Source organism: Seriola dumerili, unplaced genomic scaffold (genome assembly GCF_002260705.1).
Source record: "Seriola dumerili isolate Sdu_G_001 unplaced genomic scaffold, Sdu_1.0 BDQW01000242.1, whole genome shotgun sequence".
Classification (NCBI taxonomy): domain Eukaryota; kingdom Metazoa; phylum Chordata; class Actinopteri; order Carangiformes; family Carangidae; genus Seriola; species Seriola dumerili.
The window spans coordinates 859,900-916,842 of NW_019174497.1; the positions used below are offsets into that span (position 1 = coordinate 859,900).

Here is a 56,943-nt window from a genome sequence, read left to right on the forward strand (position 1 = left end):
TGTGTGTGTGTGTGTGTGTGTGTGTGTGTGTGTGTGTGTGGTAGAATTAAACAGCTCTTCGAACATATTATTCCTTTTACATTTTTTGATGGACCACTGGATCAACTGAGAAAGGGGCCTTGACCAGTATCTACAGGACATGACATTTAAGTTAAATTAATCCTCCAACAGTTTGCTGTTACCACCTGCCATTTTGCGTGACATATAAAAGGTAATCAGCAAATATTCGACAGAAATGCCAGAAAGCTTTACTGTCACTGAGTGTAGGCATTCTGACTTATTAGATTTTTATATCAGTCAGAAATACAATAACATGAGCAGCACAAATCCATGACATTAGGGTCGCCCTGCTGATTTAAAATGGAGATAACCAAGTCAGACAATTAAGGTTAAAAGTTATCACAGAGGCCAATAAAATCTCCTCAGTTAGCGGTGACATTCCCAGTACTTTCACTTTACATTCACTGTGCACTGGGAATGACAGAGTAGATTGTCTCTGTACAGTATGAACTTTGAGGTTCATTGACCTTGGAAATGGCAACTCGACAGAAACTGTAGCACTTGGTCTGCTTGATAGAAATTCTCTGGTGAAGGCCATGAGATGTGACTGAAAGCTCCTGAAAATTTCCTGTAAGTCAGTCGTATCTTATTGCCTTCCTCAGCAAGAGGGGTTCGCTCCAACCACACAATAAACCACATTAGAGTTTACTCCATTCACTGATGAAAGCCACAAGATGTAACTGAAAGCTCCTGAAAATTTCCAGTAAGTGGACCTTGTTATTTTTTCAATGTTAGAGAAACTAGGTCTTTTATGTCAGCAGACATATTGACGTATCATAGCATCATAGCATAACATTAACAATGGATCTGTTCTATTCAAGTGTGCCCGTCATGACAGTGTGACAGTGAGCCTCAAACTTTATCCAGAAAAATCGCTAAAAGAAAATGTAAATAAATGTGCATTTCCATCCACAACTAGGAGTTGGTTTATTGAGAGGAACTGTTGTAGGCACTAATTTCTCCAGTCTGTAGTAATATGAAGAACAGTCTCCACTTTTTCATCTCTTTAGAGCGGTGAAGCCTCAGTGAACCTTTAAGTCACACGTGCATCATGATGAATTCTGTTTGCATTGCAGTTTGTTGCATTTTTCCTTCATCAATACACCGACTTTTCCACCTCAGCCAAGTGTGTCCACTCTGGTTTTTTCATGCACAGATTGAAATGTGCTTCAAAAGAGGGGGCTGTGAATGCAGCCAGCATGCACAACACCAGGACCCTGAAACTGAAGCAACTAAATGGCATTCAACCATCATTTATTTATTTATTTGCCTTTATTACTGTGACATGTCACAATGTCTTCTGAAAAAAAAAAAAAATACCCCCACCCACCTCCTAAAAAGGAGTGAGGGTTGTAGTGCTCTGAGGCTTTCAGGGGGGCTCCGAATTTCTAGTTCCGCCCCTGTAAGTCAATACTGCTTTTAGAGAGTATTGTGCAGCACAAAGAGATTCGACTTTTTCTGAATAAGCAACCATTTAACAAGTAATTAAAGACAAACTTTAAGACTTCCTAAACAGATGCTACTGAGCACCCCCACCCTCTCCTACTCCTTCCTCCCCCTCGCCTCTCCTCCCTCCTCCCCTTCCTCCCAGTCGCTCCCCTCTGACTACACTGTAGGCTACACACACTCTCTCCCCTACCTCACACACACGGACGCCTGGACGCTGCAGCGTTTTGAAGAGAGTGTTTCCAGCCCTGGATAGGAGGGAGGAGGCAGGAGGAAGGAGATAATGTCCAAATCCTGACCGTATTAAAAAGAAAAAAAAAACAACACTTAAAAAAAAAGAAAAGAAAAAAGAAATCGAATGGATCGGCGATCTGGTTGCGAGCGCTAAAACACGGTCAGAGTGTCATTGCAGACATGGGTCGCAGCGGTACGGCACCTTTCGCTCAGCTCCTTGGGGAGTGTTTTCACTGTCAGTCCTTCAGCGCTGGAAATGGCGTTGTGATGCTGAGCATGGAAGACGCAGCGGAGGCGGATGCCAGGGAATAAAGAAATATATGATCACCTGTGCTTTTCTTTGGGTTGGATTTTTAGTAGCGGTGGACAGTACCATGGTGAATTACCAGAAATACATTACTGTTATGCAGCTGGCTCTGGGGGTGACCGCCTCCAACAAAGAAGCTTGTCTTCCACCCAGGAAGCGTATGTGGTGAGTATGAATCTTGGTGCGGATGATGATGATGATGATGATGGTGATGGTGATGATAAGGAGGATGATAATGTGATGCAGGTTTGGAGGAAAAAAAAAAAGGAAAAAAAAAAAGAGGGGGGCTGCGATGAGCCGAGCTGTCGCCTCCCCTCCCTCATCTCGTCAAATAATGAGCGGGTCACAGAGCCACGGTGCGCCCGCTCACTCTCCAAAATGACATAATATTCCCTCCAGCCACTGCAGCCAGTCTGCACCATGTTGCAATCATCACAAACCTACTGTGGTCGACACACAATAGGTATAAGGCAACTATACTCCGCATGCTGGGAGTTTGTGTGCGTGCGTGCGCGCCTGGGTGCGCGCGCGCGCGTGTGAAGTCCAGTGGCTCTAGCTACAGTATAGCCCATGTCCTTCCTCTCCCATCAGTTTGTAAAGTTGAATGCGTAGGATGATGTCATAGCCTCATCATTGTTTCTTTGCCTTCCAACTTCATGTGCTTTAATGTACCATATGGCCTCCACTGCACTGCTACTGTCACTGGAAATGTCACCATCAAGCTAAACCATGTGGTCAGCCATCATCCTCCCTCCTCAACCCCACTCTTACCCCGACTGCTGTGGTGTAACTAATGAATAAAATGTAAAGCATGAAACATGGACCTCTCCTGTTTTTATTTCCTGTGCTGCAGCCGGGCCTCTGGGCACCTCTCATAGCCATCTCTATTAAACATTATCTACCCATACTCTGCTCTCAGCATGTGTGTTTGTGTCTTGTCTATCCACCTGTTCAGTGTCCTCATTACTCTGTTTGCGTGTGTGCTACAGTATATTGCAGTGAGCTCTCCTGTTTCTCCTCCTGCGGCCTTCCTCATTTGTTTACTTTAAGAGAGTCTTCCTTTCATTCCTTTTGCTCGATGTAAGCAGATTGCTGCCGACGTGTGTGACATAGTTTCCCTAATTACGGCCGGATTACCATCTTGTTTGAAAGCAAAGACGGTTAATTAGGAGTCAATAGGCTCAATGGCACTCTGATAGTAAGTGTTTCACACAAACTCAAAATGTGTTGCACGGTGTGGATCATTTAACCACATAATGCAGCCACACTGGCATGGCTCTAGTGTGTGAGGCTTAGCTATTCTCATCACCCCTCTAAAGCCAACCTGAATCATTTCCTAAACCATTTCTGTCACTCAGGCAAGGACAAAACACTGATGCTGAAAATCCCTGAGCATCACATTGTCTTGAGAGATTATCATGATCAAAGGAGGTTAAGAGACACTGGCAAAACCACAGCCTGCATGTTAGCACATGTGAAATTAGAGATCAAGCTAAAAGCAACTGGATATTATGCAAATAGTGCGTGAACAACAGGATGTTTTTACAGTTTGTAGCTGTTAATGTTCCCAAATCTTTTAACTGGGTCTTAAGTTCAAACATTTACAAGAACAAGACCACCAACCCTTTAAAAACAGTGATGTCACTGAAGTCAAAGTGCAGCTGTAATCTCAGCGGGGGTCAGAGGCTTATCACATGCAGCTCTTTATCTCTTGGTCTCTTTGGCTAATCATATTCCTTAGTCATCTTCTTATTAGCCTAATTGCCCTCCTGGGAGAAGATAAGGGATTTCACTGAGACAGAAGAGTCCTTTCATGTTTCCTCTCTTATTGTAGTTTTGATATTTACATTTCCATATTTAAGTGGATTTTGGAAAGAGCTTCTTGTCTCATCTACAGCAGCACACTGATACAAAGGGCTAAACTAGTTATGTAACTCTGAGAGCAAGCTCTGACCTTGTTAAACCGAATATTTTTTTTTACAGCTTGAATGAAGAGCAGTTGCCCAAACTCTTGTGAGATGAAGTTAATACGCTAAGCTCTTGTAGCTCATGTACTGGTTAATAGGTCATTACAAACGCTGATCAATTAATAATATTTGTGGTTCTAAACTTTTTATTATGATATGACATTGAAAGCATCACACCAGGGATTTGTTGCACCCCATTTACTACGCATGCATCTGTTCTCATTTTGCTTTTCATGTTGCTTATCATTTTCCATTAATTCCCATAATTGCAATTACACTTGAAATTGACTTTGTTGTGTAATTCATTACCTGTACATTATCTCCACGTTTAATTTTGTCCAAGCCACATTATTGTTACATGGCCGACTTTTCAAACCAACCCGCATTTAAAGTTCATTACCACTTAACAATTATTGATGTTTGGCAAAAATGGTTGCAGACTTGATAGTCACAGTGATGAATGATCTGTCGGTGGCAAGTTTCAAGAGTCTTCTAATTTGTGCTAAGTCATTAATTTGGTAATTCACCAATTTCATCATATTACATAGAAACCATAAAGAATGAAAACCAAAGGTGGGAAAATACATCAAGAAAATTGAAAGTCTACAGTCCGCATTTAAATATTTTCAGTGTTAATATAAAGACTTGGCTAAAAAATGAAACTTGTAAAAACACTGATCTATAAACATTGGTAAATGAAAAGCTCTTATTGATGTGGCCAAAGAACTCGTATTGAAAGACAACACAAAGGCTTGAAGCAGCTGTCGGTCACAATGAGACACTAACAGTTGCACTTTGCTTTATAACCTGATATAATTTACATAATAATATGATAGTTGCGCATACATGAAATAGGCATTGATATTCATGGTAAATGTTTATCCTCATATATCAGTAAAAGAAGTAGCAGTAGTAGAGACAATGGATAATTCATAGTAATAATGATAGTAATGGTAATAGCACCAGTGGTCGTGTCATTATAACTTACCTGCCCTCAGCAGTTATTCCACTCCTTGACTCTGTATTATACAAGAAAACATGATGAAACACACAAGGAGTGTGTGCAGAATAGATCTTTCTGCTATTCATTTTGGACAAAAGTGTGCGCCTAATGAATGTCGTATAATCTAACCTTATATGTGGTGTGCAGTCTCCTCATTTGATAGGCTTGTGCTTTTGCTAAATTCCCGTGTAGATAAAGACTTTGTAAAACTAATTGAAATGCAAAAAAGAAAAAAATATATAGCAGTACCTTTTGACTCATAAATCCTTAGTGAATGCTGCATTAAGTTTTTTTTCAAACCCCAATAACCACAAATAAAGCTTCTTAATAAGAATCAGACACGAAGCAGAGAAAAGATAAAAGATCTTTGTAATGATAAATGTGTGGTGTGACTGAAAGCCTTGGGTTGTATAATTCTATAATATTTTAGTTGTAATTCATATTCTTACATAACACCTGGCGTTATTATGTGAGGACATGTCCCTCGTTTTCTCTCTGCAAGGATTTTTGCTCTTTTGGTTTAACCTTTTTCCACAAATGATATTGATAACTTGATTAAAGTGACCTCTAGATCAATACTGCTCTATACTCATTAACACTGTGTCCATAGTTGAGAAATTTAAGAAAATACTCCAGATATAACTGGTACTGGAATAACTGATTTGTTGATTGACAAAAAGATAATCTTTCACAGCTATGATATTTGATTAATCACTCACAACGTTTTCTTGTTACAGCCTCTAAAATGAAAAGATTGGCTGGTTTTCTCTTCCATACAACTTGTTTGTTAATGTGAGTCAAGTCTAGGAGGTCTGGTCATTTGTCCTTATGTTTGACTTTCAAGAATAAACAATAAATTAAAAATAAAAATGATATACATGTAAGTTATAATAAAAGGAATAATTTGTTACCTCCCTAAGAGAATTGATTATGTTGTTGTCAGCCCTATATTCCACCTCATTAAGGTTTTGGACAGGCACTAAAGATCATATTTTTGTCATTCACAAACATTTAGGATACAGATATATGCCAGGATGTGACATCACCGGTGTAAACAGGAAAAATGGCTCCATTGCATTTGTATACAGAAACAGCTCATTGTATCATTAATGCATCCTGTTTTTTAAGGTTGCCTTTTTACATAATTGCAGCATTAATTCTGTCCCATTTCTGGTCAAATGGTCAGAGCTGCTTCCTGTTCTGCTGATCTCACAGCGTGAGACGGTGAGATTACACACCGCTCTGCCTGAACACTTTCACCATTCACTGAGCAGGGACTGTGTGAGCCATGTGCATCACATTCTCCCAAAATTAGAGGAGACACAGCTCCGCTTGCCTTTGAGAAAGACTGAATAGCAGCAGCAGCAGCAGCAGCTCTCTAAATTGGGATTAGTCTTTGCAAACAGATGTTCCACTCGCCTGCAGTCTTAAAAACCCATTCCCTCCCGCCTGCACACAGCCAAAGAGTGGCATTAACCTGACTTAATGAACTTTACACTCTGTTGCAAGCCTGCAGGGATAATACAACAAGTCTATTGTGTTTATGTAATGTTTCCCATTATTTTTTAACTTTTCTCCCAAACAAAAGCAGGCAGATAGTGTGGTTACAGCACAGAGATAACTCATTCAGGCTCGCGCTGTTGTCGTATTAGCCGAGTATGACTGTGTCTCCCTTACCACGTATGTGTTTTATTGTGTGTGTGTATGTGTATGTGTATGTGTATGTGTATGTGTATGTGTATGTGTATGTGTATGTGTATGTGTATGTGTCAGACACTGGTCAGGATTGTTCTCTTTGTTAAATGTTATATTAGCACAGGCCAAGATGGGAGGAATGAAGCGTAACATTGCCTATTGACCTGCTGATTAAGCAGTAGCCGTTATTGCTCAAACTAATCGTACCTGATGGCTCCTCCAGGCAAACCAAGAGAGGGGGAACAGAGGGACGGCATGAAGTACGGCAACTGATTAATGTGCGTGTGTCTGTTCTTTCTTTGTAATAGCATCAGGCATCTGCTGGACCTTATCTGTGAACTACATAATCACACTCTGTAGTGGACGCTGAGGGCCATTAGGGTCTTGGCATTGATCTTATTACATTTTCTTTTGAAGTGGATTTTTCTGTGTTCACAGAGACTACAAAATGTCCAAGACTCCGATACAATGATCATATCGGGGCCAAGGGGACACTTATTGTATCATGAACCGTCCACACACCTGTTGGCTAAAATACAACAGCTGAAAAGGAATTGAGGTTTCTATTTAGCTTCTTACTGATGAAGATGATGCATTTCCTGTCTGCCATCTGACATCAACAGAGAAGAAAATAAAACATACAGGTCTACACTGCCCTTTCAATGATGTGCATGTGTACAGTATTAGAAGTAACTCGGTTCGAGAGAGGAGACAGTAATTGAAGGGAAAGTTTGACATTATGGGAGATTATTCTCTTTGTTGCTCAAAATTAAGTGAGAAGAAACCACACTCATGTCTGTATGCTGACTATGAAGCTGTAGCCTGCGGCCCGTTATTTTTAGCTTTGCATAAAGAATAAAGAGGAAAAATGGCTAACATGGCTCCGTCCAAACGCATAACCAATCTGCTTACCAGCATCAGTAAAGCTTTGCTATTAACACTTCATGTCTCATCTGTTTAACAATGTCATGTAAAACCGTCAAGTTGCCGTTTTACGTGGGGTTATATGGCAGACTATTTCTCGGATGGAAGTAGTGATGATGGCAACACTAAATTACTGCAAGAAATAATCGTGCACATAATCCCTTCTAATACTGCAATTTACCTTTGCACGTAGCCTGACTACCTAGCTGTTTCACCCCGTTTCCAGTCTTAATGCTATGCTAAGATAACTAGCATCTGGCTGTAGCTTCATAATTGGTGTACAGACATTAAAGCGGTGTCAATCTTCTCATATAATTCTTGGCAAGAAAGCTGCTAAGCCTATTTCCCAAAATGTCTAACTGTGCCTTTCAAATGATGCACTATTCCATGAGTGTGTCATAAAAAGTACAAAATGTACTTTAACCCATGATAAAGTGAAAGGCAGACTTTAACATTCAATGTCACAGCTTTATATATTCTCTCAAACCTCAAGTGAAACACATTATACCTGCATATTTTATAGCAAAGAAGAATCCATCACAACAGCGATGTGAAATCATTCACTGCACATTATATCTGAGTCGGCACAGTTGCTGGCACCCTGATACATTCTGCCTTTGTGGCCTGAAGTGTTTTGGCTGGAATCCATTTCAGAATCAACATCCAAGAAATGAGCCTGTGAATGTGCAGGACTGCACCGGGTCTGTGATACAGTCCAAGCAGCTTTTCTCATTAGTCATGTTTGCTGTAGTGTTTATGAGAACAATCTGAGGTCGCCTGTAATTGACTGCAAGTATTGCCGAATGCTTTTACCTTTCATTTCCAGGCAGTAAGCACCTTACTCCCCTTCAGGCAACTATTGAATTAATGCAGAGAGAAAGTGGAAGGTGATGCTCTTTCCTCCCATCTTTGTACATCCCTCTCTCTCATAATTTCCCTTGCTGAGTCTCCGAACCTCAGGAGCTCCTCTGGGCCTGCTGCTGAGCACGCTAATGGATATCTACTGTCTCTGAGCCGCACTGTGTAGACAGGATTTTTCCTCATTGAATATTGCGTTAGGTAAATCCTCATTAGGAGTGACTGTCCTCCATGACGCTGAGAGAGAGGACTGGTGTGATGTGGAGCTACGCCATGCTGTATGAATGCAGTGCAATAATGGGAAACAGCTTCTTCTATACTAAATGATCTGTGGCTGTACTAGAAAATCTGTGGCACTAATCTTGCTGGTCTAACTGTTTTCATTATTGATTGATCCTCAGATTATTTTCTTGATTGATCAATCATTCATTTGGTCTTAAAAATGTCAGAAAATAGTGAAAATACTTGTCACAATTTCGTAAAAGCCAAGTTAGCTTATTCAAATTGTTTGTTTTATGAAGCTAAAAAAAAAGAGATACTCAATGATCTAAATAATAATAAATGAGCAGAAAATCTTAACAACTGAAAAGCTGGAACCAATAAATTTGTTGCTTGAGGAAATGACTTAAATAATTGATTATCACAAAAAGCTATGACTTCTTTTCTGCCCATCGATTAATTGATTTATCAGTTCATTGTTTCAGCTTTATTAACTAGCAGTGTAAATGTTATAATGGTACCATTTTATAAAAGGACACCCATTAAAAAGGGTTTACAAATTGTTGCTAATGGCTTTATTAATAACAATATTTATGTTTTATATATCAATTATAAGGCATTAATAAGAACATTTGGGTTGCCAAGTCTTCAGCTGGTTCTGTTGTTGTATGTTTTTCATAACCTGGCAACCCAAACATTCCTCTTCTGAATGGCTTATAACTGATCTAAAAACCATTGCTAATTGATATATTAATCATTAATAAAGCCATTAGTTACACACGTTACAACTTACAGATCCTTCATAAAGGGTGCCTTGTTAAAGTGCTACTGATATAACATATAAACACCTCAAATATGAGCGATAGATGTGGCTGGTCTTCAAACTTGCTCCCGCTGTAGATGGATTGATAAACTCAATTTTGAATTCGGTTCATATTTATCCGTCCCCATAGGGGAGATTAATTCCGTGGCAAATACAGCACATTACACAGCAATTAAGCTACAAACATGGGGAAAACAAAGGGAACCAGAAGCTGAGGGTTTTAATGTGGTCAGCAGGGCTCCAACAGTGCTGCTTAAGTATGTCATTTGTGAAGGGGAGAACATTTCCGCAGAGTATTGATGATAGGTCAGCCAAGTGTGCCTCCTCCCCACATCCCACCATGACCCAACTACAGTCTGACTGGTGTGGCCCGCAGAGCTGTGCAAGGTCCTCTGTGGTTGAAACTGCAGTGCTTCCTGAGCTTGGAGCCGCTCCCCTACAGGGCCTCTGTGACATTAAATCCAATTATAGATTTCTTTAAATGCCATTTTATCCAGCGGGAGACTGTGGCATTTTGAAAAGCAGAAACATGACCACAGTTGCTCTTCCTCCTCTTCTTCTTCGGTCTTGCCTGTGGCACTTTGTCCTGCTGTGATACAACCATGCTGGATGTGTACTTACTTGCTCTGATGTAGTGCTGTTGTTTTTCTTTGTCCTCCTCCTCCTCCCACTCCCTCCGCACTGACCTCAGGATACACCCCAGCCCAACCGCTGGCTCCATCACAGCAGCCTCCTCAGTGAGCACCGTTCAGGGCAAGCCATCACTCCGCCGCATCAAGGGCCGCATTCACAGGAGCAAGAGCCTGGACAGCATTGATCTCCTTGATTCCAATGTAAGTAAACTGGCTGTTCTGTAAACACAATGCATTAATAAGCTGAAACACCTAATCACAGACACAGAAATATACGACCGCAATGTAGACAGCTAAAAAGTGACAGGAGAAAGATTTGATCATGACTGAACTAATACTGACGGACATGGTCTCTTTGTTTGGTTTGTGCATCCCGTAAAAACACTGAAAGAAACTGACCATGTATTGTTTAAGAATCCAAAAATTTAATCCAACCATATACCAAATACAAAATGTCCAAACAAGTCCCTCTAAGGTAATCGAATGCCAAAGATGGTTGCACAAAGGACCTATATGTCTTGTGTAAAAATTCAAAAGCAGTGAGATGTAAGACACATACGATACATGGTTCTCACAAAATGTATTTGTTAAAGACCACTTAAAGAAGACATGCAGCATATTTGGGTCTGGCACCAGGATCCTGTTGCAAAAAAAAAAAAAAAAAAAGATTTTCAACGCATCACTTACACACACTTTGCAAGTGGTGGCAGAGTCACATTTCACAAGAGACAATTTCTCCCACATTGCAGATAATACTGAAAGCTCAAGAGCCTGAAAGAGCTCTTTCATTATAATGCTTGCGCCACAAGTATGCTGTTTGCTTTGATTAGTAAAACTTACAGCAGGAAGAAATGAATGGTACAAATTTGGTTAAACAGGCCCCCAATTCACATTCATGGCTGGGAGATAGTGATGGCAAAGGGGTCATCTTTCTGTTGTTGTTGTCCAAAGATTTGATCTACATGTGGGATTGTAGAAACTTTATATACATGTTTATCCTTTATCCTTTACCATGTCAGTATGTTTCTGTGATTATAAGAATAGTTCAATATTTGGGAATATTTTGCTTATTCACTTTTTTGTGGAGACTTAGATGAGAAGATTGATACCACTTTCATGTCTGTACCATAATTACGAGGATACCACAAGCAGCTAGTTATCTCAGCCAAAAGACTGGATGAAATAACTAACCAGGCCTTTTGTTCTGCACAAAAACCGAAGTATAAAAATGACATGTCGTGGTTTCATGAAGGGTTTTGACGTTGTACGGATTAAACAAAGAGATACAACATGAAAATAGTGAGCATCAGAGGTGCTGCACTGTGGATTTAGTTTGCTCTGGACAGAGCTAAGCTAACCTGTTTCCTCCTGTTTCAGTCTTGAAGGGGTAGTTCAGGTCATTTGACGTGGGGTTGTGTGAGGTAGTCATGCATAGTCAGTGTGTTACCTGCAGTAGATTCAGATCAGTGCGCTGCTGGTTAGGAGAGGCAGCAGGAAACACCGGTGCACTAGCAGAGCTATGTGCTGCTGTGCACAGGGCCAGCAGAAAAAACGAAACAATCCATTTAAATGTGCACTTCATGTTCGGTTCTTCGGTTCATCTTTCAGTCAAAACAGTACGTTCTTTTGGCACTGCCTCTCCTAACCGGCAGCACGCTAATCCGAAAGAACATCGACTATGCATGACTACTTCATACAACCCGAACTATCCCTTTAATGCTAATACCTGGCAGCTGGCTGTATCGTCATACTCGCCATATAAAGAGAGAGAGTGGTTTCAATCTTCTCATAAAACTCTCTGCAAGAATCTGTTCCTTTAATGTGGGATACAAATGTGCTCACCTCCACTTTTAGCTGAAGATGGAAATCCGCTGCAGTCAAAGTTTGATATTTGATCATGTTAATATTGACCAATCGTCCAAGAGACCACCATGGGCCACCATGAGTGGCTGCTACCATTTCCACACTTGATAGCTAATGTTATGCCAAATGCATAAAAAAATGATTCAAGGTTTTCTATATTGGTCTCTGAAGAAGGAACTTGGTTTGAGCAGCAAGGTTGTTTACAGATGCACACACCTCTTACACCCATAATCACCCTCAGTAAATAGGCGTCCCAGGTGTCTCGATCCTTAAAGACCTCAAAGTGAAGCTCAAACATGTCTGGTCTTTTTGGTCACGTTCATTTATCATGGAATATCTGCTGGGGTTTTTTTTAGATACATAAGATGTAATAATTCACCATGCAGTGTTTCAGATTCAGAGCTCTGATGTGCATTAATCAAAGCTGACACAGTTGTAACACGTACCTTGTTGTTTCCAGACAGAACAGTAGACTGCTGGAGGGCCTCGGCCTCAAGGGAATTATATTGTGTTGACAGCTCAGTGATGACCTGACTGTGAATTCAGCTCAAACGCTACATCTCATTAAAGGATACCACAAAACCACTGAGCGGGTTGAATTATTGATAAGTATTGGTCAGCAACAGTAACAGAGATTTTGCTGATTTGCAGCTGCTTAAAAACTTGTTGAACTAAGAAAAAAAAAAAACTTAAAAAGTTATTTGAAATTCTGTTTACTGTATCTTGAGAGTTAAACCTCAACTCTAGTGTAAGTAAAGCTTAACAGTGCTGTATGTTGCAGAGCCACTCTCTGACATGCTGATGTGTTAATGAGACTGATAGCAGACAAATTATAATTTTTGACTCAGTAATGACACTTGATGAAAAGACATCCTGAGGGTGGCAGGGTGTTGAGACATCTCCCTCAAAACCATAAATGTCAACCTTGTGGTGGCACTGGAGACACATTCAAGGGATCAAAAAAAAAAAAAGAGTATACATTGTCTGGGCACCATCCATATCTGTGCCACATTTTGTGCCAATCCATTCAGCAGATGTAGAGATAACTCACTATACAAGTGAAAACCTGGACCTGCTGCTGGGGCACAAAGAAGAGCTAAGGAATCACGAAGTCATTAAGATTTATCAGCTGTCAGCAACATTGATATCTGTTTGAAACTTCATGGCAATCCATTGTCTAGTTGTTGAGATACAGCATCGGTCTGTTGGTGGCAACAGATAAGAACTCACCAAAGTCAGAGCTGTAGGATTCATCCTCTGTACAAACTGTCATGGCAATCCATCCAATTGTTGTTGAAATATTTCAGTCTGATCCAAAGTGATGGACTGTCTGACCAACAGACCGATTTCCACCCCCCAAAATAAAAAGCATTGAAAATATTACAGCACAGAGACTTGTGTCTCAGTCAGAAAAATGAATTGTCATGATTGATTGAACAAAAGACCCACATTTTCTAAGTAATTACAAAATCAGTATTCAGCTCCCATCTAGTAAACCTGATGGTGATATGCTGTAGGTGAATGCTTTTAGGCTGTAATTGACAGATTAGTGGTGGCCTTGATTTTAAGCCATACCCAGACAACGTAAGCCTTCATCTGAGTGGTAAAACGCAGTGTAATGTCACTGTGTTCTCATATCCTCTGCTGCTCTGTAAGTCATAGAGAGTGACTTACCACATCGCGGCCATTTGTCTTTATGGCCTGTCACTCGGAGGACGCTTCAGATGGCTCAAGAGGCCACTATCTCACCAGAGACTGAGAGCTCAGCTAAAGGGCTCCTGGCCTTTTCCACGGTATATTTCTTTTGTACAGGCTGTGTGTGCACTAGAGGAAAAAGTTGCTGACTTGCCCAAACTCAAATGCAGCTGATGGAAGTAACGGTCCGCCTTACAGTGAGTGATGAGACTGCAGGATGCTGAGCTGAGGAGCAGTTTCCATTGCATCCTACTGAAATGTCACAACAGACACAACACTGCCTCTGAGCCGCTGGATGTTCTGCAGTCATTTTTGAACAAAGAAAATCTCGGCTGATTGGCTGTTTCAACGGAAAAGTAAAGATATTAATTAAACGAGTGTATGAATTTAGGTTCATAACCATCATTGCCCATCAGTGTAGAGCTAAATAATCAATAGTAGTTAAGACTTTGTTTATATCGATTGCTTCTTTTGATTGCTTTTCTCTCTTGATAGTCAGGGGAGGACTTTGGCGCTTGGCCCACTCCCGCTGTCATTTGTGTTGGCAAGCAGCGCACTTGTTCACAGAAAGCTTGAATCAGATTTTAGTGCTAAGGCTGCAGAAAGCACAACAGAGATGGAGACGGGGGGGAAACTACAGTCTTTTATGCACCCAATGCCTTTGTGTATAGCTGAAGTTATTTTTCAGTGTTCGTCAACAACACCTCGTCCCATTTCAAAGCAGCAGCGTTTACGGTATTTCTTTGTGCTCATTAGTCCATCTGTTCTACTATCAAACAAAATGTTATTCTCTGTATTATTTACAACACTAATCTCTGGTATCAGACTAGTCTGCATGACTTTGCTTTGTTGTTCTAAAAAAGACATCAGGGATTATTAGTAAAAAAAAAAACTGTAAACAGTCATCTTTTTTCCAGGGGATTTGCCTTCTTTGCTATGTGTGTTTTCATATGAATCAATGTCTGAATATGCAGCTCATCCTTATGTGCGTTATATTTCATCATGGAGGGAAAAAACAATATCTTTTACACACACAAAGCATAGCGTGTAGCCCTGCTGCAGTGTGGATGCTAAACTGAGGTTTCTGTCTCTGTTTCATGTGCTTTGATTTTGGGAAAGACCTCTTTTTAATGCAGTATTTTTTCCTGCCCTCTCAGCTGTTTTGGGGAAATGTTAAAGGAATGTTTGCTGCAGAGGCTATAACCAGGTGAGTTGCAGAGAAACTAAGCATGTATCAGCAGCAGCAGATGCAACTGAGCCAGGATGAAGAGCACAATTAAATGAATTACTCCTTAACAGATCAGGATCAGTCACCAACTGGGCCTTGAGCTTTGCCTTGGTCAAAGTCTTAATCTCTTATTAGTTCTGCTTGCCCCTCATCCCACTTCTAAATTCTCATCCTTGGCTGCAGTCTGCCGTGGACAGAGGCACACACCCCCCCTTAACCACCACCAAAAAAAAAAAAAAAAGCCCCAGCGTAAGCATTTATTCGCTGCTCAGTCTTCGGAAAGTGCTGCAGATGCATTTACGGAGAGAGCAACTGCAGCTGAATTAACCAATCTGCATATTCAGGGCCTGTTAGAGGGAGATTGTTCCCGTGTGATGAAGGCGTGGAGGTGCACGACGGTGGAGGGAATGGAGGGCTGGACCTGAGTGAGACACACCACAAAGGCTGTGAAAGAGAGAGAGGAAGGAGCAGAGCGCAGGGGGGGTGGGGGGTGGGTGGGTGCAGGAGATTTATCACGACTACACACTGTGTGAGGCCTTATTGGAAGGAGGAGGGGTGGGGGGGGGTGGGGTGGGGGGCACTGTGATTGGAGAAGCAGCTGATTTTCTTTAGGTGAGACAGGTCTGTTATGTAAGAACAGAGTTGAAGGGATGAATTTTTCTTTTTGTCCTATAGGTGATAAGCACTGGGGGATGGTTGGAGGTGATGGAGGGGGTTTGTGTGTGACAGTGAGGTGGAGCTGGCCGGGGTGGGGTGGGGTGGGGGGCACTGTGATTGGAGAAGCAGCTGATTTTCTTTAGGTGAGACAGGTCTGTTATGTAAGAACAGAGTTGAAGGGATGAATTTTTCTTTTTGTCCTATAGGTGATAAGCACTGGGGGATGGTTGGAGGTGATGGAGGGGGTTTGTGTGTGACAGTGAGGTGGAGCTGGCCATGCGTGATGCGTGTGAAGGTTGCATGTGTTGAGGGGATGGCAGATGTTGGGTCCTTTTCTGGAGGCTGTGACTAAGGAGCAAGGCCTGCCTATGTGTCCTCTGATGGGACATATGGCAGGTCACTGTAGGCACTCTGCGCTGTGTGTACCTAGCACCATCATGTCGCACATCTTGTAGCAATATGTTGACTTTACAGCGTCTGTAGCAGTGCTTTGTGACATTTTTACCACTTCTTTCTGAGATAATAGCATTTCCATAAAAAAAAAAAAAGAAGATAATTTTAAACTTGATTTTTACTATCTTAATTTAACATTTATCATTATTAATTGACTGTGTTTTAATGGTTTATTGTCCAAAAATTAGATTTCTTGTAGTTCTCAGTAACATAATTGGATCAAAAATAATTGTTCATTACTTGAAGGATGCAGGGTAAAGATTACAAACAGCAGGGTCCTCAGTTGTCCGTGGAAGATCTGAAGAAAATGACTCGTGCCTCTGAAATGTTTTTATGGTCGGGCTCGTGTCCCTCATCTACAACAAATCATTTCAAGAGAGAACACTCAAACCCACATAAATCCCAACAACTCTATTGACTTTCCCACATGATTTATGACAGGAGGAGAGACCTGGACAGTAAGCACCATCAGCGGCTGAGGATTAGTGGAAATGTAGCTCTAAACCAACATGACATACCATATTTTCCATTCCAAAAATACAGTCTGGATCCTGTTAATACCACAATAACAGCTTTCTATTATGATTTTGGCTTCTTTTCAAGGAGGGCTTGATGTTCATGTTATCCCACCCATTTGAGCAGTTGAGCATAGGGTCAAGTGAAGGACAACCAGCAGGATGATGTAATGTTTGTCGGAATCAAGATGGTGGCCATGGTGGCGAAGTCAAGCATGAAGAATGAAACGCTGGGAAGGTTGTCCTATGACGACATGATCAATCACAGGGTTTGATGCTCTGTAGATTATATTGTCTGTTGATTAATTATCATGACATGAGCACGTACTGGTTTTCTGGAGGTGATATTTTGTTTGTCCACTGCATCTAAATTCAGATTTTACAGACAGCGAATACACTCTGAATTTATTTGTGTTTATCTGCTCAACATTAAATGATAATGTAAGATAATATCCTGTAATGAAAACATCTTCATTAATGTTTTGACAATCACTGGAGAATTTTGTTATGAATTACTTATTTAGGCTGCAACCCAATGCTTTCATTATCAATTAATCTAAAGATTACTTGATTACTTAATTAATTCAGAGACTGTTTATCCTCATTTAATTGGTTGGTTAAATCAGGAAACGTGCACTGTGCATGCAAAGTGTCAAGTGATACAATACTGATTTGAAATCTTATGAGATGTAACATGTTACAACAGGGCGGCATTTGTGGTAGGGCTTAACAATTAATCAAAATATTAGGCCTATTGAAATTGAATTTTTTTTTAGATAAAAGTAAAATGTGTCACAAGATACCATTATAAATGAAACAATGAACCAGTGTGGGGCCACAGAGATGCCCCATCCTACAAATCATACAGTATATCAATATCATCATTATTTTTGTATTTTCCTCATTGAAGACAAAAAGCAAAAATTATCATTGCCACTGTAATCGTGACTCATATTGCAATATCGCAATGGCAATATGATTTTTTTTTTTTTGCATATTGTTCAGCCCTAATTCATGGTCAAAGAAAGACAAAAAGACATACTAAAGATATTTTGTTTCATTACAAAAACCTCATCTTCTTAGTCCTTCCAAAATGCCTCTGCTGTGTTTGAGCATGAATGAAAGGAACAAGTGTGTGTTAATTTCGTGTATTAAGAAGTGTGTGTGTGTGTGTGTGTGTGTGTGTGTGTGTGTGTGTGTGTGTGTGTGTGTATCTCGCAGCCTGCCGTGTTGCTGGACATGTAGGATGTGTGTTGATGCCCAGGGAGGCACCATATGCTGTTTAGACTCAGGAGCATCCCATCACGGCGGGCCCATGGGTGAACAACCCCGGCTCCTTCTTGTGTCTCCCTCCATCAGCTCACGCGTGCATCATCAGCCAGCAGGGGCTGAAATCACGCATATCCACTCTCCTCGTGCTTGTTTCCATGCCACCATAAATAATTCTTCATATAGATTTCCTCTTGCAGAGCTTGACTCAGACACAGTCGACCGTATAAATAGTGTTCAGCTGAAGTCCTGCAGAGGGCAGAGTTTTACTACCTAAATGTGCAGCAACACTGTCCAACATCCATGTTTGCATAGCTGACGCAACAGAGGAAGGAGGGGTTGGATGTGCAGTTTGGATATTGGGTTTGGTTGAAGGTTTGGTTTTCATATGTGGTGATAAAAGAACCATAGCTTTTGCCAATACACATTTTATTATTAAAACCAGCGGTAGAATGGGAGGAGGTGTTAGTTTAAGATCTGTTGATGGTCGTGGTTGGTGAAGCCAAGCTGACAAGCATACAGTTTAAACCCCCCCACTCATTTGATGTATTGTGCTGGGCAACCTTTTTGCTGTGTTAAAAAATAATGAATTTTTTCCCCCTTACTGGATTTATCAATGAGTCAAACTGTAGTTGTGACAAAATTAATCTCCAGTTGAACTGAGAAGCAGTATAGTATTGTTTGGCTTCTTTCCGCAGTGCGGTAAATTACCCCTGGGTGATTTTTCTCCTTTTTTCTTCCTGTCTTTGTTAGCCCCCATCACTAGCCCTCCACAATAGCCCTCAGTCTGGTCTGAAGGGAGCACTTGATCCCGGACCACCAAGGCCTCTAATTGCTTTACTCTCATCCTGAGCGAGGTTTCTCTCTTGGGAAAAAGCCATGAATAGATGAGCACTTATGAGTCCAAACTAATTTAAAGATCTGTTTGAAGGGAAATAAAAAATTACTGCCACTTCATTAATAATTTAACTAGTAGTCCACATCACAGGTCACATTGACTGTTGTAGTATTTTTTTTTCATGAGTTTTTAAACAACACTGTAGGGTTCCCCTGGGTTTATATGAGAAGAGCCTCAGAGAATTTCTGCTTAATAAACATAGATAATTAATCATCAATAATCGTTGCCATTTCCAGCTTACTGTGAAATCACAATTGGATTGATCATGATCCTTCTGCTTCAAAAGCGTTTATTCCCCCTGAGGAATTCATGGTTAGCTCTGCAGTCTATGATCTGGGCATGTGTTCAAAGGCAAAAATAATTCAACTCCCCATTTTGCTGTTAAAAAACCTCTCTGCCATACATGCATCCACATTAACTGATTGGAATTGTTCATCTTTATTAGCATTTGTGCCCCCCCACCCACCAGCCCACCCCTGCCCCCCCACCCACCCGGGATAAACATACTTAGGTGATTGCTTTTTTGCTACTGTGCATGATGCTGTAGTTTGATCCAGAGAGGATTTGGACGTTGGTGGCCTGTTGTCACATGATCCGCAGGCCGGGGATGTGAGGTCATTTTATGTCACCTGATATGTCTGAGCTCTCAGCTGTTGGTGGGAAAAAAATGAGATGGAGATTATAGGTTCATTTGGGGAATCTTGAAAAATATGTATTTCCTATGTGTACATGGGTTCTGATCTTAGCTCTGACATTTATGAAGAGGTAAAACCAGATTTGTGCTTTGTCGATCACATCCTTTATGTTCACATTGTCGCATGGGGTTTGTCTCCTTTTTTTACTGTCTGTAGCTCAAAACCATTATTTATTTATTATATTTATTTATTACCTTTTAACGAAATACCTGCCTTTAAAGTGTGAGGGTTTTTTTTTTAAATAGACACTTCTGTAATATATGTAAGTAATGTACATGAATGCAAGCACAGTTTTTTTTCCTAAATACATATTAGGTGCACACTTACAAATGTTATGACACTGGAATGATTTGGATACCTTTCTGTGGACTGATATTTTTGATTTTTATGATTAATACTGATTTGGTGACTTCACTGCAGCAGTTCCACAGCAGCCAGTGCAACACAAAAATGATCAAACATGCATCAACTGGCAGCCAGATGACAATACAGTTATTTTCAAACTATATACATTATTCATTCCATTTGAACCACAAGCAAAACCACAAAGAGGACAAATGAATCATCTGCAAAATGTGTTGGCCCCTACATAAAAGCCGAGCACACCAAAGCCTAAAGCCGGCTGCATCATTATCATGAAAATTAATAAGCGTATTCTAATGCAGAATCTAAATGTTAAACTCTAAATGAATGATGAGATATTTCTCCTTTTGCGAGACAGGTGGTTCAATCACAAACTGTAAAATCAGCCGCTAATAAGCTGGACAGAGATCAGGAGGCTGCAGCCAAACTCTGTCACTGTCTCCTGCATGTTTCAGCTGCATTTTACTGCTGCACAACTCTGCTTCACCGAGGTCACACTCCATTCTTCTATAAAGCGCCTTTTGATAAGTGTTTTTTTCTTTTTACTGCTGACTTTACAAGATAGCTCATGCTTGCTACATCACAGACCCCTGTCTCTCTCTTCAGCTCTGAATGGTGCTGCACCGTGTAATCGCGTGGCGTTATGAAACCTTGTCCAAGGAATTTCTGTCCTCAACTAATGGGCTGGCTATCAAGTCAGTGTGCTGCTTTCTCATGCTAGAGGTCAGTGATACTGACAGAGGACAACACAGAAATCACAGAAATACAAGCCTCTGTGTAGTGGCCAGCTCACTCCATTATGGGATTACATTGATGTACTCCAATTTGTAAAACCAAAGACTGGATAACAAGATAAGAAACACAAAGTTTTAAGTATCATCTTGCAGCTTTTTGGCAGCATGGTGTCACATAATATCATCTTTTCCTCTCACTCTGCTATTGGACAAATACATTTATTTTCCTCTGCTGCAGTGCTATGTTTAACGTCTGTCATGTCATTCGATAGCTGTAGTCATTAAAGCTCACAGATAGCCACGCCAACCTTTGCTTAGTAGGCTGTTTTCCTGACCTGTACAGCTGAGAGGTGACTCACTCGCCGTCAGGGGCAGTGCACTCTAAAAGCCAACCTGCTGTGAATTTCTAATTTGCTTTTCCACTCGTGTGATTTGTTCCTGCAGTCATACTCTGGTTTGGATGCTGTCTGTGTGTCTAAATGTGCTGATGGGAGAGAGGGGCTGCGTAATTCTGTTGCACGGCATGTGAAACTTCCCTCTGTGCTGTGGCAGCCAGTGATGCAAACACTGTCGTAGCATTAACAGAGGGTATTTCAAGGGCTTCAACAGAGATACATTATAGGCGGCATGAGCCCACATCAAAGCCAATTCCATCACAGATGCAGATGGTACAAAAGTTTACATTCATGCATTTCTAGAGGGGTTTTGATGGATTGATTATGTTTTTCTGCCTCAATGCTTTGGCAACTTTTAATATTGTAATGCATGACGATGACTAATGACGACAACTAGCATCATCTAAGCATCATTCATGCTCAGTGACATATACTATGCTGACATATTGCCAAAGGTTTGTCTGTTATCAGCAAAACTGTAGAGGTGCAGGTCGCAGAAGCAGTTTCCTTTATATTTACGACATATCCTGCTCTTCATCATATTTTGTCTTCCCACAGGATATCTGTGACCGCCCTTGTTTATCTAATTCTTATGACCTTGGCCAACTCTCATTCTTCCATTCAAGATGCCCCCGCCCCCCACTCTTTCTCCTTCCGATCCTCCAATGGAATCTGCGGCAAGTCTCCTTACGTCAGCAACATTGCAGGACCTCTGTGCTCCTCCGGCATTACATTCAGCCGCTATCTTCTCCTACGCTCATTAGTGCCAGAGGTAGGGGTGACAAGAACGGTCACGCAATCTCAAAGTGATAAAATGCACAACAGAAGGTGCTGCAGAGAATTAGGTTCTTCTGGAAAAGCCAGCACAAAAAAAACTAAAGTGCATGTGATAGAGTCTTAAGAGTGGGGTTTGGTGCAGTGCACAATTTACATTCTACTGTATATTGATTAAATCTGTATACCCCATGGGAAGGAGTATTGAGCATCGTGACTGTAGGGTGGATTTTAGTTCTATCCTCTGCATTTTAAATGGCTTTATGCAGCATGTCACTACTACTTAAGTAGCCAACCTCAGCTTTACCTATAAAGAGTTTTTGTTTGCTGTAGTTAAAAGAGATATCCAAATAGATTTCTTCATATCGCCTTTTGCATTCAAAACAATATAACTTTAATGTGAAATGTCTTCCACATAAAGGGCCTCCAGTCTTCATCCTGCAAAGTATATTTTTCAGAACGCTAACATTTTGAAAAAAAAATATTAGTTTTTCCTCATTATGCACACATCACATCAGGCTGCACACAGACACACATGGGTAGGCATGAATGATAACCATCTTGTCCTTGTCCAGTCCTTTGTTTCAAGAGATGCCTAATCAATCAAACCACTCTTTTTTCCAATTCAATTTGTCAAATCAATATTATGGCCTACTTAACACAAGGAGGTTTTTGTCTCATATATTTTCTTGACATAATAGATAGTGTACATCTGGATGTGAAGTTCTGGATCTAAAGGCAACAACAACTGGATTTATATTGTATCCTCCTGCTAAATGTTAAAAAACAAAACAAATGTTTTTTGCTTTGTAAAAGTGATTTAAAAAATATGTTGGAAAGTCTTGGTTTGAGCACTATGAAGCAAGCACTGCTCAGCACTTGGTTGGAATGTGTTGTGAAAGTAGTCTATCATCAAATTAATCTAAAATTATAATATAAACAACAATGTTGAATACCCCTCTGTTTAGGTGCATGCACGGCTCTTTTGTTGGATCAGGATGCTTGTTAAAAGGTCTTCAAGATAAAATGTAACTGCTTACGTCACATGCAGTAAAGGCCAAGCTTACAATGCTTTGTGTGCACAATAGTTTGTTAGCCCAGAGCGGTTTACCTGTGGAAGTCTACTGTACTGATGGTGCAATAGCAAAATCATATTACTTGGAAAAGGAGGTTACAACAACCTAGGCAAAGTTCAAACGCAGTTATTAACTATGTTTTGGCTGGTATTGTGTGTCTTTTACCATGTTACCTCACTGCAGTGACTTTCTCATATAGTTTTATTCTGTTAAACACATCCTAATCCATTTTAGATCTAACTGTTAATTTTTTTTCCAGTTCTTACCTATCAAAACTAACTAAAAAGCAGTAGTATGTTTTGTTTTTTGTTTGTTGTATAGGCTAAAAATAGATAGACCAATGTAAGACAGCCCTTTTGTGTGGATCCCCACCTCTAATTTGCACCATTGTCAAATGTAAAAGATTCCTGACATCAATCCATACATTACAAATAGATTATTATTATTTTGTCTAAACAAATAATACCCATCAAATAGTAGAATTGTGACTAGCCTTATTATAGTCTAATGTTGAATGTAGTCGTGATATTCCGTAGTTAGAATGCAATCGTTGTAGATATTCATGCATTTGAACTGTTATGTGATAACAGTGCACCATACATCTGCAACATTTTTGGGATTTGTATTTTTTTCTGAGTAATCGATGGATTTGAAATACATGACAGAATGTTAACTGTCGCATCCATTCCTTCATGTACATTGGACATTGCTATGTTCAGCGGGAGCCGACAAAGCGCCATCTGTGCGTTTTCACCGACCGTTTGTTCTCACGCTGGAATGGCGCTTGATGCTGCTGGATATCTGCTGCTGCTGCTGCTGTGGACAGCCTCTCTGCATCCCTACTCACCCCACACCCCCTCCCCCCCAATCCTCCCCCCGCGGACAAACCGGAATGGTTTCTTCCAGGCGAACCTGTCACTGTCACCGCGGCGGTGAAGGCAGCCGAAGTGTGAGAGCAGAGGGGGGGGGACACGGAAGGCTTCATCCACTGCCTGCCATTGCAGTGCGGCGGCTGCTGCTCTGGAGCCACACCAGGAAGACCTTTCCATTCCTTTTCTGTAAGATTTTCACAAGCACGCCGTGAAGGAGCATTGCTTTGGCGAAGGTGAATGGGTTTCTTGATTTGTCCGTGAGTACGTTATTTGGGAGAGTGTTTTTCGCTGTAGCCGCAGGAGCTGACTGGATGTGTGTCCCCCAGCGGGTACAAGCGAGCAATAACGGTGCAAGCCGAGGTAACCTAGCTACCTCACTGCTAGCAAACTGCATCTACGCGCTATGCTAAGTTGTTAGCTAGTTGCTCAACACGCTAACGTTATCTTCTAATTGTAATTATGAATAAGGATGTCCATCGCCCTAGTGTTTTTTGGAGCTTGTATAAGCGGTAATATTGAGTCACAAAATGCCTTGCGGTCGAGCTGTCATCGGGCGGACGGGTTGTTCCGACGTCAAGTGCGCGGAGCATCCAGGTAACGTTAGCTGGGATGCGTTAGCCTAGCCGCTGGAACAAAATGTCGGCCAGCTAGGGGTTGATTTGACCAAGAGGGTATAACGGGGGCACAAGATTTATTAAGTGTCTGAAAGCAAGAGGCAAGGCAGGCAGTGGTAACGTAAGCTCTGTCACTAGAAATATGACATGGATTTTCTAAATTAAAGGGAAGGTCATGCGGTGGCTCACCTTGTTTTGATGGTGGTCCGTTTGTAAAACCGAAGTGGGTCTTTGGTGAAGCTAGGTAGCAGTTGGCTAACGTTAGCTTGTTAGCGGACTTCAGTTTGGTGACACAGAAATATCTGCTTGCCTGTCCCGATGCCTGTAGAGTTTAGCCAGCTGTCATAATCATGCAATGTCATGTTAGGGGTGTGTGTGTGTGGGGGGAGGCTTGGCTGTGGGCTACAGTCGGTGTTTGGCTTAACTCATCTGAGCTAACTATCTATTTTCCTTTCCATTGCAACTGATGGACTGTTGCTAACATGAACTAAAAGCACCAGTCGTCACCTGTTGAATATTGATAACACTGGGCAGTGTAGTTTTGTATGTTATTATTGTTTTGTTAGTTTACATTTGCTTTGTACACTAAAGTTATAATATCAGATTCAATATCATGCTATAAAAGTAGACATTCTTGGGGATCACAATATTGTAATTCAGCTTGAACTTGTTTACCTTCTACTTCTAAAATCCCATCAAGAGATAAATAATACAGTTGAATGAACTTATGTTACTGCTATATAAAAAAAAAAAACAATGAAGGTGTCTGCCCTTTTGGTCCCAACCTTGGCTTAGATTGCATATTGTATGAAAACATTATTTATGATAGCCAAAAGATCAGGTATTAAGGTAGCAAGGTTAGACTTCCTCAGCTTGGGTTTGTGACTTAAATGTGTCATCAGTTGGCTCATGATGGTAATGTTTTATGAAACGGCGGCCGGGCAGGGCAACAGATTTGTCAAATGAAGTGAGGGAGGCACAATACAGATGTTTGTGGCATGTGTGGCATTAAATGTTTCATTGCACTATTGAATTGACTGTTTTTTTTTATATTAAGATGACAGTGTTGCGCAGGGGATGAGTTTGGCAAACATGTCGCCTGAGAAGAAGAGAATATCTAGCTGTTCAAGGGCAGCAATATATGTTGGCCTGTAAATCATGCTGCCCTAAGCTGTCATGGGAACAGCAGTCATCTGAGTCATCTTGGTTTCAGAAGGACACATGTATCTGATATTTTGCCTACTTAAGTTGAATTTGACTGCAGTATTGTAGTCCTGTGTATTTGTTGAAACTGTCTGTTATAAGGGGCTCATCCATAACATACCTACGTGACAACAGACATACTAATGAGACTCCATTACTGCATTTATATGATGTATTGAGATATGTCGCACCCTGGAGAAACTAGACTTTGTATATTTTTAAACTTTGGCTTTGCATGTAAGTTAATGTCCAACAAGATGGCTTATGTTTTTGATATGAAGGGAGATCAAAGCAGATGGGCTTTGGTATCTCTTTGAAGTGATTAATGGTCTTAACTTTGTAGAGAGAGAGTGCTGGAAAAAAAATCCAAAAAATGGTGGGAGACACTAAACATAGCATGTGTTGGTCATAGCCTAGAGATATCACTAGAATAAAAAGGAACATGATTTAATGAGCTAGCCTCCACTTTCCTGAAGGTACTATGTCTTTGCTTACACCATGGATTTTTTGTATTATTAGTATCAGTGGGATTTTCACCCATTGAGAGGTATGATTTTAGAGCCTTTGTTTCACCTTCCCTATGCCCATACATGTAATCAGTGTTTGTCAATTCAGGAGGTGTTTCTGTTCCACAATGCACCATAGTTTAATTCCCAAATATTACTCTACGTGTTGTTTAATGAAGTTCAATTGGTAAGAGGTTAATTATATGTCAAAGAGTACTGTAGATGAGCCATGCTCTTAACATAATATTTACACATTTTGGGATGCAATGTATACTGTAACATAACAATCTGTATCCATTGACAAAATAACATATAATTGAAAAATAAACCATAATATGCACTGATAGGCGTCCTCGATGCCATTTTGTGAGTCAAATTATAAACTATCTTCTTTCCTTCCTTACACATGTTATGCTCCCTGGATCTTAGGCTACTTTTTGGAGAATTGTCGTTCATACCGTAGGCATTGAAAGGTCATTGCTGTGATACATAGCTAAAGCTAAAACTTCCTAGCAAAAAAAATGTGACTTTAAAGTCCATGTTCCCTTAGTACAGTAAGTCTGTCTGTGTTAACGAGTAGCGTGTTTAAATTATAGTTACGGCTACAGTTCTACAGAAGCTTGCATGTGTAAATCAATTCCTTTGTGAATCCCTCTTTGAAAGGTGTGTGGAATTATCAGGATGAAAAGGCTTACAAAATCACACATCAATCACATTTTAGTATGGAGCTCCTTTTTCTTATAGTGCAGAAACATCCCTTATCATTACTGTTTTCATTGGCTCCGTTGTCCTCATTTCAATCACTGTGACTGAGGAGGCGGGGTGCAGGTCAGTGGCTCAGCTTATCAGCACATTCCTGCCCTCTTGTGTGCTCTGTGTGGGGCACTGATAACTTCAACTGGGCTGATTGAGTTCAGGAGCTGATTTCCTGGTCCATGTGCTCAGGACACTCTGGGACTCTGTTTATGATCACTGATCACTGCAGCCATGCAGCCTGGAAATAGACTGTGCTCACACTGAGCCCACTAGTATCGTAGGCTTGAATATTATTATTGTTTTCTAATTATGTTATGTGGATAATGGTCTGCAGAAATCTCTTGCGCTTGCATTCGCCAGGAAGCGAGAAACATTGTTATTGTGTAAATAAGTTTTCCAATGTTATGTTCACAACTTCCACTGCCTCCAAATGGCCAAAAAATCAATTACTGTATTGTACGGTGTAATAATCAAGAGGTGTAAAATATGATTCAAATCACATAAAATGATGCGACTCAGCCTGACTACTTAGACAGAATTTCAGCTACTTTTTTGATTTTATTCACAACACAACATATTGGTTTGTGTCATGTGTTGTGACAAAAGGTGCAGAGAACAACAGTAACAGAGAACCAGAAAAACTAAATGTGCCCTTGTCAAAGGGAGGAATGTGTACCAGATATATACAATTGGACAGAAAATACACAAGCACCAATGTTATGACAGCTAATGTTGAATTAATAATGTTATAACAGCAGCTAATTGTCACTATAATAACTGCCTAAACACAAATCTAATCTGAGCACTTGTTAAATTACAATGTGAACAATCAGCCTTAAAGTTTACCACACGGGATATGGTTTGCCTTTTGGCTTCCTTCATTTTGTAAACTGAAACCCATCATTGGTGGTTAAAAGTACTGCGGCAGAGGCAGTTTTAGCTTTCATGTCTGCCCAAAGCATCTTTGGCAGGTTTCGTTTGGTATCTGTGTGTTTCAGCCATCACAGAGACACTTTATTTAATGTTTTATATCCAGTGGTCACATGGACTTCCTCACACAGAAATTTGTGCCTAGTCAGTAAGTTTATGTCTTGCCTTTTTCCCCCACACATGACCACTTTAAAAGTGGGATATACTTGTTCAACTTCATAATATTTTAATAAATTAAATTTTTGTGTGTTAACATAAAAATGTATATAAAAGTCAAAAATGTAGATAAAATATCCATTTAAAATGTGTTGTGTTATATAAGTAAAAGAAAACAAGCAAAATGCAAAACAATGATCTTTTTTCTGTTCTAAAATATGGTACAATTCTAATTTCAGTAAAAAAAACGAATGAACACAGAATTGACATAACTGAAATATAACAGAACGCTGGACAAAAACGGGCTGCAGCTAAAATTATCCAGCTGTAAACACAAGCTTTTTCCCCTTTAGGATTATAAATTATTGGACATAGAACTGTGGTTGATTTGTATAAGATTGTATATCTCACCAAACATTAAACCTTTTTGTGACGAACATAAAAATGAGTGCAACAGTAGATTGAGCTTTAAAGCTGAATAATTAGTTGAAGAGTAAGTCAGTTTGTCTGAACCATGATTCCTGTGACATTCTTGGAGAAAAGCTTGAGTTAAGGAAGAAGAACTGTATTTATTTTGCAGGGTGTAATCGCACCTCTGCAGTTTGTGCTCATGAATTCAATATTATAAGAGAAGACATGGTGACTGGCAGGACTGCTGACTTGTAGCGATTAGCAGCTCATGTTCTCTACATGCCTGTTGTGGTTGATGTGGAAATAATTAAAGGCTGGTAGGCAGAAGGTAGTGGAGAGAGCAAGCTATGTGTGGAATCTGTCACCACTCTCAGACTCTGCTCTGAGGGATGTAAATTTAACTCGTCCCCTTCGCCAGCGGTGACTGGGTGTCTGTCAGGCTTGTCCAACTCCATCATTATCCTGCCTGATCGTGGGATGTCGTGACCCACATGGCCTTGGTTTTCTGATTAGTCCATGTACTGGACTAGGTACTGAATCTGGGCTAAATGTTTATAAAACTGTGTAACTCTTTTTGTGTGTTGAATTCTGTTCAACCTTGAATGTTTCTCTTTATCAGATTGTGATTTCACAAACATGACTGGTTTGTTATTTTGAGGGAGCTTTTGCTTTTCTTTTATCTCCCTTCCTGTCATTGCATTTTGTTTATTTCTTGTATATTTCCATTCAGTGTTCCCTCTCTCACAGACACAAACAAATCTGTAATAGCACTATGTAAATCCGTTCTAAGCTGAGTCACCCATTTAGTTTCTGTGGATGCACAGTGTGTCCATGTCAGCCGTCACTGCTGGTTAACCTACTCAAATAGAGCAGGACAAAGACAGGCTATGCAAATGATGCCCTCACATAAAGCTGTATCTGTAATAACAGTCTCATAAATGTCAGGAATTTGATTAGAACAAGCGGTGTGTTATAGGCAGTAAGGGATATTTAAGTGCATGAGGTTGAGTAGGTAGTTTATAGTTTACTATTAAACCAAGGCACCCTGAGCTTTATGTGGGTAACCTTCTGATCATGTCATGCAGTTGGACGAAGTGCACAGTGAAATGTTGCCACACTAGTCTCTGATGCAGTGTAGAAGTGCAGTAGTTTCTGTCACTGTTGTCGCACCTGTCTTCTTAACACGACTTGGACCAACGGTTACATTGTAAAGAGAAAGGTAGGCCCCGGCCTTTAATACAAGTCTGTCTACCATGCATTTCCTGTTGGTGATGAGGGAGAAGGCAGCCTTTCATAGACATCAGTGTATGTGGTTGGCACATACTGCAGATGCTTGAAGTTGCCTTAGGATGAATTCACATGTTTGTGCAGTCATGCAGTATGCCCCTCCATAGAAAACACGTAAGCCTTAATAATGGTGGGGGAAAAGGCTCAACTACTAAAACAAATATGAACAGTCTTGATTAGTTGTCTTACTGTGTCCTCTAAATGCTGCTTGATGAGACATGAGCTACAGAGAGGTTTTCTATTGGATGGAACAATGTTGTTAGTCTAATTTGCATTTTTGCTGGAAATTGCATATAGTATGTTATTTTCTGAATAATAGCATGTTAATGGTTGTCACTTGTAATTAATTATGTAATAAAAATACATCTCCTTTACTTTCCTGACGGCTCTGTGAAGCAGAGGCTGTTGAGTTCATTTGCTTCGTTTCCTATTATTTAACTACTATAAAAGCCACAGAGGCATAGGAATGGGCTGGTGATGTTTCAGCTGTCTCACAAAGTGACATTTGAATCAAGAAATCCATATTAAATGGATGTCAAACACAATGTTGCCCTACCACTACATTTTTGTTCAGATGACAAAATTTCTCTGAACAACCTCTCTTGTTGTATATGGGATGTTACACTATTAGTTACATGTGCCTCTTTGCTTTTCTCTCAGCCTCCCATTTCCCTTTCTTGGGTCGTTAAGCTTGGTCTCATTTTCATCTGCTTCTTTAGCAACCTGTTAATTTTTGGCTAAATTTTATGTTAAAGGTGTGATGTAATGGTGATTGTATTTATGCTGTCTTCAGCTGCAGTAAAAAAAAATACAAAGTATAATGTCCTCCTGCTTTATATGTTTATGATTGCTGACCATCAAACTGACAGCTAATCTTCTGTGGGATGTCTCTGACCCGATTAGCATAATTTATGCATGTAATGCAGCACACCTGGAGAGGAGGGGCGTACATAATGCCCCACATGCAGAGAGAATTGATAGATTCTGTTCAGGTTTAACACGGCAGCTCAAGGGTTAAGTCCGATACAGCAGTTTACACTGCGGATGGATGTTCGCTAGTACAGAGGAGTCCCATGCTGTAGCGGAACTGCAGATCCCACACAGATCGCTGCCAAGCCAGAGGGGATTTGCTTCGATCCCATGAGCGTGTAAGGAGAGAGCTGAAGGGAGGGATAAATTCTGAAGAAAGATGTTGGGAGAGGACACAGACCCGTGCGGGGCACAAGAAGCATTAGGGTGTAGCTGCGGGGTGTGTTTCATAACCCCTCACCTGTGGTCGTAATTTCAGTTGTTTCAGAGCTAGGAAAACAGCAAAGGAAGGTGGGGGCAAGTGCCTCCCAGCACTGATTGGTGCGGTCATGCACTGAGGCTGCTGATGTGCATCTGCAGGAATCTCCTGCTGGATTTACTGAAGAGTAGCTGGAGGTTTGAGAGGCTTTTGTCTGTGTCCTCTGTAGTGACCAGGATGAACTGATGTAAGTACCCCTGATCTTCTGTGCATCCAGTTTTATCTGAATACTTAAGCAATAAACCAAAGAAATGACGGAGTGAGGTCTAAGTCTGTTTTACTGTAGCCTTTTAATATTGCACGTGTGTGTCTTTTGTGGATGTCATGGTTATGTTTTATGTCACAGTTAATAGGTTTCATCTCTTGACCTTCTCATCACACATGTAGTGCTGCATCTCTGCTACTCTCTCCCCTCCATTAGAGATCTGCAGTACAGTATCTAACCATGTTGTATGTGCAGAGTGTCACTTATCTCTCAGGGGACCTCCTGACTGGTGTTAAGCCACGGGCCTTCGTTAGCATTTGAATATGTTCTCCAAAGCAGGAGGGGTTTTTCGCAGTTGTCAGCAGTCTCCTGCACATCGTTTTCAATTTCTGAAGTGATCAATCATCTTATTCTACTTGTTTGCTGCTTCACTGCCAGCAGCCACAGTGGAGTATGATCCTGTTGTTGTTTTCTGTCTTTGGCTGCAGTGCAACTTGCACAGTGCTCTGAAAGTATGCTTGTTTGGACAGCAATTTGTTTATTGCTGGCATGCATTGTGTCAGTGTCTTTCCTGGTTTGTTTTAATGGTTATAAGATTTTGATTACTTAGAACTTTTGAGAAAATGTTTATTTTCTTCCACTAGACTCAGCATCACTGAGCAATTTTGCTGCTTGTTATCATGTGGGGATCCATCTGTAGTTGGGCTGGAAATTCAATTGGGTCCCAAATAGAAAAATTGTGTTTTTTCTCAAATTGATACGAGAGATGGATTTTTTTTTTTTTTTTTTTTTTTTAAAGATCTGTGGTGAATTGTGGTTTTATGCAGAGAACTGTATAATACCATGTCATGTCTTATTTCTCAAAAGAAATGTTGCTGAATCTGTTTTGTTTCAACTAATCTGCAAAAATTATGAGCTAAATTTAGTACCAAAATGTCATTCAGTACCATTCTGTTTAATGTTGTTATCCAGGCATCAAATCTAAGCATCCTCTGTTGTAATACTTGTTTGAATGGCCACATTTTCTCTGTTCTGGTGCTGTAAATGATTTCTGAAAGTGATCTACCTCTCTGTTTTCTTCAGACCCTACAGACAAATCCAACAAATGGGCACTAGGGAGAAGTGAATGTATTTTCTTCACTGTATTGCATCATTTGTTTCAGTCGGTCTGTGGCATTTAATTCAACCAAAGGTTATTAAATGTTCTCCAGTGTTCATGCTGCAAGTTTCCCTTAAATCACTCTGTTGCAGCATCACAACGGCAGAATTAATGAGAGCTATTTTTAGCTACTCTGGTCCCAGAGTGGTCAAAATTGAATAAGGTTCTGCCTCACCCCTAAACCGTACTAGAGCACAAAATCTATTCCCTAAGTCAGAGAATTGAGCACCCCACCATATTGCCTCCTCAAAAGAAATGATTTTGTTTTTCTGCTGAATAGATGGTTGGGGAGCCAGCACTCTTTAATTTTAATGATACTTCTAAAGTGAATGAAACACCATCTTAGCTTCTCTCGTCATGGGTCGTTTTTTGGTTCAGATTTTATTTTACACAGTGAATGAATAAATGCACCACTATTTGTAGAGCAGCAAAGCAGTTGACTGCATCTGTTAGAAAAAGTTGACTATTCTCTGTTTTTGTGGTCGCTACAGTACAGAGTCTAGAAAGTGAAGACGGAAGCAGAGATGTGAGGTGTGGTTTGTAATGCAACCCCAAACGTCTTTCAGTATTGTACCAGCGTGATTGATTTCTGGATTTGAAAAGAACTGTCAAAATATTGATACGCTGCCAAAGGGGCTCACAGACTTTGCTAATATTACATTGTGCACGTGTTTGTCATTGCTTCAGTTTCGTCACTGCTTATAGATGAATATTACTTACTAATTACATACTAATATTACATACTACAAATACCTGCCTCAAATACTAGTAACATTGGCCATATTTGTCAGTGAACTGACATAATTGATTTAGAGATTAAACAAGTACTCATTTAATTGATTAATCAACTGACATATGAATCTTTTAAGCCCTTTTTAAAGCAAATTGTTTCTGTAACAACTTCTCAAATATGAATATTATTTGGTTTTCTTAGCCGTCTGTGATAGCAAGTTGAGTCTCTGTTCTTTTGGACTGTAGTACTTAAGCAAAAGTTACAAATCACAAGTTCTGAGAGCCCATGGAGATGTCTTTCTTAAAATGTTGTTTTTTGTCTGACCAACAATCCAAAACCCAAAGATTTTCAGTTTCCTATCACAGAAGACTGAAAACCAGAAGATCAGTTGAGAAGCTGGAATCAGTCAGGTTCTGTCATTTATGCTCAAAACATCCCTTACAGTCAATGATTAATAGATAATCAGAATAGTTCCAGATGAAATTTCTTTTGATCAACTCACTAATTAATTGACTAATTGTTTGTACACTACAATAATGGAACTAATCATTAGTGCAGCCCTGTATTGAAATTTGAAATTAATATCTTAAAATGCTGTTGGTGGAGCTTTTATTTGACAGACGTGCCTCAGTAGCTTGTTCTGCTGTAGAGGAGTAAACCAACGTGGGCTTATTGAACAATTGTGTTGTTTACCATTTGTGTATTGACTTGACAGAGTCCGTTTTGACCACAGCTTTCCTGTACTTTCTCCACTCTCAGCTGTGTGGTCCATCTGTGTTGTAGTCCATCTGTGTCGTTGTGCTGGCTCCCAAGTTGCCTGGTTGTAATCCCCCAAGCATGACCCAACCGACATGGTGTGTCTCCACTGTGGAGCGGCTGCCAGCCCTGGCTCCGGCTTGTGGCATGAAGCTTCTGTTGGCACCAGTTGTTTGTGGCCATAAAGGGCATACACAACAGAGCCACAAAAACTCATCAGTCACTGGATGCTGATGAGACTTTGCTTCAAACTGTGTACAGGAGCAGTGCAGTGCAGAGTCTTCACAGCTCAAATCAAACTATGGGAAACTGTTCCTTTTTTTTGTCTTTCTCTTCTGTTTGCTTGCCTGTTGAGATTAGTGCCTTTGCCTCTGAATTGGTTACTACAGTGTTGGTTTGGTTGTGTGGATGGATGCAAAATGCTATGTGAAAACAGTATTTTTTGCTGTTCTGCAAAGCTTTTGTTGTTTAACTTTAATTCCCACAAAGAACAACACTTCTGAAGTGTTCTTCAGCGGTAACATGTTTGTGTTTGACAAATGTCAGGCCATTTGTGCAGACGTTGTGTAGATGTACATATAGCGGCAAATAAGTGGTGCTCATCTAAAATGTAAAATAGGCTTTTGTTTTTAAATGAATTCAGCCGTGTCTTTTTTTAAACCTTCCACAGTTGAGAGGTACCTTCAGACACGGCCTGAAAATGTCAGGCCACTTGAACAACACCACACTGTTCCCCCTCTGTTACCAGAGCAACAAGCTCTGCAGGAGGAGCAAGCAAAATTACATCCCTTCAAAGTGAAAGGTGTGTGTGTGTGTGTGTGTGTGTGTGTGGGGGGGGGGGGATGCACACACTGCAGGACCCTGCTAAATGTCTTTTTGTTTTTTTTTCTTCTTCCTCCTTAATTCTGTGTAGTTTTTACTCCATTTTAGATTCCCCCTGCTTTGCTCCATTTGGGATTTTACATTCCATTAATTTTATGGTGATTTATTTGTATTGGATTGGGCATAGTAAGCATTCTCTAATCATATTTTCCAGACAACAAAATCATATTTCTTGCAACCCCGCTGCAACAGGGGGCCTAAACATTATATGTTTGTGTGTGTGCATGTTTGTGTTATGCTGCATTAGTGCCTATAAAGGATTTCTGAAAGTGGAATGTCGACTGGAAACAAGTACCTCCTATAACTTTCCAGTTTACTGGCAAACCCTCTATAAATTCGGACGAAATGTTAGAGTTCTTTACATCAGCGTTTCCACAGTGCTGATCAATTAGACACAGGCATAAATCCTCCTCCCCAAAGAGCAAACTTTCCAGTGAGAATTCATACCTGTTTTCAGCAGTCTTGTTAATATTGAGATGTCTTCTTTTCTTTCTCTTTTTTTTACTTTCTCAAGTGCAGTGTATTCTGTATAAAAGGCCAGGAGGAGTTCCCTTGTTCAAACTTTTGTTCACCCCCTTGTGTGAGAGTCCACCATAAGCTGCTTGAGGGGTTTGTGACTTCTGCTGCCTAGCCGGGAACGTCTGGGGCCACTTGTGGCGATTTATTCAGCTGCCTGTTTTCCCAGACGCTAGCTAACGTTTGGCACCCTGCCGACAGGTCTCGACAGACGTAAGGACGATGTGTTGAAGGAAGGCTGGGTGGTAAAACAATAAACAGGATGGCAACAGAGACCGTTGGATAAGTTACTACCTCAGACTGTGCTTTTCTAACATACAAAATCAAAGTAGGGCATTTCTTTTTCTTTAAAATTGACTGTACTTTTTCATTTTTTGCAGTCCAAAATGTAGCCATAATCATCACTTTCGGGAACCATTAGCAGGTTGTCATGCCGATTTGGGTACATACTGTATTATTTGTCAACGTGAAGCTGGACACTTACTAGATGTTTTGGGTTTTAAGCTGCCAACACACTGGCAATGTCAGCTGAGTGTCCAAACACTGGAATTAAAACTGCTTTTAATATCAGACTCATCTCCCTTCGCTCATCTGTCATCACGCTTTAATGTGCCGCAACATGAGATCATTCTTCCCCGTGAGCTTTCTGCCGAGGCGGCCTTATTGTAAGTGTTGGAGGTGTCAAAGAAATTACCAGCAAAGCAGGAGGGAAATGTGTGATAGTCTCACCTATTAAGGTCACGGACCTGGGATCAATTTACATGACAGATGGGGGTTATTGCATTAGGTGCTGTGATGTGGGTTGTAATTTGCCCCAAAGGGATGAACCTAATAGTATTTTATACGCAGTCATTGAATGTCTAATGTGTCGTGAGATTGTGGTGGAGGTGAAATGATATAGAAGGAGAGATAAGAAATGAGCGGTGCGGCGCGGCGCAGAGGACAGTGCTGACCTAACAGCTGAATGAGTCGACCTTCATCTTATCCTCTCTGGTTGTTAATGTGACAGATTGTGTGCTTTCATTTCCGACTGAGTGTCAGCGGGGCCTCATTGTATCTATGACGGTGTTTGTCATTGTGCCTATTGTATTCGGTGCACTGTAAACATTGGACCTCATAGTGTGGACCTGCTATAAAGCAGAGAGTCTCCAGTCTGACACCAGCATGTTGATAGTATGTGGTCTGTTGGAATATGTGTGTGAGGGTGCTGCAGTAAAACCAAGCACAGCACAGTGTGATCTCTACCACTGTAAATAGGCAACAGTGTAAAACTGGTTGTGACAGTTTGTATCTTTATCAAATTTCACCTGTGGAGAACCCAGAAACATTAGAGAGTAGAGGCAGTGGAGTGTAAACAGGCTTCAGTCAAATACAGTTGTCTCTCAAAAACATTTATTATTTTTCCAGAGTATGTATTTGTTCTTGTTAGTTTCATTACAGTATGTGATTAAAATGATTAAATTAAACCAAAATCCTCCAGGAAGGTATTGTTTATAAAAAAATAAAAAAAAACTTTTTAAAAGCATTAACTGAAAAATGTACCTACATTGTTAATGAAAAAAAAGATGATTAGATACCATCCTGCAGACTTAGAGAAAGGTTAAATTTATCATTGTTAGAGGTGGTGTTCACATCTATTTCATTCATTTCTATTTCAGGAACAAACTGTCTTGAACAATGCAAGTTTTTTTTGTTATTTTTGTTTTCTTGAAAGCAGCAGATTTTGAGCCAAAGGATAAATGTTAAAATATATATATAAATGTTAAATTTTAAATATATTATATTATTATATATATATTTAAAAATTAACATTTATATATATATATATATATATATTTAAAATTTAACATTTATCCTTTGCCAACTGCAGCAAAGATGTAAAATAACATAGAACATGGGCGTTTGTTGATTTGCTCAAGGAAACTTGACAGGACACGTGACACTTCTTGTTGACTGGATCTGTGTGTGTCACTGTGGTCATAGGCGGATCAGTCCATTTTTAATTTGTCTCTTTGGATCTGAACTCTCTTGGACCTCTTATGTTAATCACACTCTGTCTCTGTCCCCCAGAGCGCAGCAATGGAGGAGACTGTCATTTGGGAACAGCACACAGTTACACTACACAGGGTAGGTATCTTGTTATCCTCCATCAGATGCACTCTACATCTATCTACAGTATGTTGAAACCTGGTTCTCGTCCCAGTATCTGTCTGCAATGTCTGTCTTCCTGCCTTTGCCCCCTTCCCCCATCCCTCCATTCTTCCTTTGCTTCCCATCTCCACTGGATCGCATGTTGTCTGCACAGTTTCTGGGAGAAAAGACTAAACACCTCACATCTTCTACATGATTCTACTGCCTAAATATCCTCCACAAAAACATACACAAATGCAGATGCAAAAACGAGCTGCACAGAATAAGCTAACTCTCTACTCTTATTAGCAGTCTATAAGGGTGCTGGTGATGAAAAGTTACTCTTTCTCACTTTTATAGTCTGTTCAGAAAAAAATGGTTTAATGGAAAATGTACAATCAGGTACAAATGTTGTCTTAACAATGCCCTTATAATCTGTATCAGATCAGCTATAAAGATGGATTCATGCTGGTTTCTTTTGTTGTGGTGCACAGACGGCTAAATCAGTGTCTGGATGTATTTGTTTTTCTCTGTGTGCAGGCACCAGGGTTTGGCTTCGGGATAGCCATATCAGGAGGTCGGGATAACCCTCATTTTCAGAGCGGCGAGACCTCCATTGTCATCTCAGATGTGCTGAAAGGAGGCCCAGCAGAAGGCCTACTGCAGTAAGATTTTTTTTCCGTTATTGGAAGCCCGCTCAGATTGCGAGTTATTAGTATTAAATTACCCTGCCTGCTCCAGAAAGACTCCAGCTTGTCTGTTCTCCATGTCTTCTCTCTCTAGGGAAAATGACAGAGTCGTTATGGTCAATGCCGTCTCCATGGACAATGTGGAGCACGCGTACGCGGTCCAGCAGCTTCGTAAAAGTGGGAAAATTGCCAAAATTGTGAGTGTCAATGTCCCATAATGAATTCCTTTAGAAAGAGTTAAGAGAACAAAAAGAAGGAAATCAGGAACAACCATGTGTTGCCACATGTACATATGTTGGCATTTTGAGCTCTCTCATTTTACAGTTGACTTGTATGAGAAATGTACACGATCATTGGAGCGTGATTGACTCAACTTAGTGCAACTGATTGGTTGTCAGGCTGATGTCATATCTCGTTTCCCTTGACCAGACAATCAGACGGAAGAGGAAGGTGCATGTTCCCATGGGCCGCCTAGGGGAGAGGGAAACTATGTCGGAGCACGACGAGGAGGAGGACAGCTACGATGAGGAGATATACGAAACGCGAAGCGGGCGCAGTGGCGCTTACAGTGGTGTGGGTGGGGCCATGGGGAGGCGCAGCGGCCGGAGCAGCGGACGAAGGGACAGGGAACGTGAGCGCAGCGGCTCGCGGGAGAGGAGTGTCTCCCCTCGCTCAGACCGCCGCTCACACAACCTGCCCCCGCGTCCTGCCAAGGTCACACTTGTCAAATCCCGCAAAAATGAAGGTGAGGCTCACAAAGTCGGGGATAAAAAGGTGCAGCTGCAAAGTTTTATGTTCTTTGAACCAATTACAGTTGCTGGTAATCCAGGAAATCACCTGCCATTTTATGTACCCGACTATTACCAGACTGCCAGACTTTTAGAAGAGAGTAAGACCTCCAAATCAGCATTGGTTAACTGCCAGAGTAAACAGAACTTGCCAGCCACAGCAAAATCCAAGTTAACTCAAGTAAATCTAAGTAGAAGAGCAATTAATCTTCTTTAATCGGTACTGTTAATCCCAGTGGGAGCAGCAGATGTCACCGAAGCGTGGTCAGTGTGGTGTGGTCACGTGAACTCTGTGCTAACATTGTCTTTGTTGCTGTCGTTCACTTTGTAAGCAGAATATGGCCTGCGCCTGGCCAGCCACATCTTTGTCAAGGACATTTCCCCTGAGAGCCTGGCAGCCAGGGACGGCAACATCCAGGAAGGGGATGTTGTACTGAAGGTGAGAGAGAGCGAGAGTGGGGGATGGAGACGAGAAGCCCCCGTGAACATTTGATATGTAAACATCATAAAATATTAAAGATGAATGAAACTATTGAAAATGTTACATTATTTTCTCTTTCTCCTTCTGGTTTTGATGGAGCTGGAGAAAAAAGAATTGATCATGTGTTCCACCATTTTCTACTACTCTATATTTTCTACTGTTTAATGCTTTTAGCACACTCAACTCTGCAGTTAATTTACATTTGAGCTTGTGCCATTAAAACAATGCAACTGTAGCCCCAACTTATCTTTTCATGTTTGGTTTATATTAAAATTTGAAACATCATTTTTTTTTTTTTTTTTTTTTTTTTTTTTTTTTACTTTTGATTGAAGTTCTGTGGCTGTGTAAAATGTTCTTTGACACGTCACGTCTAATAGTTTCTTTTCCTGGTATTCTCAGATCAATGGCACAGTGACAGAGAACCTCTCTTTGATAGACGCCAAGAAGCTGATAGAAAGGTCAAAGGGCAAGCTAAAAATGGTTGTTCAGAGGGACGAGAGGGCGACCCTGCTGAACATCCCTGACCTCGATGACAGCATTCCTTCAGCCAACGCCTCTGACAGAGATGGTGAGAGTGGTGTGAAGTGCTGGATTCAGTTGAAGTGGTGCACAGCTTAAAAGCCTGACTTGTCAGTGTGTGTTTCAGACTGCCGTCAGTGAACAGTGGCTCTTGTTTGATCAGACATTTCAGATATCCATTCTCTGGCATCCGACCATTCCAATCGATCGCATGACAGACATCGTAGCAGCCGCTCCCGCTCTCCAGACAGACGATCTGAGCCCTCAGACCACTCCCGACACTCGCCCCCACAAATCAGCAATGGCAGGTAAAGACCATCTGTCCACAGATTTAGATTCTTGCTTTTTAGCTGTCGTGAAAGACGTGGCAGGGGAATAAGTATGAAAATCAGAATCTCAAATCTTTTTCAAATAGATCAGCTCAGTTTTGCTACTTTCTCTCTCCAGCTGAATTAAAAAAGAAGTCTCAAGCTGAACACCACAGCAGAGCCCGCTTACCGCCAAGAATGTTACCAGTATGATAAAACTAGATTATTACTTTTATTATGATTATTATATATTAATATTAGATTACCAGCAACACTTAAACAACTAAGGTTTTGATTGAAAGGGAATTGTTTTTCATATTACTGATGTACAGCTGAAGATATAAATTGATTAGTCAATCAACAGAAAAGAAATTGACATCTTTAACATTCCAGCTTCTCAGATGTGAGGACTTGGTGCTTTTCTCTGTCTTGTTCGATAGTAAACTCATTATTTGAAGTTTTCTTGTGTATTTGTTTTTCTGACAGCACAGGCAGGTTTGGGAAATTGTGATAGGCAGATAATCATTAGTTAAAATAATTGATTGTTTCAGTCCAAGATCAATATTAAAAAACCTGCTACATAACTTGCCTGTGCTTCTGTCGGTCAAAGATTGTTAAGACAGGCTCCTTTTTTTTGTTTTTTTTTTTTGTTTTGTTGTTGTTTTTTGATTTTTTTTTTTTGTGAAGGACTTTCAATTTTTATTTTGTTTGGGTTAATAGCAGCCGTCAGCCCATTCAGCACTTCTTTGACTGTAACCTTGTTTGAAACTACCTCATTAATTCTTCATTTAAACTCAGTAGAGCACCACAGTTGGTCCCCTTTCACACTGCTTACTGACCCAAGAAAAATAAAAGTCAACTGTTAAACTGCAAAAGAGTCAGTCTTGGTCAAAGTTGGAACTGAGCGCCAGGTCATAACTCCGCTCTGCTTACTGTAAAAGTTAAGTGCTCAACCTGTACTGCTGTGTCTTTTTTTCATACATCAGTTTCTGACACTACAAAATTATATAATGTGGCAACGGGGAAATATTTATGAATATAGTCTCATCAACACTGACACTTAATTTGTCTGCCTTTTTTATTCTTCTTACACGTCAACAGCTGGAGAATACCGTAAGTCATCACTCATTACCCAGAGTGAATTGTTACTAATAATAGTGGTAGTAACTCCTGAATAGATTTAAAGTAGAATGATAATAGACAGTTAGATCTAGTTTTCAGTGTTAAAACTTTAACAACTATTGTAATCTCACAGCCATCGTTCCAATAGAGAAATGATGAATAAAAATCAGTGTTTTATGTAACAGCAAATGATTACCTAATGAAATCTTACTGAAATGACCCCATATGGCATCACTTATTCAGTGACTCCTCTTGTTTTGACTTGAGATGACAGAGTCCAGTAAAACTGTCACTGGATGTCTGTCTCTCCTCAGTGTTTTGGTGGACAAACCGCATGTTTGGCACACGGACAATATGGCCCCAACAATGAAGGAACAGAAGACCATCACTAACAATCAGTGTCAACTGTCTCCTCATGTACATGTGGCTCAGCATTTGTACTTTCTCTGTTCATATCATGTCTGACTCAGTTTTGCTCCTTCTTTTCTGTTAAATGTCTATATGTGTGTACGTTGAGATGCCAAAGGCAAAAATGTTTTATAATAATTTCTTGATGACACATCTAGATCAAGTATTTTAAATAACAGGAAGGAAATGTTGGAACAGGATGTTAGTATTTATCTGAACCTGATCTGGACCTGTGATCTTTTCTCTCAGTTCAGGAAGTTGGCAGTTAAAAGTACGGCCTCCTCCAGGTTGGGTTGAAAAAGAAGTTTGTTCCTCTGCAGCCACTTCAAACAGGGTGCTTCATGGTTTCTTTGTTGACCAGCCTGTGAATAAGGCAGGATTTTGCCAGTAAAGCTGTGCCAGTGAGCAGGCATGTGACCAGGAGGTCTGAGTCAGAGCCATAGAGCCGTACCACTGGTCAGCCCGCTTTGCCTACTTCTGTTGCCTTCTGATTTCTCATTTGAAACCCGTTGGGAATGTCAGCGTTTATGAAAACACAGGGGCGTTCTGTCATCAGTTACAGTTATCTCAGGCATAATTGGACAGGATTGGTGTGTATCGGTTTACATGGCCTTAATGTTTTATAAAACTGACATCAAAGTCAAACCTTTGCTGGTCTAAAGCCAGAACCACACAGTGAAATTCACCTGCAGGACAGAATCCACTCTGACGCCTTAGATAAGCTGCTCTAAAAATAGACCACAAAAGAGTGGAAAGACAAAGTGGTGACCTTCAAGACCAAGATGCAGCTTCAGACTCGAGCTGTTCTTTTCACCTGTTTTTCCTTTCTCAGCCAGTGTCCACTGCAGTCAGGAGAAAATTTTCATTTAGTCTAGATTAGGCCTTGGTGTTGTTGTGTGTTGTCAAGATGTTGTAGCCCTAAAGCTTTCCTGTTGCCCCCAAGATCTACGTCTCCAGAATACACTATTTATAATCTTATGTTGTCATTCTCTAAAGATAAACTGTAGAAAAACATCTATTTTTGTCTGCAGTCACCGAAGTCGTGATGACGAACGGCTCTCAAAACCGGCGTCGACGCCAGCGAAGCTAGCAGAGGAGGTTCCTCTACCCAAACCGAAGGAGTCAGCCATTGGCAGAGAGGAGAAACAGCTCCCACCACTCCCAGGTCAGAGATCCAACCATCAGCCATTAAACCTGATCGTTGTGTGTACATGTAAGAGAAATCATTTGCAAATCATTCAGAATTTTAATCTGTCCCACATCCACACTTATGAGATTTGTAAGCAAGTGAAACAGCATGTGTTTTTCTGCCTGTCATTTGCAGCTGAACATTAAATGGCTTCATGACAGTAAAATGAAATCCTGTTTGAACCAGTCATTTTTGCCCTTTTTAAAAGCACAACGACCAAAAACAGTTAGATCCAGACGCCTGCTGAGCCTGGCTCAGTTCGCCTGGAGCCAAGTGAAAATAAACCGTATGAGTTGATCGAGTCTGACGTTCCTCCCCAGCCTGCAGCACTCTGCTGCCTTTCTGTTTGACCTCCCTGCTCAGGACGCTGTGTGCGCGCGCGTGTGTGTGTGTGTGCGCGTGTGCGTGCGCGCGTGTTTGTTGTTTTTAATAGTTGTGTTCTCACTAGTGAGCTTGTTCTCAGTTAAACATATGTATCTGCAGTAGTGTTAAGTTGTGACAGTGTCTGGGGGAGTATTCCTTTGTTTTAAACAAGTACAGTGCTGTTCATCATCTGTCTGCATTAATAACATGAGTCTGTGTGTTTTTGTTTAGAACCCAAGCCGGTGTATGCTCAACCCGGACAGCCAGATGTAGACCTGCCAGTCAGTCCTTCTGATGCCCCTGTGCCAAGTGCTGCCCATGATGATAGCATCCTACGGTAATATTGATGACATCATATGTATGAAGTATAAAAGGCTTATGAAAATCTACATAGCAGAAACTACCGTGTGAATTTTTGTGAGCGCCCAACTTCATTAGCTCTTGGCTCACTTCATTAAAAAAAGAAGGCCAGTGTGAGGAAAACAATTTAACCACAAGTTAGTGCAGCAACAGCGCATCTTTGAAATGCAGTGGACGTTTTCTGTAGTGCTCCCATGCACATCCTCCCATCAGCTCATACAAAGCATGCCGCAGGTCTAAGAATGCAATGCTGTTTAGAGGTGTGAATTACATGGCACGTAGTGGTTTGCTGGCAAGGTAACAAGCAGCTTTGAATATTATGGGATGCACAACTATCAACAACTGTTTGTGTGCCGTGCAAACAGTTAACTGTGGTTATTTTTGTCAGTAGCAAACATGTTGAAATGGATTCAAATGTTCTCTAAGATTTAATTTTTCTCCAGAACAATGTGCTTTTGTAAGATCCCAAAAGAGTAAAGTGTATCAAAAAAAGAGCAACCTGGCTGCCAAACAAGGGTCACTTAACTATTCATAAAGTGTAGTTTGTATTCGTAAAAAGGAAATTCCATCAAATGATGTCGTGTCAGCCTAACTCTCGTCTTCGTTCTCAGGCCGAGCATGAAGCTGGTGAAGTTCAAGAAAGGGGAGAGCGTGGGACTGCGTCTGGCTGGAGGGAATGACGTGGGCATCTTTGTAGCTGGAGTGCTGGAGGATAGCCCAGCTGCTAAGGAGGGCCTGGAGGAGGGCGACCAAATTCTCAGGGTGAGTTACTTTATTTTTAACACAGCAAGTGTGTGAGCTGAGAGCTGAAATCAAGCCCTTGCATTTTAATTGAAAAGTTGGTGTAAAATGAGAAATTGCAAAAAGTCGCATGTTGAAAACTTGTTGTTAATCTGTGGTATGAAGGATCATTTTTTTATTGTCTTTATTTAACTGAATGGGTACATTATAGTATCTGTAAACAGCCATATTTTATGGGGTATGCATCCTCGAGCTTCTCCCTTTTTTATTCCTGGTTTTACACACTAGCTGCTCCAAAATTCCTGTGCCTCCTGGCTGGTCTCTTAGCAATGGCCCAGAGGGAGCACACACAAAAAAACAGTTTCCTCTCGCTGTGTTTGTCCCATTTCCTCACAGTCATATATCTCGCTGTTTGTACCTCCTCCTCTTTTTCTCCAAGTATAATGACGAATGGCTTTAGTTCTTGCAGTGCAGTAAAACCTGCAGTCACCCTGGCAATGCTGAGAACAGGAAGAGCTATGTAAACCTTTATCTAAATAGAGATATACTCTTTCTGTCAGACGCACTGTGGACAATAAAGTCCTAACTTAAACTTAAAAGTCCAAAATAACTGTGAATTTATTTGGTGAAAAACATAAAACAAATCACCTCTGTTTTCCTAAACTCCAGGTAAATAATGTAGATTTTGCAAACATAATTCGAGAGGAGGCGGTGCTGTTCCTCCTGGACCTTCCTAAGGGTGAAGAGGTCACCATTCTGGCCCAGAAGAAGAAAGATGGTAAGTGAAGTGAGTAAGGAGAGGAGAAAAGAAATACCGTTCTATTGATTTCCTCGGCCTGTGTTTTTGACTCACTTCTCTTTCCTGTTCAGTCTATCGACGGATTGTGGAGTCGGATGTCGGTGACTCCTTCTACATTCGGACGCACTTTGAGTACGAAAAGGAATCTCCATATGGGTTAAGCTTTAACAAGGGCGAGGTGTTCCGTGTGGTGGACACCCTCTACAACGGCAAGCTGGGCTCCTGGCTGGCTATTCGCATCGGCAAGAACCACCAAGAGGTGGAGAGGGGCATCATCCCCAACAAGAACAGGTGATTACATCCTAACAGGCGTGTATCTGCTTTGCCTTGTCAATTATCTTAAAAGAGTGACATGCTGGATAAACGTTTGTCACAACAGAAGACAGCGAGTCCAACCTTTTTGTATTACATTTGTTATGATTATCATTGCCATGTAATATCCTTAGGTATTGGCAGTGTTGAGGTGGGCTGTGCCAAGTTTATGACACCTCTATTAACTTACGTTACACTAAGAACTTGTCTTTCTGCCATTTGTCAACAGAGCGGAGCAGCTCTCCAGCGTGCAGTACACGCTACCCAAAACAGCAGGTGGCGACAGGGCCGACTTCTGGAGGTTCCGTGGACTTCGCAGCTCGAAGAGGAACCTGAGGAAGAGCCGAGAGGACCTCTCCTCCCAGCCGGTCCAGACAAAGTTCCCAGCTTATGAAAGAGTTGTACTGAGAGAGGGTGAGTAGTCTGATCATGTCTGCCAGGCTGTACAGTTTCTCAGTGTGAGACTATTTTTATTGTAATTTTATTTATTTATTTGTCTTTGCAGCTGGTTTCCTGAGACCGGTTGTCATTTTTGGGCCCATTGCTGACGTTGCTCGAGAAAAACTCTCCAGAGAAGAGCCAGATCTTTTTGAGCTTGCAAGTATGTTTTATTTATTTTTATTTATTTTTATTTATTTATTTTTTATTTTTTATTTTTTTACCACTTTCTTTACAATGGACAGTTACACAAGACAACAGCAGACAGATAACACAAACAAAGGTTACGGTTACATACTCACAGTTTGAGCTGTTTTTAGATCCATTTACAATTGGTCAAGTAAATATGTGATAAACAGCTGCCATATTTTAAAGAATCTGTCATTAGACCCATGAATGGCAAACCTCATCTTCTCTCAGTTCAAGAACCTCAGAGTATCCCTGATCTACTGTTTAAATGTTTGCAAATATGTTTTTATGCATTATATTGCAAAGTTATTGAACTTGTACTCAGAAATGTTTCTTCGTGAATCTCTTGAACCACGTTTTCCAGAGAGTGAACCGAGAGATGCAGGAACAGACCAGCGTAGTTCAGGAATCATTCGTCTTCACACCATCAAGCAGATCATTGACAGAGTGAGTTCGCCTCCTTTTTTATCATATAATGTGCATCAGAGATGTTTGGATTATTTCACCACAGATATGTACTTATCATTCTTGTTCTTCCCCGTCTTTACCCTATGAAGGACAAACATGCTGTGCTGGACATCACTCCGAACGCTGTGGACAGGCTGAACTATGCTCAGTGGTACCCGATTGTAGTCTTCTTAAATCCCGATAATAAGCAGGGTGTGAAGAACATGAGGACCAGACTGTGTCCAGAGTCCAGGAAGAGCGCCAGGAAGCTCTATGAGCGAGCCATCAAACTGAGGAAGAATAATCACCACCTGTTCACCAGTGAGCAGCACAGTGTTAAAACACAGTCAATTAAAAATGTATATTGTCTCTTTTAGATGTTTTGTTTCTCGATGAAGTGATTGTAACTCAAAACATTCTCCCTTAGCCACCATCAACTTGAACAATATGAACGACGGCTGGTACGGAGCTCTGAAAGAAACAATCCAGCAACAGCAGAACCAGTTGGTGTGGGTGTCGGAGGGCAAGGTGAGAGAAACTGGCCAACTGCTTGTTCTGTTCCACTGCACTGAACAGCATTATACGAGTCCTGTTAGAGCCTTACTGAGCCATGAGGTGACAGTTTCTCTTCTCTGCTCAGGCGGATGGCACTACAGAGGATGACTTGGATATCCACGATGACCGTCTGTCCTACCTGTCGGCGCCGGGTAGCGAATACTCCATGTATAGCACAGACAGCCGCCACACTTCTGACTACGAGGACACAGACACAGAGGGCGGAGCGTACACAGACCAGGAGCTTGATGAGACTTTGAATGACGAGGTGGGTCTGCCCACGGAGCCCGCCATCACCCGCTCTTCAGAGCCCGTGCGAGAAGACCCACCTGTAATTCAGGACACCCCTGGTTACCCTGGGTACCAGCACCCTGTGCAGCCCGACCCAGCAAGTCGCATAGACCCAGCTGGGTTCAAGATGGCCGCTCCACAACAGGTAAAGTTCATATCTAGCTTTGCCGGCAGTCCACTGCAGGCTGTGCCGGTCAGAAATGAATGTATGGCTAAAAGTATATGACCGCAGAGCAGAGGAATAGCTCCTTTGTTTTCAGTGTCGTGTCCTGATCTTTAAGATTAAATGTCCTTTGTTAAGTCATAAACATGTTTAGAAGCTACTGGTATGTTATCTATTCTAACCACTATTTTGTAAGTGCATTCTCTGGCTGGTGTAAAACTGATTCAGTGTCAGGAAGAAGATCATGGTGTTGGGGTCAGCTGTGCTTTGTGTGCCCTTGGCAGGCTGTGTTATAAATGTCTCTTAACAATACTTCACAGCAAGATGAGGCTGCTCTGCCCATGCCCTCGTTGCCTCCGACGGTGGTAACGCCCCCTGCTGTTGAGCAGCCTGTACAGCTAGAGGGTATGCACCTAGAGGAGCCGCCTGCTGCAGCCGCAGCTCCTCAGGCTGACTCACTTAGCAGCCCCAGCCCTGCCCCTGAGCTTATTCAGCCCCCACCACCACCACACGAACCCCACCCGTCTGGACCGTCTGGTCCAGAACCAAAGGTACCCGCTGTTTCACCAGCCACTCGGACCGGGCCTGGGCCCCAGCCTGCTGTTTTAACTGCCTGTCTTCTCGCACATGCTTTCCACTCGCTCTCTGCATGAAATGCCCACACTGTGTGACTCACTGAGCCCACTGTGTGCCTCTGGCTCCCAGAGAAAATGTGCGACAGACTAGTCCACATGCACCACAGTGGGCTGGGAGACCAGAAGGACTGGTACATCTGAGTCTTTGACCAGGGTGAAGACATCCACAACCAGCCCTAACTGTTGCCTCTTACTTCCTTTGCATGGCTCCTAATGTTTTTTGGGTTCCTTTCAGCTTTGACTCTCTTCTGTAGATGAACGATAGTAGCACTTACAGTGGCATCGTAGTAGTAGATGTGTCGTCTGTTGTAGTGCCAGTAGTTTGACGTTGCATTAGATGCAAACTGAATGTTGGTTGCATGATGAAGGCTAACCTGCAGACAGTACTCTTGGTAATGATTTCCATCAAGCAATTCTCCCTATGGAAAAAACAAACTTACATCAGCACACTGCATTATGTCTTCTGTAAAGTAGTCTGTCCCGAGTAGATGCCAACAAATCAACCTTCTTCCATAGGAAGTACTGTAACTAGATTTGCTGTCTACAGGCTACACATCATATGTTTGAAATGAGGCCTTTCAGAAATGCGCAAATTGCTTGTTAGTTCATTATTTATGAAACATGTTAACGTGTTAAATCCAGTTGTGTTTATATGGATTATTATCATTCTTGAAAGGCATCTTGTCAAACAGGCATTCAGGTCTGATTTTGAATAATGGATTAAGGTTTGCTTGTGTAAATGCACTTTGACTTTGATGTTTGTTTGAATAATTGGTGGTGGGATTTTTCTAATAATCTGGTTAATGATATTCAGTTCCTCAAGATTTCGGTTTATTTTTCAAGATTGAATTTAATTATTCTCAATCTGGTGTTGGGGAAGCATTTTTCTCTGACGGCTTTCTGTCCTTCAACATGGTGGTTTGTTAAAAGCTCAAATGATGATGTGATGGATGTATTCATTTAGTGCCGTTTCTTCACAGATGTACAAGAAAGATCTGTACAATATGGAGGACCCTGTGCGAATCAACCATGGCCTGAAGCCGTCTATGAGCTACAGTCACCAGCCGCCGTACCAGGACAAACAGCCATACCGCGAATATGACCACCCGCCTTACGGATACGATGGAGGCGGCTACGGAGAACCAAAGCCTCACAACACTGACTCTCACCTGCACTACGACAACCGTGTGCCTCATTACAACGAACAGTGGCCCCCCTATGACCAGCAGACCTCGTCCTCACAGCCCGCAGGGTACCAGACGGGCCACCAGCAACCCATGGGCTACAACCCCCGGTCCCCCTATGAGGATGGACCAGGGAGGGACTACAGCCCCCCTCAGCCACGCTATGATGAGGCCTCACCAGTGGGCTACGATGGCAGACCACGCCACAGTAAACCTGGGCCCATTCGTTATGATGAACCCCCGCCCCCGCCCCCAGCAGGCTACGATGCCCGCTCCCCTTATGAGACAGAACCTCTCGGCTTCCCCATTAATTCACCTCGATCACCGGAGCCCCCAAAGCAGTATTACGGTGACTCTGGTCTGAGGCCCACCTATATCCCTGGGCCTCCAAACCGGGGCTATAAACCAGGGATACATGACCCTATGATAAACTCTGAACCCACCATTCCCCCTCCTAAACCAGAGACCCTGCCCTCCCCAGGTGAGCCAGTGGTCACTCCAGGCTCCAAACCCCTCCCTCCCCCGCCCCGGGAAGACCTGGATGAGGACCCGGCCATGAAACCACAGTCAGTGCTCAACAGAGTCAAGATGTTTGAGAATAAAAGGTCTGTTTCTATGGACAGGGCTAAAGAGGGAGGAGAGTCATCGGCACTCAGGGTACGTTCCTCACATGTTTGACCCGTCGATGGGTCAAACATTTAATTTAGGTGGTAGACAAAGCAACTTCAACACAGTTATAAACATTGCTAACAAGGAAATGGACTGTAGTTAGAGTCACACATGAATCACTTAAACAACATAAGGACACTGAAAGAGGTAGATAAGAAAATAAATTAAAACACAAACAACTTAAATCTTAACCAGAGAAAACTAGGACCATATTCTGAATATATACGATGCCTGGTACAAAATGTGTGACATTAGGCCAAACGTCAAGTCGGTCTTTGTTGGTTATTAAAGAAGTTTGACGATTACTATTTATGCAAGGTACACAAGGTGTCAAAGCAGCACAAGAGAACTAACAAAGCTCAGAGGAGTCCAAATGATCTTTTCCCATACCGCAGATACATCAGCCAGAAACTGCAGGACTTGAAAATGCAAGCTTGTTTCTGTATTTGTCAGCCATAATACTCAATTTGTGCATGCAGTCCATTTATGTGAATGAAAATCTGGACCAGATGCAAGAAGCGCTAAAGAGACACACTCTCCTTGCTTTTCAGTCTGCAGATGTTCCTAAACCTGTGAGTGCACCTGGCCCAGTCCTCAAAGCCAATTCCCTCAGCAACCTGGAGCAGGAGAAGTCCACCTATAGGTATGTAGTCCCCATTAAAGCACCCCGGGCTGCAGAGAAGGTGGGTGAAGGACAAGTCTTAAGATCCCTGCAATGGCGTCGTAGAATTCATTTATTGCTGTTTGAGCGCCATCTAGTGGAGTAAAGTCACTGCGCAACGAGCAAGACTTAAGTGTGCTGTGCAGAGACGGCAAACGCCTGCAAACGCCAAGTGTGCACTGATAGATGGAACCTCTGTGTTCCCTGTTGTGAGAAGGTCAGCACCAGACTCATTGCTGTCCTGAGCTCCTCGCCCCGTCTGGGGGTATCCAGGTTGTTTTTAAACATACTTGATAATTTCAGGGCTTGATAACCATCGGGATATATTACATGTCTTCTGTCAAAACATTGTTCAGCAGACTGTAGGTCAATCTACTCTCTGTCCCTGCAGTTAAAATATCTTTTTTTTGGCTCGCTCTCTCTGCAGGGCTCCTGAGCCACAGAAGCCCCATACTAAACCTCTGGATGATGTAGTGCGTTCCAACCACTATGACCCAGATGAGGACGAGGAGTACTACAGGAAGCAGTTGTCCTACTTTGATCGCCGTAGCTTCGACAGCAAAGCCATGGGCCAGCCTGCTCCTGGCATCAACCGCTTCCATGATCTGCCCAAACCAGCTCAGCTGTCCTACCCGTACAACAGGTATAAAAACGTAGCTCATGCCGGCAGAGTGGGCCGAGGTGCAGAATCCCTGAGCTGTTTTCTCAGAGCAGCTGCAGAATCATGATTGTTTTTATCAACTGTATTGTTTCTGTCTTCCTACTGCAGAGTCGAGTCTGTGGAGAAGGTGAGTCCAGTGGAGAAAAGATACGAGCCCCTGCCCCAGATCAGCCCCTCCTCTCAGTATGGGCCCCCCGCCTCTGCGATCCCACCCAACACACTGCCCAAGCTCAGCCCCAATGACGGTAAGCTCTCTAACATTTCCTGTTTCACAGCCCAAGGTGACGTCTTTAAAGTGCTTATGTCCAAGCATCAGAATAAACCCAGTGATGCTCAGTTTACTATCGCAAAATATAAATAAATGCTGCACATTTGTACGTTTAAGAAGCTGCAACTGAGAAATGTTTGAAATTTTTAGTTTAAAAATTGCAGGCTGTATTTAAGTGATTGTATCCTCCTCACATTTCCAGCTAACTCCATACCTGAACCGTTGAGCTCACCCAATCCTAAACCTGAGCTGGCACCTCTCAGGCCGGCCAGCAGAGACGAACCCACCCCAGGGGGTTATCTGCCCCCGAGGGGCCTCCCTGACAAATCCCCAGTCAACGGCACTGATGCAGCACCCCCAAAGACGCTTGGCGCTCCTGCTCCAACTAGCTATAACCGCTATGTCCCCAAGCCTTACACCAGCTCAGCACGGCCCTTTGAGCGCAAGTTTGAGAGCCCCAAGTTCAACCACAACCTGCTGCCCAATGACACACAGGTGAAGACAGACCTGCTCAGTAAGCCCAGTGTGGTGAGCAGCGGCAGCAGCGGGAAGCCTCAGCTGTCACCACAGCCCCTGGATCATGACAGCGGCCTGGACACCTTCACACGCACTATGGACAACAGGCCCAAATACCAGCACAATAACATCAACACCATCCCCAAGGCCATCCCTGTAAGGTAAGACGCTCAGAAATGTTCACATCAAGCAGCAGCAGTTCGTTCTCTGAGGGTAATTACTGAGCTGCTGACAGACACAAATATACTTGTTTGTACTTAGGGGAGTTTCTCTCACGTCCTCTGCTGCACATTATTCTCTGTCTACTCTGTTTTGACTGATGATGCCAACTTCTGTCCCTCAGCCCCAGCGCGCTGGAGGATGACGACGAGGATGAAGGGCACACAGTGGTGGCCACCGCCCGGGGGATCTTCAACTGTAACGGAGGGGTCCTGAGCTCCATCGAGACAGGCGTCAGCATCATCATCCCCCAGGGTGCCATCCCCGAGAGCGTGGAGCAGGAGATTTACTTCAAGGTGTGCCGGGACAACAGCATCCTGCCCCCCCTCGACAAAGAGAAAGGTCAGTGCTGCACTGCTACACAGAGTGTCTTCATATCCTGAATATGTCAAGGAACAAGTTGTCACTACATTTGAGGAAAAAAACGCAATCTGTAAAACTTAAGGTGCTGATGTACTTCGGATACAAAGAAACCAACTTTTTGTTTTAGTGAAAAAGTGGCATTTAACTGCTTATATGTATTTTTAAATTGAATGGCTACACCAGGATTTTAGCAGCACCTTTATCAGATAATTATAGATTTGATGCCCAGATCACTGGTTCTGCTGCACAATGAAACACAAAGCAAAGAGCACTATATATATATATATATATATATATATATATATGTCTTTATGATAAAGGGTGTAAAGAGGTAAATAAACAGTTGATTCACACCCTAGACACAGCTGTGTGCTCTGACACAGAATAACATCCACGTTAGCATATTTTAAATGAAAATTTAACGCCAAGAGAGTGTACATACTTAATTAATCTGGCACTTCACTATGAAGGCCTGGCAGCAGACTCCATTTAGCCTCTTGACTGGGTAATAGATGATCCTGTGTGCTGGTTATTTCCTGCACGTTTAATTTAATGTAATTGAAATGTTGTTGTGTGTCTGTGCAGGAGAAACGCTGCTAAGTCCGCTGGTGATGTGTGGCCCTCACGGACTCAAGTTCCTGAAGCCGGTGGAGCTGCGCTTACCTCACTGTGCGTCCATGACCCCTGATGGTTGGTCTTTTGCTCTAAAATCCTCCGACTCCTCGTCGGGTACGCTGTCCTCTCTCTGTCCTTTTGGGGTCTGTGGGCTTTGGTGGTTAGAGAGGAGCGTTTCTTTGTGTCTGAGTCATTTTAATCAACTCACCTGTTTTTCACACCTGCTCACTTCTTTATCCTGCATGCGCTGCTTGGACTTTGACTTTGTTTTGTATTGTGCTACCTAACAGTTATAATCAAAAAAAACAATGTCACTTTCAAATTCAACTGTCACTCAGATTATCAGTCGAATGCTTGACTGATTTGATTTTAGTCCACCAACAGAAAATTAATTGACACAATTCTGACGAAGGATTAGTTGTTTTATGTCATTTGTCAAACATTACTTTGTTCCGGCTCCTCAAGATTTTTCTCATGCAAGATTAAACTGAATATCTTGTGCTAGCTTCCTTTTTTTCATCATTTTCTGACATTTTACAGACGGTACAACAATTCATTCTCAGTTAATTGAGAAATTGTTAGTTACCTTTTACTTTTAACTCTTTATTGTCCCAATCCTTTAACTTCCAGTCCAGTTTTTTGACCAGTAAACTGTGTTGTAGAAGACGGAGAGTTTATTTTCAGTCTGTTTTGAGCTCAGTTTTTAGACAGGATTTTCATTATTAATGGATCAGCAAAGCTCAGCCATTACCTGTTTGTATGTCGTCTGTACTGTGACTGTGATTTTAATTCATTAAGTCAAGGTGTAAGATAATCAGGTAACATTTATACAAAACACCTGCTTAACTAATGCATGACGTATGATGATTGAATACATGAAGTGAGGCTGAATGTATCATGAATTCCTGTTGATGATGGAGCCACTATGAGTGCGATTAGTTAACACTTAATGAATCAAAAGTTAATGAATGTTCACTCCATACATTGTGCCACCACAAGAGCTGGAATCCAGTTACAAAGAAAAGGTTCTTTCAGACACATGCGTTTGATCAACCTCTCTGAAATCGCAGCACTGCCCATTCAGTACCTATTCGTATTTACTTTTGATGACGGCCAGGAAATGTAGCTGTTCTCTACTATAACACTGTCAGTCTTACAACGGACAGTAATTGGAAAAAAAAAAAAAAGGATCAAAATCGATGCTGCCGAACCAGAGATATCCTGACGCCTACATTACCCATGACCCACAACTCGACCACTGACAGTTCGGTTGGAGATTATTTCACACATGTAGTAGAACTACCCAAGACCTGTAAACAGACTTTGATGTGAAACATTAACATATCTATCGTTCTTCTCTGATTTGTCAACCAGCATCTCCTCCTCAGTGTTTCTGCTTTAACGCGTCCTCCTCTTCTCTGCTACACTCCACTTCTCTCAACAATAAATACCATGAGAGCGTCGGCTCCTGCAGCAACATGTTGACATTTACATCTGGTAACCTGCAACAGTAACTGGATTCAGGCTCATTTGGTGGCAAATAAATAAATGTATGAAATAACTGCTCCTTCACTAACATTCATTAAATTAATGATCCATTAAGCATTAACTAATCTCATAAACTCATGGTGAGCAACAGGAATTCATGGCACATCGTGGATTCATTTCTACATGAAAATATGAAACTCATCAGTGGTACATGTTGTTATTGAGGAACAGAAAAATCTGTTTCATTTTAAGCTGCTTCTTCTTCGTTTCTTTTCCACATTTTAAGATTACGGGAGTTTCTCCAGCAGCTGACATCATGTCTCTATTTCCTGCAGGTGATCCCAAAACCTGGCAGAACAAATCTCTCCCTGGAGACCCAAACTACCTGGTGGGTGCAAACTGTGTATCTGTGCTCATTGACCACTTCTGAAGAGGGCAACAGCTGGTCTGTTACTGAATGTGATAAACTGGGGACCTCAGTTGCCCCTGCCGTGCTCCCTGCACCGTGGCGGGGTGCACAATGCTCGATGAAGTATGAACTTGATACTCTCACGTTGTTTACTGTGCCCAAAATTTGAAGAAAAAAAAAAGAAAAAAAAAAAAAGAAACAAACACACACACAAGGAGAGTCGGAGGAGTCCAGCATCTCCAAGGCTGTACTCTTGTTCTTTTCTTTCATTTTTTTTTTTCGGTGCTTTCAAGGCTTGCAAAAAATAAAGATTAAAAGAAGTTATTTAACAAAGGAACTGAAGTTGGAATGCATGACCGGTGCACAGACTGAATAATCTCATTTTGACTTTTTTAGCTAATTTTGTAAAAGGGTCAGAGCAATGCGAGACAAAGGAGAATTTTGGAAACTCGTTTAATATTGCAATGGGATTTTTGCGTACTGTAAGAAAAAAAAAAAACGCTCACAAACAGCAAAGTTGGTATATGCAAAACTTTTGTTTGTGAGTTCTGTGGTCATGCGTTTCACTCATGAAGGATCTCTGAGGACTTGAGAAATGCTGAATCTGACTCATGAAGGAAAACGTAGGCATCATAAAGATTAAAAAAAATAATATGAAGAATGAAGGATAAGTATTAGTATCAGACACCCGTTTGTTCTGACGGGGCTCTCTCTGTTTAAAACTGATGTTTTGTAGCAATGTTTTACCGTAGATAAATATACTGACTTGATTTTACAAACTCCTGCTGTCTAGAGATCTATGCATGTGCTATGACTCAGGTCCAGAAGCCTGCTACTACTAAGTTCAACACATGAAAATCCCATCGTACACTGCAAGCAGTGATGCCTTATCTGCATATTAACTTTTCAGTGAAACTTTAAAACATCGGATCCTTCAGTTATAGCGATCACTACAGAAAGAAAAAGTTGTCTCTGCATTTTCTCATAACCAGTGAACTTGGATTTAGCACACGAGAATAATTGAGGCTGATGAAAAGGTATGCTTTCTTTTACTGCTATGCATATGAAGTCTGAGGAAATACAAAAAGCTAGAAGATGTTTAAATTGTGGCTGTACATACTGCTAGCATATGGCCTTGGTTCTCTGTAAATGAACTTTTGTACATCTTTGTTATTTTGTATAAAAGAGAAAACGTTTGTTAAAAAAGACAAAGCGGTTACATTGGTTATGTTTGTATTCTGGTTATACCCCTGAGCCTTGGAACTGACATAAGCAGTAATAAGTCCGACTTTTCTACCAAACATATACACACACACTACTTAAGGCATTTTTAACAGTCAGAAAACTTTTTATTCTTATTTACAAAATAGAGAAGTGCTTGGTTTAAATGATTTTAAAAGATGTACTTGAGGGGGTCTGCTGTGAAGAGTGGTCCCTTCCTTTATTTGTGATACTGGATGCTGTATTGTGTGCCCTGAAATGTATTTTTGTACTAATAGACAATTTATTATGGCACATCAGTACTATTTTCTTTTGATATGATAACACTGCTTCAACCCAACACTAGTTTATTCTCCTGTGTGGCTGACATTCTTTTATTTATTTTGATTTGTCTTCGGTTCAACTTTTGTTTTCTTTGCGACACATTTCTAAGTATACCACTGTATTAATAAATAAATTCATTTTTAAAGTAACTGCCCCTTGGATTCGAGTGTTGCTCCAAACTTCCAGATGTTTTACATATCGACACACCCAGACTGTTCCAAACGGCTCGAGGGATTCCTGTGGGTTCAGAAGTTGGACGTTGTATTAACAGTATGGAATGCTAGATTTAAGTTTTCTACCATTCACAGCTGCTTCCTAAACACATTCAACATGTAAATGTAGTGAAGTGAACAGTGGGGGT

At 41.4% G+C, this 56,943-nt stretch overlaps 1 protein-coding gene across 6 annotated transcripts; it reads left to right on the forward strand.

Moving 5' to 3' along the window:
• Positions 1-1,720: 1,720 nt before the first annotated feature.
• On the forward strand, positions 1,721-56,731 carry LOC111229539 (tight junction protein ZO-1-like). 6 transcript variants are annotated; one of them, XM_022755883.1, is made up of 29 exons: positions 1,721-2,212; positions 10,228-10,369; positions 37,128-37,184; positions 37,728-37,852; positions 37,971-38,073; positions 38,306-38,621; positions 38,997-39,103; positions 39,545-39,713; positions 39,828-39,972; positions 42,534-42,667; positions 43,286-43,391; positions 44,026-44,176; positions 44,825-44,933; positions 45,026-45,245; positions 45,496-45,680; positions 45,772-45,867; positions 46,258-46,340; positions 46,451-46,661; positions 46,768-46,868; positions 46,981-47,331; positions 47,670-47,900; positions 48,965-49,825; positions 50,389-50,480; positions 50,926-51,141; positions 51,268-51,404; positions 51,630-52,104; positions 52,287-52,504; positions 53,111-53,254; positions 54,964-56,731. In XM_022755883.1, the coding sequence occupies exons 1-29, from the start codon at positions 2,061-2,063 to the stop codon at positions 55,056-55,058; spliced, it is 5,532 nt and encodes a 1,843-aa protein (XP_022611604.1). In that variant the 5' UTR covers positions 1,721-2,060; the 3' UTR covers positions 55,059-56,731. The 6 variants fall into 6 exon arrangements, with proteins under 6 accessions (XP_022611604.1, XP_022611605.1, XP_022611610.1 ...); XM_022755884.1 differs by having other exon boundaries at positions 39,000-39,103; XM_022755889.1 differs by having other exon boundaries at positions 39,000-39,103; positions 53,111-53,215.
• The last annotated feature ends 212 nt before the right edge of the window (positions 56,732-56,943 follow it).

Excerpts from the sequence above, each read along its gene's own strand:
- LOC111229539 (XM_022755883.1), top strand. The coding sequence starts at position 2,061 with ATGATCACCTGTGCTTTTCTTTGGGTTGGATTTTTAGTAGCGGTGGAC. Across the intron at positions 10,370-37,127 it reads TTGATCTCCTTGATTCCAAT|AGCGCAGCAATGGAGGAGAC; the intron begins GTAAGTAAACTG and ends TCTGTCCCCCAG. Across the intron at positions 52,505-53,110 it reads CCCCCTCGACAAAGAGAAAG|GAGAAACGCTGCTAAGTCCG; the intron begins GTCAGTGCTGCA and ends GTGTCTGTGCAG.